The 71,174-nt window shown below is 39.1% G+C and overlaps 3 protein-coding genes and 1 long non-coding RNA gene across 5 annotated transcripts; 2 read left to right on the top strand and 2 right to left on the bottom strand.

The window, feature by feature from the left end:
- Positions 1-6,966: 6,966 nt before the first annotated feature.
- LOC108100916 (serine protease grass) lies at positions 6,967-8,113 on the bottom strand. Its single transcript, XM_017205032.2, has 4 exons — positions 7,888-8,113; positions 7,759-7,804; positions 7,524-7,678; positions 6,967-7,439 (listed from the first exon to the last, which is right to left on the bottom strand). The coding sequence occupies exons 1-4, from the start codon at positions 8,111-8,113 to the stop codon at positions 6,967-6,969; spliced, it is 900 nt and encodes a 299-aa protein (XP_017060521.2).
- An 8,536-nt stretch (positions 8,114-16,649) lies between these two features.
- LOC108101051 lies at positions 16,650-19,057 on the top strand. The gene is made up of 2 exons (XM_017205239.2): positions 16,650-16,674; positions 16,730-19,057. Exons 1-2 carry the CDS (start codon positions 16,660-16,662, stop codon positions 18,185-18,187), a joined length of 1,473 nt encoding a protein of 490 aa, XP_017060728.1. The 5' UTR covers positions 16,650-16,659; the 3' UTR covers positions 18,188-19,057.
- A 30,212-nt stretch (positions 19,058-49,269) lies between these two features.
- Positions 49,270-50,326, top strand: LOC108100977. The gene is made up of 2 exons (XR_001772024.1): positions 49,270-49,376; positions 49,523-50,326. It is a non-coding gene; the product is annotated as an uncharacterized LOC108100977 (long non-coding RNA).
- Positions 50,327-53,651: 3,325 nt separating this feature from the next.
- On the bottom strand, positions 53,652-60,566 carry LOC108101006 (sodium-dependent nutrient amino acid transporter 1). 2 transcript variants are annotated; one of them, XM_017205180.2, is made up of 7 exons: positions 60,121-60,566; positions 57,892-57,994; positions 57,520-57,823; positions 56,769-57,018; positions 54,492-55,233; positions 54,155-54,431; positions 53,652-54,100 (listed from the first exon to the last, which is right to left on the bottom strand). In XM_017205180.2, exons 2-7 carry the CDS (start codon positions 57,973-57,975, stop codon positions 53,856-53,858), a joined length of 1,902 nt encoding a protein of 633 aa, XP_017060669.1. In that variant the 5' UTR covers positions 57,976-57,994; positions 60,121-60,566; the 3' UTR covers positions 53,652-53,855. The 2 variants fall into 2 exon arrangements, with proteins under 2 accessions (XP_017060669.1, XP_017060663.1); XM_017205174.2 differs by lacking the exon at positions 56,769-57,018 and adding an exon at positions 55,599-55,866.
- Between the last annotated feature and the right edge of the window lie 10,608 nt (positions 60,567-71,174).

Below are 71,174 nucleotides of genomic sequence, written 5' to 3'. Positions count from 1 at the left end.
AAGCTGTGCTAATTAGCGCAGACAAAAGGCTCGGAAAACTGAAACAAGCGCCACAGAGACGATACAAGGAGATGTCGAGGCCCAAACTCTGAAAAAGCGAGAACAAGTCCTGGCCGAAAAGAAAAGGCCAGAAATATGTGGGTTTTGTATATGTGTGGGCACGATATGGCTGGAGACCAGGCTGGAGACCAGGCTGCAGCGGTAGCTGTAGCAATAATTACAACCGTCGGAACACAAAAGACTTCAACACAAATACATACTGGCAGGCATATGTATGGACAAAAAGTGGAAACATTACGCATACGCCCCGTTGCACGTCTGAACCTTTCGCCGCTTCCACAGCGACTGCCGCTGTCTTGTTGTTGTTTCCCAAACAAAAGCCCCAGCGCACAGAGATAAAGAGAAAGCAAACCCCTTTTCGAGTCGGTTTGGACAATACGTCTGCGAGGAACAGGGAAAGCCAGTTGGTAGATTCGGGAAGGGTGGAGGGGAAGTTGGGAGGAGGAGGGAGGAGATGTGCTGCTGCGTGGCACGGATAAAAGCTTATTTACAAAGATTGTGTTAATGCAGCTCGCGGCTATGCAGCACGGACTTTAGTGGCGTCATTTCGGAGTCTCCCTTGCGCGGTTTTCTTCTTTTGCTGCAGACACCGACTCGGTTCGAGAAAAAATATCTAGACAACGAAGGAATCGGATAAATTATAGACAACAAGCTGGGTTGAGTTCTAAAGCCTTCTTTAATGATTTCCTGATAGCTAGGAGCTAAGAAAACGAACTTAAGTAGAACATTATTATAATTTGAACCTTTATTTAAGCTAGATTTTAAACTAAATTTAGTTATATCAACGTAATATTATTGAAGCATCACCTTTTGTAAAAACAAGAATATAATTACTAAACTTAAAAGACTCCTGAAAAGAAGTAATGACTAGCAATTCCGCCAAGGAAAAGTATAAATATAGCATATATCTGGAAGATCTGTATAACATCCTCCATTACACCAATTCCGTTCCTTGTGCAATCCCTCACCAACTGTTGGCTGCTTGCATTGTGCGTATAAATTATGCAAGAGTAGCAGGGAATCCATAGACGAAATCTGATTTTCCTGAAATTTGCATTTGCACCTAGGCAAAAATGCGAGATGCGGAACCGAACCAAAGTCGTAGAGCGTCAACGAATCACGTTCCACCAGAACCAGCCGTGATATAGTGGGCTTGGGCACCACCACCGAAAGGCAGGGGAGAATGGAAAAGGGGGAGAAGGGGAGGAGGAGGTGTCCGTTCCACCCGTGGAGATGCCTAAGCTTAAGTGCCATTAGGCACTAGCACCGAAGGCTTTTCCCCTTCGACTCCGCCGATCCCCTCAGTCGGATCCAAACCTCTGCCTTGGGGCGTGCTACAAATGTACATAATGCATATTTAAAGAGTTGGCTGGCAAGTGCCAGAAATCGAATATTTTAACCGGGAAGTTCTGTCGGGTGTTCTCCGTAGCTCCGTAGGCAGCAGCAATTGCCTGCAGCATGGGAATCTCCCATCGGGATGCGAGAACCTGGCACTTACGGGCAAATGGCGACGCTTCCCTTGCTCGTTCATCGCTCTCAGTTCGCTGGATTTTTAGCACTAAGCTTCAAAGAGCAAATACTGCAAGGGATTTAAGATAATATGATGCCCAGCTATTGACGAAGCAGGGTTTTTAGTTACAAAAACCAATTATGGTAAATTCTTAATATAAAGATGCTCCTTATTTAATTTCTTAGTTATACAGAAGTCTTTATACTTTATTGTCTTAATTGGATCATCTTCTTACTATTCTTGCCACCTCAATACTTGTATAAGCTTTAAATTTGCATTGGCTGATAATTAATACATTTATCGGTTGATTTCATTTAATTCATTTGTCTTTTCGCAATCAACATTTTGTGAGAGCGAATGGCGAAGGGGGAATAAAATCAAAGAAATAATGTTGTATTGTTCTTTCTGATTTTCTGCTGTCCAGTCCATCTTTCTTTCACCATCCTTGGCTGATGTTCGTGCTCGTGTTCAACATGAAAGCCACATGGGAAAAAAATTATATCCGATGGCCATAAGTTGGGCATAAATTCACAGACACACACGTGTATGTATGTATATATGTGAACGTTCCGAGTACTAACTTCTTTCCTGCCGTTTTTTCACTTGCATGCCACTTGAGTAATTAAATTTAGCATCGGCGAAAGAGGGGGCTGTTGCGGCCAATGGGCGTGGCATTAACTCTTTTGTGGCTTGACATTTTTGCGGTTAAATGAATTTAAAACGCGCAGTGCAGCGCACAACTTCACAGGTGCCAAATGACAACAACAAATTGCCCGATTGCCTTCGCTCCTGGGCAAACGTGTTGTCCTTTCCGCTCCTGTCGATGACGATGTCGACATATGGAAATGCTGATGGATGCATTTTGGGCGCGGCCAGAAATGCGAGACGAATATGCTGCCCATTGATATGCAAATTGAAAAGACAACTGAAACAACATAACGAGCAGAGACACACAGAAGCGGAAATGTATTTGTGGATATTTATGAACGAATATTACCAAGTCCCCAGGCAGAAACAGGTTTTCAAATTTCTGAAGTTTCATATACAAATGGTTTAAGCAAATTGGTGAAGTAATGGTAAGAAATTATTCTTATAAAAATAATGAGGCAATGAACGAAATTATAAAACTTCTTTGATTTTTAATATAATTTGTTAGCTTTAACCAGAGTATAGAGACTAGAAAACCCAAATAAATTAATGAAATACTTTGGCGTATTTTAATATACCTTCATTGCCTTAAGTTTCTGTTACCTTCCGGTTTTTTATTGAAAATATTTTCGGTTCGCTTAACCAACATTCAACTGCCTCTGATGAACTTAAACTGACATGGCTGGCATTTAATTCCCGCTGTCTGCAGCATCGTACACGTTTCTCTGCCTATTTTAATGTAATTTATTTCCAGCTGTAATTGTTGTCGCGGAAAAAGTTAAAATGAAAATAAAAATCGTTTAAAATCGTATGCAAATTGTTTCTTTAATTGAATCATTTAAGGGCAGCGACAGTTCGAAACGACGACATTTGACATTTAAAATTTATTTTCAATAATTTGCGCTTATCGCAAGATTATTATAATTAAAATAGAACCATAAAAATCCCCAATAAAAAAATGAAATTATTATATGAACTATTGAGTACGTGATCACGAGTTTTTTAAAGTGTTTGTTTTTTGCACAATTTAAACAGGTAAAGTAAAAGTGCAGGATTAGTAAGATTCATAAGAAAGGTAAAAAACTTTTTTTTATCAGCACAAACTAAGAGGGATTAACCAACCATCTTTTGCTCAGTTAAGGCTTAAACCCACACAATAACCCCATCTTTTGTACCTGGCCAGCCCTTTTAATTTTGTACAAACGGATATGTGCAAAAAAAGACACTCTTTTACTACTCCAACCTGCAGAAACTAAAAACATAGAAAGGTAAACTAAAAAGCTTTCCGTCGTCAACTTTCTAGGCAAGTTGCATCTCTGCATGATAAATGCGGTTTTTGATGTTTCCATTTGAGATGTAAAGGATTTGCTGACAGAGTGCGGTCCTGTTTGCGTTTGTGTGTGTGCGTGTGTGTCTAAATTGTGTGGGGCTTTTAAGGAGTGACAAAACAAAACGCGAAATGCTTCATTTGTTAGAAAAACAGGAAAAGAAATTTCTTGACTCCGAATCCAACAACCTAAATAAAAGTTTATTCAACTCCCGCACTTCACAGTCTGTGATAACAAAACATGTAAAAAAACAAACACTTTAATTCTTATGCACAACCAAAAGACCGTTTAATGTTTCAATACTTGAAATAATGTGCTCACAAATTCTTTCAGCTTAAGTTTATTGTCTGGTTTTTTTAAATCACCTACTTCTATAAATAATTTTCTGGCAAGCTTAGTTAACACCTTTGTTTCTGGCATTTAGCCAAAATTTCTAGCCGAAAATTAACACTTAGTATCTTAGTGAAACCCATCTAGGATTGTTGCCAATTGTGTTGTCAAGTGTGTACGCAAGATTAACTTAAAAGTTACTTAACCCACTTGACTCTTTGGTAAATATAATTATTTTTTAAATTTGCACATACTTCTGAAATTACTTAAACTCTAACTTAAAGATGTTCGCCATTTAAAATTATTTGTTGGAATCCACCCACGGTCTTCTTTTCATTCAATATTCAAACTTCTCCTAGGCTTAGTGAAAATGAAATTGAAATGATTCTTGGATTTGCCCTTCCTCCTTGTTTGGATTTTCGCTGCTGGCGAGTCTCATATTCCCACGTGGAACATGTGGGAGAAACTCATTCGCGTAGTACCAATTATCGTGATACTAGGGCAGTTGTATCTGGTGGATTCGTTTCACTGTTTGCTGCAGTGGCCGCCGGGGATCCTTGTTCTTGTTGTGATTGGTACTGTCACGGCAACTGCGATGGACACACCAGCTCGTCACACACTCGCACACTCGGATATGGCCATATCGCTCCACGGAAAAATCAGAAGACCCGCCACCAAACGTTCGCATACGTGGCTCTGGCTTTTTCCGATGCTCTAACTTCTCAGTTTTTTCTTTGTTTTCACTGCTTGTACGTTCTACGTGATGTTAGAATTTCACTTTTGTTACAACGCGCTGCTAGACAATTGCAACATATTGTTGCGCTTCGTTCCACGGCGTCCCCTTCATTTATGGAAGCGTTTTTCACGTTGTTTTTCAACGGTATTTTTCCGATTTTCCTGCCTTGTTTTGTTCTGTATTTTGATGTGCTTGGTGACAGTGGACGGAAAGTCCTGAAGTGAAGGAGTGAATGTGAAGGATATGAAATAAGCTGTTATGCTCTTAATTGGAAATCTAGTGCCTGCTATTCTCTTACGTGTTGTTTAACTAACCACCAGGCAAAACCAATCAATTGAATTTATTTAAATTTAACATTTTTAAAATTGTAAAGGGGGATTAAAGTTGTATTTAAAGCAACTTCCTAAAACTTTATTCGCTTCCGATGAAAATGCTCAACAGCTGAACTCAAAGCTCACTAAGATAAGCTTTGAAATTCATTTGAAATTTATTAAAAGTAAAGTCCCCTCCCGTCAGCCATTTTCTATTTCCTGTTTCTCTATCTATCACCCACTAATCTGTCACGTAGGTTTATAACGTTTTCTTGATGAAAATGAGAATGATGAACCAGCATTTATATTTATTTATTCTACCCACAATATATATACATGCGGTTTTCCATTATGTGATGCAAAGCAACAGCCAAAAAAGTCTACAAAAACCAAACAAAGCGAAGCCAACCAAAAGAGAATCAATTTAATTTTACAATATCCGCTTTATACCTGAAACCGACGACGTGACCAATTTACTCAAGTAACAAATATCCCTGTGTTATTTATTCGGCAACGAAATCAACATTCTCTTCGTAAACTTCTACAGAGAGACAACCATAATATTACTGAACATCTGTGTCCTTGTGGTAATAGACGTTTAGGAATAATTAAGTCATAATTTGATTTCTTTTTTTATGTCCTTTTTAGGTTTTGTTGATACTTTATTTAATGGGCTTGTCCGAGGAAAAGTTAGCAGGCAGTAAAAAATGTATTTTTTGGCTTTGGTGGGCGACGTGTATCTCACGGCCTTGAAAAGTTACTTGAGTGGGTATACACTTGATACCGATAAGAATTTTCTGGATTACTTTGACGTATTTGACTTTGTTCTCAATTTAAACATTTTCAAATTTTCATTTTATTTGTATTCCTACTGTAGGTTTCAAACCCAAACACATTTTTCTGTTCTATTAAGTTTAAAATTGATGCGTACAAAACTGCATAAATTTGAAATATGTGGGCTCACATCTACCCACTTAGAGATGTCTAGACAGTTTCCCTTTTTTGTGGGTCAAATTAAACACAAGTAAAAGAAAACACAATTTTTCTTCAGAAAATCAATTATTTTCTTGTGATTTTTGCAGTATCGTACAGCTGCAAGAAAAATCTGAAGTCATTGTTTTCTGAAAAAAACCGATGAGCTGGATAGAGAAATAAGTCTGTCTACCATAAAAAATTCTCAAATCCACTTCAACTGTTTTTCTGCGGAACATTTGCTTTGGGATAACAAGTAAACTCAGTGTTGTGATTGTAAGCTTGGCAAAAAGAGGGAATTTCAGAATTTTCCAGACAGAAACTTTTTTGCACACTTTCCACACAGTCCTCTTCCTGCGGCTCAATTAACATGCACCCAGAATGACATTTTCCGTCTTTTGTCTTCTCCATCGTCTAATCAGCGCCTTTGTTAGCACTTTCACTTGCACTGCCCTTTTCTGTTTTGAGGATCAGACAGATGCACTCTGCCTGAGGCATTTTCAATGACTCTTGAGAACACATGCCCTCAAAGGTGAAATTGCAGACCCATTTAGGGGATGTTGGTCCCCTTTGCCATAGACCAAACCATTTTTTGCCTATTTTGCACCTTCTGCCAGTGACTCAACTCGACTTTGGTGCTGCGAGTGAGACATTGTCAAAAATTCATAATTGAACACTTTCAGCCATCGACGGAGATGATGGAGCGGGAATATGCATGAGGATACGTACGTTGAGTGGATGTTGGCCGAGGGCTTTTACCGAAGAGCATTTGGCCAACTGAATATCTTCGTCGTTAATAATTCAAGAGCTTTTAATGCCATGAATATTCATCAAGTTTTGAGCATGATTTGATTTTATTGCGTATTTTCTATGACGCGGCAAAAATAGGGACTCCTTTTTGTTAAAGGGTTAACCAGCATGTTTCCCGCAAAAGTATAGAAATATTTAATATACAAAATGGCTTTTGGTTGGACAATCTTAACAATAAATTGCCACATTAAATGTGTATTAAAAAGTTGATTAATATACATATAAAAAACCAAGTTTTAAAAAGTAAAGAACGTCAAACATTTACCAGAGTGTAGGGACTGTATCGCTCCAGTCCCACTTTGGTTCTTTATTTGGAGTTGAATTCGGTGGTATTCGATCGCTGCCCTGATGTCCCCTGTAAACCCTGAGAATGAAATCAATGTGGCTGAGAACATCCGTGTAAACACTTGGCCTATTGCATTTGGTGTTGGTGATGGCAACTCCAATCTGAACAAAGCGATACGAGTTTTTGAACCTAATTATTGCACCCACAGGACCACCTGTGTCTCCTTTGCACAGATTGCTATTCCAATTTCCCGCACAGAACTGGTTGCTGGACACTGTGGCAGGTGTACACATTCTTGGCGACTGCCGCCAGATATCGAGCGTTCTTAGTTCACTGCTCTCCAAACTCTTCTCGGTCATTCCCCATCCAGTTCCGGTAAGAACTTGGATGCTGTCGATGATAGAACTCCACTTGGACTCCCAAACAATGCAGATGGGCCTGATATGGTCTGTAAATATTGCAGTTGTAATACAATTTTATATTTTACTTATATATTTTTTAGACTCCACATAATATTGTTTACACAACCCACCTGAATAAACCACTGTCTTAGTCAGTTTGATAATGGCTATGTCGTTAACATGCGTCTTTGGATCGTATAATCGGTGCTTAAAGACCTTTTCCACTTGATGCTCCTGTCGATAGGCATTTTTTTGCAATTTATTTAACTCTCCCAGTCGAACAGCTCTAAAAAAGAAATTAAAAATGTTTGTTGATTTAAAGAAATTAATAAATTTAATTTATTTTTGTCTTAAAACGATACTTACAGTGGAGTGTATGGAACCAGGCAATGTGCTGCTGTTAGTACCAGCCCTGTCGAAACGAATCATTTAAATTCTTGATATGGACATCATTTACAACCCACTTCTAATTAATATATTTATGGATATACGTACTGCTAGTTATTAAAGTTCCGCCGCAAATGAACTCGTTTTGAAAAGTGTGCAAAAAAGCCATCCAGGGACTCGAGTTACTATTCGCTATCCTGCCATTAACAACTCTTGCAAAACCACCGGATGAAGCTCGAATTCCACATTCCATGTCGAGAAATTGAGAGCATCCCGGGAGGGGAGAAAAAATCAACAGCAGAACGACAGAGATTGCGAATACTGCGATCTTCATTGCACGAATGACGACTGATTGTTCAAGAATGTTGACTTCATGCAGCTGAGCTTATCAAGTTTTTTATTCGAAGAACTTGTAATCAGCGAAATTTGTATACCCAAGAAAAAAATCAAACTAAGTTATGTTTGTTTCGATGAAAGCTGATAGCTTTCATTTGTTGTTAGGGTTTTCAACGATCTAACGTCTTCTAAATGAAATGCCATAAAAAAATATAACGAAGAAAGGGGAGCCAATCTAGGTCAGACAACCAGAAATACATTTCTGAAACACAATCCAACTTTCGAACAAAATGGGACAACCCTTGTACCTTTTTTTATGGCCACACGTGGCCGTCTGATTTGTCGTCACCTGGCCAACAATGTATAGTAGGTTTCTCTTTGGGCATTTCCATTCCCTTTTTCACTCCTTTCCAAGGCATTTTTTACTTTAAAAGTTTCCATTTTGGCGCCTCGTAAATATGGTCGAAAATGCAGCATAAAATACCACAGTTTTTATGGATTCGTTTTCATTGAGTGTGGGTGGCTCGTGTCTTCATCGATTTTACCAATATTCAGATCGTGATAAACAAACGAAAAAAGTGCTCCCTTAACCTCATTCGCGGCTAATCACTCTTATTACCTTGACTATCCAGTTCAGACCCATTAAACGGCTATTTGCTTATCAATGCCGGTTCAACTTATTGGAGTTTCCCTTTCCAATGGCCTCGTGACCCTTGACACTCACTCATCAATTTCTGACTGTTGTTTGACAATCTCAAATCATTTTAGACCGGCCTTTAAGCCCATCCATGCATAGACTACGTGAGTCAAGACAAAATGCCACCGAGTGGAATGCAAAGCAGGGAGGTTCGTCAAATGAAATCAAATGATTTGCCGTGCAACTGATTTATGTTTAATTTATAGAGCATACTCCATGGGGCAAGGCCTGACCGGCATGCAAATAAATTTCCAGCAGACCCAATCCGATGAAGACATAAACTCAAACTGACACAGAACGAAGCCAAAGCCGACTCTCAAACGTCACTGAGAAAATTTGGGAAAATGAGAGAAAAGTGGGACAAAAGAGCGCCAATTCAGCGATTCGTGGAGAGAAGCTGAATGCGGAGAGGCGGAAAATGTTGACCAAGTTTTCGCTTGCGGTAGGCCAAGGAAAACTCGGCTGGCGCCGAAGTCAATAACTGGAGCAACAGACAGGCCAACGGGAGCTAAATGCCGGCAAAAGGACTCTTAAGGACTCGCCGTATAAGAGAGCAGAGCCAAGAATATAAGAGAGAAATACTTTGGCATTATGGTATAAATTTATAACTCTTTTATCGTGAATTTCTTTTATTGCGCTAATTGAAATCAGTGGAATTTCGTTGTTTTTATGTTTAACCTACTTTTACTATTTAGGTAAAACGAAACAATAGTTATTGTATCTAAAAACTATACAATTTTAAGTTCATATGGATAGTTTAACCAACAATTTTATAGCTTTCAATTTTGCATGATTCCTACAATTGTAGAAATGCTGCCATAGTCTGAAATCGACTGACTTTTTTACCGCTCCCAGTGCAATGGAAAAATTAAAAATGGGGAATTCATCGGATCTAGTTCAAATAGCAATGTTTCCCCTCGCCCCAACCAAGCAGCATCCATTTCAAATAAAATACAAGAGTCGATGGCTGCGACGATTGGAAGGGGAAACTGTGGGGTGCAGCAAATCAACAGCGCCAAATTCAATTGCAAATAGTGAAACACATTGTTCTCGTGTCTCACTGTTTCGTTGACAATTTTTTAGTTTTTATTATTTCTCGCCTGGCTTCGGTGGAAGACAGCAAGAGTAAGAGTTGGAAGAGGAGCGTCGTCGACACTGTGGGAATTTATTGAAAATGCTTCGATTTATGTTTAGTGCGATATTTGCATTTTGGCTGACGAGCGCAACGGCGACAAATGCAGCAGAAATATGTTTTCAGCTATAAATGTGTTAGCGTTAGAGGGAAAACGTGGCGATTCGACAAGTGGTGGATGCCAGAAAGTAAATAGATGGGAGGTATGAGATGTCACTAGGGGAATACGATTGGTTGAGATAGCAGGATAGATACAACCTTGAGCTTCTCATTTCAAACAAAACACTTAGGTAGACGAACGCACTTTAATATAACCTGATAAAGAGAAAATTTATTGGTTTTAAATAACTGGTAAATAATTGTAAGTCGTTAAAGAAAAACAAATGTACTATTTTTACTATCTAGCTTAAATAAACCAAGTTACGAGGCAGGCAGCCTATATATAAAGGATATCTGGATCCAATTAAAATGTTTCAAAAAGGCGATGGAACGGCAGCATCCATAAAAAGCAATTCGACTTTGCGGCTTTTAGAACTGATTGTAAGAGAGGCCGCAAACAAATGAAGTTGTCACCAGTGGTTTCATACATATAGGCAGACCGCGAAAAGCCGCAAACGGAAAATTGAGCTGGCGAGTGAAAAAAAAATAGAAAACGGGAAAGGACTTGCAGGCACTGTCCAACTAACGAATAGTCTTTAATCTTCTTAAGTGAGACTGCCTCGCATTGGGCACAGCTGTTGTGCCAGTGGACGACTGTCATCAGAGGCGAATGTGAGTTGGTAATAAACCAGGCCAAGGAGCCAGCAAGTCAAGAAGCTTTATAACGCTCCTATTCCTCCTCAGATTCTTAAAACCTCTCCGCTTTAGACGGTTGAGCCAGCTTATTTTACGGATTGTGCTCGGCGAATTTAACTTATTTGATTGATTATCTCGAATTTGACCAACACTTTCGGGGAACTCTCTGGCTCTCCAATTGGGAATCATTAGACCTTCGTTCCCAAGCATATCGTGTTTCATTGAGTTTCTGCCAGCAAATTAGGGTGCAACTAAACTCATCAAAGATTCTAGCTTACCTTTACTTTATATGAGACTATGGTATACACTTTTTTACTTTAGGAGAACAGCTGGTTTTATTAAAATACTCCAATAAGCATTTGTCCTAAAATAAAAAATAAATATGCTAATAAAATAAAATAAAAAATAGTAGTTATTAATGTTTAACCGAAACCGAAACAATAGTTTTTTTTTTTATATGAAAGTAAGGTAAATAAATTCAGTAGCGTATCCTATTTTTAATTTACAATTTACACAGATTGTACTTTCGGTGAATTATTAATCCAGGACAACGGGTATATATGTAAATACTCTTTACCTATCCGACTTTCCCTTTTCCCGACATTAGTTTCGTCTCAAGTAGCGCGAGGGAGCAGGTCAGTGAATGTAATTACTTTAATGCGACCATTTGCCGCTTTAGTTGCTGCTGATGTAGCTGCTGCTGCTGCTGCGAGTTGCTGCTTTCCCCGAGATAAAGATAAACTTTTGCAATTACAAGAGGCGAGAGCGAACGAAGCAGAAACAAGCAATCGGCTAGGGGAATAAAGGCGCAACCCGATAGCATCGAATCGAGTTTACTTTTAGTGCGTTTCCCATTGGCATTGGCTAATTAGCTGTAACACCTCCTTTTCCGCCTTCAACTCAACGCTGCATTGGCCAAGTTAAAGACCAAACTCAACCTAAATTATGCCCACTTAAGTGGAGGGACTTTAAAAACTTTTGCCCAACTTGTAAGCGTTGAAAATTTCCCTGTTACCATATGCAAAGCAAGAAAAAAAAAACAGAAAACCAGGAAGCTGAGCGAAAAACTGTGCTGCGACTTAGGTGGGTCCACCTCAAAGAACTTTTGATGACTTTTTGAAAGTTTTACGCTTCACCAGAAGTAAAACGCAAATTACACGGACCAGTATTACTTATGGCCAACAATAATAAGAGCAAGAGCATCAACATCCGCAAGGAGCTACAGTAAAATATATAAAGTAGATTCCCCCGTATTCTCCCCTCGTCATATTTTGATGGTCGAGACTTTGAGACTTTTGACCGCCAACAAGTGAGTGCAACAAATGAGCCAAAATTGCGACTAATTGGGCCACATTCCGTAGTGGTTCTGTAATTAATGGGTCAATTGGATTATTCAGGAGTAAGGTTTTAAGTAGAGTAAAGTTTACTTGCAGCTAAAAGACTTTATTAATGGAAAGTAGCGGAAATAGTTGGAAGTTTTAAGTCGGGCAGTCGAGAAATGATTGGATGTGTACTACAAAATAATTCCTTGATACAGGGCTTAATAATTTAATAATTTAGTTCAAAATTAGTTTGTGTTATTTGTAATTTGATTTAATGTTTTCACAATTATTTAAATTCTAACTTCTGGAACACAAATACGTTGCGGTTTGTTTATTGTTTCAAAAAAAAACCTTGTTAAAATACAGCGTTAGTAAAGACAAATCCAGATATACGTCCTTGCATTCAATATTCCACCGGGGCTCTAATCCGCATTCCAAAAACCAACCGGTATACAGAAGATAAACCCTCACCGCAGAGTCACATGCAAAAATTCGTGGGCATTTCGCTGTTTTTTCTAGGTGGTCCTGCTGCCGCTGACCAACCAAACATTTTGTTTGTGCAAAAATTTTGTGTGATTTCCCCACGGAAATTGATGATGGTGTTTGCTGAGTCGCAAACGTGTTGGCGGAGTTAAGCGGGATGAGTTTGTGGGCCAGGGAATCGGTTCAGCGCCGGGCCCACCTACAGTGAATTTGTCATTTCCAGTTCTAAACGTGCGGACAAACACTGAATCAGTCGTGCCCGAGGGCTTGGGGTCTGGGGATCCGGGAATCCGGGAATCGCAAAAGGCCGAACAGCCCGGCCAGTCAGCCAGGAGATGGAACACGGAAACCCCGGCCATCCAAGCTGTGCCTGCTCAATGACGATTCACTGCGCGTTTCTTTTAGAGATGATAACGTGATGTGAACGGCGGAAAATTATGAATCGATTGTGATTTTAATTATGCTATAAGGAATCCAAGATCTGGATTTCCATTAATAAAGTAGAAAGTAAAATTAATACACATTTACTGTTGATCACATGCCTTTATATAAAATACTCTTTAAAATAAAAATAGTTATAATAAAAACAAGCTCCCAATTTAATTGCGTTTTTATCTTACCGAAAATATTTAGATTTTTATAACATTACCATAAAACTGCCTTACTCACGATCACTGGTGAATCACGCGTGAGTTCGACTCATATTTGTCCTTACTGTTGGCATGGTTGTCAGCAGCCATTCCAAAGGGCTTCGCTCGAGGACGAGAACAACGACGAGGACAAGAGCACGGTGCGTGTCGCTTTAACAAACCGGAAGTTACATGCGATGTAATGAAAAAGGACAGGGCGGAAGTCGCAGTGGGGTTCCCCGGCCCCAATCGCCGAGGGAGGCAAGTGGGCTCGGCTCGGAATCAGGACTGCGAGTACTATATGGTCTGGCCCCATCCGAATGAGTTTGCTTTAACTCTGCTGGTATTTATAGACAATTGGTTCGTGATTGTTGACAGCGCTCAGCGTCGCGCTGAACTCTCTACGGACCACTACCATCCACCATCGACCATCGACCATCGCCCATCGAGCATCGGCCATCGCCACTCGAATCGAATTGAGTCGGCTCGACTCTGCACTAGCAATTTTTTGCATGCCCCATAAAAATGGTACGAAATATGGTTGGCTGTGGGCTGGAGCGAGTTGGTACCAGATGAGTGGGTTTAAGTGAATGGGTGTGCACTGCATGCAGGAAATAGCGGCCTGTTTCCCATTTAGGCAATTGAGTTAGGCCCCACAGCCCGGGGATAAATCAGAGAAATCTGGCAGGAATTTTAGTTGAAAATTGTATATAAAACTCAACGTATTGGTTTGCTTCTGAACAAAGTTTATTTATAATTTAAATCTGTTGCAATAATTTAGGATTTAACATACCATTGTTCAAATGCAAATACAAATCAATTATTACATGTTGCTCAATCGGTACAAAACATAATTCAGAGAAGCTAAGCAAATACATTTAATCGTCATTAAAAAATAAATAATCCCATTGTTTAAAATGTGCAAAATACTACTCAGATGTAAGCACTTAAGTGTTATCCTGATTACCTCACTTAAGTCTGGATAACCTGCAGACCTTTCCATTCAATTTTTTTCAATTGCTGGGTTCGCTTGCTCCCCAAGTTCTTTGTTATTTTTCTGTTTGTTCTTCAATAGCTTTGTAAACAAAGCAAAGTGCAAATTTATGTGGTAAACCACTTGAAATCGAACATTTTTGCCATCGGAGGAGATGCCTGAATGCAAAGCTTTGATTGTTACTTAAAACGTATCTTGAACCGTATCTGTATCTCACTTTTTGCCCTCGCATCCGAATCCGAACCCGCAACTGTTGTGCAAATGTAAATGTTGGCAAAGTGGCAAGTCAGGTGGCTGGATGTTACTCTCTTCCATTCCATTAGCCTCAAGTTAAAGCTTTGCCAGAGCTGATGATTGTTAAAGTCGAAATTTGCATTTGAATCGGGGGCTAAAAGATTTACGTCGAATGGATTTGAAAGTGCGTTAAAATTGGGTTTAATATTCGGTTCTTCTGCTCGCTTTAATTCATGCATATATGTCTATATGTCGAAATATCCTGTCCCTCATCTCTCATTGTTGTTATTGTTTGGCCGAATCGGGGTTAATTCGATTATCGTCAATCGATGTGTGGTAGGTCTTAATTGATTTGAGCAAACGCTGCAAACGAGATTAATTGATGAGAGGGAAACCGAAGCCCAAATGGGCAATGCCAAAGCCCCCGAACAAAACGGACAATTCAAATTGTGTCTATGGCCCATTCGGAGCTCCATCCTAAATTGTGTTGTCGTTTTTACTGCAGCAGGTTGTGTGCACTCAAAATAATAGAGCAAAGCAAAGCGCAAATACGACAAAGGGACAAAACGCAAACTGAAAACTTGGAAGGACGATCCGAGGATCTCTGACTGCTACTGCAGCCGGTGTAATGGCAGCGTTTACTCAATTTTAGTACGTAGTAAACGTATTTCTTTTATGGCCCCGTAGGTTATTTGTGCATCGCTCTGACTCGCTGGCACGGTCTACATTCCGGGATGCGAGCGTACTCAGACAAACAATTCAGAAAAGATATATATCCCTGACACAATAAACGAAGTTCGTTTCCTGAGTGGCCATTTTACTGCGAGGCCTTTCAGTTGGAGTGCCCCATCTTGTCCCATCTCGCCCCATTCCCTCAATCCAGCATTCCACTCAACCCCTATCTTGGGGCCAGAACTAAGCAAATATTCGCACACAAATATGATGAAGTATCGGGGGACTGGGCGACTGGATGGTGGGTGGGTGTATATGTTTGTATTCCTGCTTCTGGTTTGCTTTTAATTGCTTTCAAGTAAACAGAATGCCCCTTGGTAAATGGGAACATAAATATAATTGCCAGGTTGGCTCGCATTGCCTTAAAATTTCCACTCTCGAGGCCATATGTGCCAGAGTCAAACATTTGAATGTCCAGCCTTCCTTCCATTTGCTGGTGGGTTCGCTTTTGTTTGGCACTGCCGAAGGTGTTATTTAATTTAATGCCATGATTTGACAGATTACATATTTACCACTCTGATTATTGTGGTCGCCGTTGCTGGGCCTTTTGATTTGACTACAAAACTGGTTAACACAATTACCAGAAAATCAGATTGGAAGCAAAACAATAATCAGAAATGATTTCATAGTTATATATTGTCATATATTTTATGAAAACTCAATTAATCTAGTCTGGATCTAATAGATGAGATAAGGTTATGGTTGCATCGATTCAAAATTTATTTGTAGCATTTAAATCTAAAATTTCGTTTAGTAAAACGTATTTCTGATATTATTATGTGCATATAATGCAAATCATTTATGTTGCATTGTGTTATTTACATAAATGCCAGCCCGCAGTGTGAATTAATTTTTTTTCACAGTTCTTTTTTTTTTTTTTGTTTTTGTTATTATATCGACTTTGGGAGAGGGTTGGTCAAGTGCCAGCTGCATTAGGCCATAAATTTGCCAAAAAGTAAACAGTAAACATTTTATTGTTGTTTTGCAGCGCCCAACCCTCCGGTTCGACTGTTTTAAATAATTATTTAACATTTTACATTGTTTAGCTCGCGTTTTCCGTGTCGCCATGCGGGTGTTTTCGATTCAGAGGGGCGGCTTTTGTTTGTTGTAAAGATTTGCACGATTTGCATTTGTGCCAAAACGATTCATGAATGATTCATGTGCGCCAGACCAGAAGCAGATGTCGACAATACTCATCCCACTTCGATTTATGCATCGGGCACGTGCCAACGGTTTGGCGCTGATGACGGTGGAGCTTTAAAAGGATTCCAAATGTCGGAAAAGAGGTAGGGATATGCGTACTTCTAAAATGAATTTAAAATTTCGATAATACCACTGAAATGTAATATATAAACTGGAATTTGTTGAATCCTATTCCAAAGCTTTGTAGGACATTTCAAATTACTGGATTAGTAAGATTTTAACGCAACATTGGGTTTGTTCATGTTGTATCTTTTTATATTTCTCAACAAGTCTGGCTTTTTACATCAAAAGACACACAACTAATTCAGCAGCCCACAAATCAGATGAAGAAAATGCCTGTAAGTTTTGTGTTAGCTATATATTTTTATTGGTTTTCATATTCATATTTCCCAGACTTCTACCAAAAAGTCTTTAAAGAACAATGAGGAAACCAAGCCAGCTACAAAATCTAACCAACAACCGATTTGCAAGGTAAGACATGGACTTAGTCGAAAGACAACAATTTTAGAACTAACTGAAAAGATGAAGAAGGTTCAGAAATACAGACAAGACGAGGATGAGAAAACGACCTGGATAAATGCCAATGGTCAACTGATTGGAATACAGAAAAAACACGTAACTAATTTGGGAATGGACGTGGACAACTTTTTTAAGTCAAAGGCAAAGAAAAGCCATCACTTGCACCAGACAGAGCCAAGCAACATAAACACTGCTCCAACACTGATGGAATCGAATGAAGTTGTGGATATACAGCACAAATCGAATGTTAATGCCAAAAGGAATATTTCTCTCGCAGAAGAAAACAAGCCCTTGCAGTCATACCCAATGGCCATGACACGGATTCCCAGTGGGTATTACAAGTGGAAAATTATCATGGATCCTCACATTGTTCAGCATATTGAGAATAACGTAGTGGAAACAATCAAGAGCTTTCCTCGGAGCCCCAAAGACTTAAGTATAAGCAAACCTGTGAATCCAAAATCGAAAAAGAAGATTTCGAAAACTTCGTTTGGCAGATTCAAAAAAAGGTCGAAAGAAGAGGAAGAAGAAGATTACGACGATCTAACTCTGTGCGAATTTGATGCTATCACGTCAGAAAATGATGCAGACTTATATGGCTGTGAAAAAAGTTTTAGCTCTGAGCCTCCGGAAACTCCGTCCCTGATGAGCTCGGAAAACCAAAGTGATTCTAATGAGAAATTAATCAATCTAGGTTTCGAACAACTGAATCAGGTAGTTCGTCAAAGTTTACAAGATTCAGGAAGAAATGATCACGATCTTAATGTTGCCGTTGTGGAGCCGCTAATCTCGAGATTTAATAGTCTCAATCCATCTTATCAGTCTAGTATTTCTCAACCGAGGAGATGGGCCACACCTTTCAGGCAACGCATTAACGATTTCTTTGTTGACGAACCGATACCCCAGAGGGCCGTTCGTCTGCCAAGAACTGCATTTGGACTGGGTGTTGGCAACTGCATTTTTCCATCGCAAACCTACAGATCCGGTCCAAGTCCAGGATTGAAAACTCCAACCAAAAATAAGAATTTATGTCGGGTGATGGCGCAACGCACCAAGATGTTGGCGGATCAAGCTCAGCGGCTAAAAGAGTTGTACGAAAATCAGCAGAAAGAAATGGAAGCCTTTTGCGCCAGTGAAAAAGCTAAGATTTCAGTCCAACATAGAGCTCATTGGACTGAAATAGTAATTGGAGCAAGGGTTTTTTTACTCTTCATGACGGCTTTTGCCGGTTTGTTTTTAGTTTTGTATCCGATATATTTTGAGGAACCTAGACCTCTAACGCTTTGGGAGAAAATATTGCTATTCCTTAGACTATATAATCCGTTTTACTAATGCGATCATATATTTTATATAATTTCCATTGTTACTATATTTTCTATTTAGAAACCATGCTATACAAAAGTCACAAAAAGATATTATGGCCCTTTATCATTAAAATATTATCATTTTCTTTAGATATAAATTTTAAAATTAAAAAAAATTAAAGTTTGTTATTGGTCAATATTTATTAGAAATCATTCTTCTCCAAATGTAAAATTATTTTGCGAATATTCGTTGGATTTGGCTGAAGCCCGAAAGTATTTGTAAGGATATTGTTTCCCAGGTTCCTGCAGCATCGCCAAACAATGCAAGCGTCTTAAAAACCAGCTATTTAAATATTTAGTACCAAGTCGATTACCCAGCCCACTCTTTATCCCAAGTTCCAGGAGTCGAGATGAAGATGGAGACTGAAGCAACAACAACCTGCCTGACAGCCAATCGCGCCAGTCAGCGTTAGCAAATGCAAATTTAATGGTCTATGAAAAAGGTAGCCGGGCAAATGCTTTTAACCACATCCGCTGCTATTAGTTCACCTGGAACCGTCGGAACCGTTGCTAAACAACAAGAGCGACGGATAACAATGGAAAATGATGCCAGTGGAAATGCGAAAATCAATGCGCATTAGTGGATGGTGTTATTTCATCTTATACTACCGGAGAATTGCCAATATCCCTCGCTTAACCTCACTTAAATTTTACATTAGCTGAGCGGATGCGAAAATGAAGCACCACCGCAAAAGTGTAGCAGTCGATTGAACACGGGAATAAGCCAAAGAATTTCTGAATATGCAATATCACGAATTTTGTGGATTTCTTAAGATATTTGCAGCTAGAATGATAGAAATTATCTGTTCAATTTAAATAAAATACTTAAAAACCTAAACGAACTTTTTTTATCATCAAAATTCTGTCCCTGATGTCTTTGACTGTTGATTTAATTGGTTGCAAGTATAGACAATATTTAGATTTTGAATTTTTTCATAGAACTGTTGAAGTAAAAGTGAATTACAGACAACCGTATAGGAGTAATGCCGACAAAGTAAAACGTTTGCGGTGGATTTGCTTTGTGCGCAGCAATCAAAGAGATAGATGTGCGTCTAACCGACATTTACGGTAATTGTACTGCTTATTGCCGCCCAGATCGCCAAACTGACAACAACCGCAGTCAAATATGAGCAATGGCCCGGATCACACGCTGCCAAACAAATGCTGACGAGGCGGAGAGCGTTCGTCAGCTGCAATCCGCAGAGGGGATTTGTGTGCGTCGCTTTTTCTTTTGGCATTTCCTGCCGTGTCCTGCCATCCGAACATGCAATCCAAAACACATAGATACAAGCACTCACTCACACACACACATTCGGCCAGGAACAACCACACACACACAAGCACTCATTGAGGGGCAATGCATTCAAGCGCAAATTAAGCTTGACAAGCAAAAATTAAACTGTGTATCTGTGTGTCGGGGTGGTGTATCTGCCGGATACATTCGGCTCTCACTGTGTGCCCACGTGTGTGTGTGTGTGTGTGTGTTGTGTACTGGCTCCATGCTTGTTGGGCAAAATATAATTTCTTCATGTTCAGTTCATTAAACAGAGCAAACCAACTTGGAAAAGCACTTACCATGAATAGATTTTAGGGGGCCCCAACTGCGATACAGTTCGGTTGACGGAAAGCCAACGAAGGCGAGACAAATGGTCCCCCCATTCAAATAAATATGCAAATCGCAGAATGGAAAGATACAAATGAATTTGATATATCACTGCAGTTCTTAATGAACTATTTGTGTTTGTCTCTCTTGCTTTTATTTGTTTTATTCGAAGATGCAAAATTGCTTGCTGCACAACTAGATTACGTTTTCAATTTATTAGTAGCAAATAATTTTAAAATATTTAAGGTTTATCAATACTAGCTTAAAAGATGTTTAGGTTAATTTCTTTCTTTTTATACCCTTGCCGAATCTATTAAAATTTCAGTCACTGATCCTTCAGTTAGTTGATAAAAACCTTGCCAAATCTAGCCTACTTTCTTGTTTATTAATAGTTTTCACCGTCAGTTCGCAGTCCGCAGTTCGCAAAACGAAGGCAAACTAGGATAATAAAAATAAACATAAAAATGCGTTGACCATTTATATTGCGAGCTCATTAAGTTAGAACGCAGATAAAACGTTGCCCAAATAACTTAAAACAAAGCAGACGTAAATTCATCATGCCAAAAAAAGGCTCTGCAGTGGAGTATAATCATCGATTTTTGTTGGTCGGGGAAATGACAACGCAAAAGCCATTGTACCGAGTTAGTGGCGTCAAATCACTTAAACGAAACCCAAACAAAGGCCAAATCGCCGGCAAAAAATCTCAAAACCGGATTGGCATGGCCGAAAGCAATTCCCCACGATGACAGCCACAAAATGACGAACTCTGTTTTTGAGGTCGGTTCTGAAATCAGAGACTTCTTGCACATAATGTGCGTAGCTATATATACTTGTATATTTATGTTTCTTATTTCAGCAATTTGATACTGAGTAGCATTAACTTTGACATTCGCTGATTATGACTCTTGAGAGATTTTTCCCTCGCCCTTTTTTGCTCTCCATGACTTTTGCACTTTGGCAAAGTTGATGAAATTAATATTAGGCTGTGCTCAGGATGCTCTCAGCAGAAGTTGCAAGCTCATTCATTGCCTTCTTATCAGTGGCAAGCTATTGATAGCCAAAAAACTCAACGCTGAGTGCATGACTCCGAGGGCGTAAAAATAACAGATGACGTAGGATGGTTATTTATGGTTACTCTTTACTTTCTGATTAAATAGTTTATGTGGGAGAATACATCAAATTATTACTTGCCAGTATCTAATTTCTAATTTGCTTTGCATCTATATTACTTGCTAATACTAGCCTCTGCTTGAAGATGAAAACCTATTAATAATTCTTCGATTTGGTACTCACCTCAATTTCAAATTATGTGCGCCCCATTCGAGATGCCTGAATCGCAATGGCCTGATTACACCAAGACAAATAAAAAAATCCTCATTTGGCAATGTGGCTCTGTAAATACTCACTAGACAAATGCCATCTATATGCAATCAGCAAATATGTGCTCAAAGAACCCGAGCCCAGCGCTATAAAGCCCTTAACGAAAGCATCTCCCCATCTTGTCAATGCATTATGCAGGCACTTTTGCAGGCAAGTGGAAATTATGTCAAAACAAAACGTGCAAGTCAAGTCACTCGTTAGTCTGAGAGGCATTTCAATTAAAGGCTCGCAATGTGGAAGATGGCAAGGGAACACATCCTGAAAAATATACAGAAATGAGGATTGCGAGCACAAAAGTTCAACTAATACGATATGCAACGGCTGAGGAGTAAAATGTTCAGATGGGCGGGGCGAGGACCAAAAAAAAAAGGGGGGTAACCCGCCTCAAAGTCGTCAGAGCTGCTATTTATCAGGAATTCGCAATCTGTGAATCTCAGTGCTGAACGATCACTCTGTAATTACTAGACGATATTAGCGAAGCAATCATGAAATTCTGTAATATGGTTTTGGGCATTCAAAGTGCTAAAATTTTTATTTATTGTTTTTTTTTTCTTAAAGTAAAAATATTGATGTATTTTGATCTTTTATATCTTTAGTTTTTATAAACGACATTTATAAACACCAAAGCTTTATCTTTTAAATAGTGATCTTACCCTTTAACTAGTACATCTTAATTTTAATCCCTAAGTGTTATCAATACTTTTATACGTTCATAAATCGGTTCACCGAAAAAAATGTTCATAAGAAGGGTATGTTCCAACAGATATAAATTCTGCAGATTCTGCAGAATCCTCGCCTTGCTCCGCATTCAAATGTCTTTCTTTCAGTTTTTCTGTGCATATGTCTGGGCAGCATTTGTAAGGATTTTCCATGTCTTCCTTTCTTTTCGAATGCAACTGTGGGGGTGTGTGCTTTGCGAGTCGACTTTATTCATTCATTCAAAAAAAGTTAATTCATAAATCGCACAAAGCGCGCTGATACGAAAGACGCACACATGCCAACCCTTATTGCTCTGCATCCCCATGCAAAATGCATTTAGTCGGTGGGTCGACGAGATGGGGCAGGTTAGATGCGCCACTTGCCCCACTCCTCCCTTTGGCTCCTGTTCAAATAAAAGATTTCTATCAGGTGGCTCTTATGGCGCATAAAAGTACTTAAATTTGTTTGACTTTTGGCCAGATATGAACGGTGGCTTGGAATGGTGAGGGGAGGGAAGGGGCGTGGTCGGTTGTTTCGCCTCGTTATGCGAAATTGCTAAGGCAACTCACGACCCTCACAACTTGTTTAATTTTTCACCCATCACCAAGCTTGGCGACAGAAGCGTTTTGTTTGCGAATGCGTTTAGCTAGATTGCTGCGTTACGATATGGGATATGGTTACTAAATCAGAAATGTATATAGGGAGAAATCTCTACGACATTATCGAGGGTTGGCGCAGGGATGTTTTGCTATTAGAGGTTTTCAGAGAAACCTAATCAGCTTGGGAAGATCTACGTTTGTCCCCGACTCTTTGTTGAAATAAAACAAAAGTTTTATCAGTGGTGTTTAAAAATACTTTGAAATAACTTTAATTTGTTAAATTATTCTACTATGAATAGTTTCATATTTTATATATAAATATAACATAAGAATATCCTATCGGGTACTCTAAAATACCTCTTCTTTCGATTTCATTCCTGTAGACTCTCGAGCATTAAAAATACTTTATTTAAATACCAAGCGAGTTTGCTAATAATTTCTTTTCTATAAAAGTTGAGATCAACTTGGTGCTGTTAGTCGTATGCAACTTCGGGATTGGTTCGAGCATTAAGTGCACCTGGAGTCAAACATTACGAGTGACCCACGTTGACCCCACCTGCCGGCAGTCAGCCATGAAATTGAACGCCTCCTTGGCGGCATTTTCAATCAGTGGGCGCGGCGAAAGGAGCGTGGCTAAACACCCGTGAAATGGTGACAAAACCCGCCTCAACTTCACCGAATGCACTCGGCGCACATGTGACTTTATCAAGTTCTGTAAACTGCTTATTTCTTACCACTTCAGAGCCATCTCAAGTGCTACGGATGGGGGGAAGTCTAAAAGGGCTTTAACGGGGCTGATGTGGCTGATGGGACGGTGGTGGTATGGGCATGGTAAAGAGACGCATCGACAACAACAACAACAACAACAAAAACAACAACAGGAATAAGAACAACAGCAGCGACACTTGAGGCAGACAACAAAATGGCGCAAACGCTTCCTTTTGTTGGGCGCAAAACTTAAGGCTTAAGCCTTTCTGGAGAGCCAGTGCCTGAGGAGGCAGTACGTGATTTTATCAAAGGGAAAGCGAAATGGGGATCTGAGCCACCCACCAGTGAAACCACCCACCGCGAGCACCGCCACCGCCCCATTGCCCCCCTTTGCCTTCTTGACACCCTTGGGCTGCGTCAAAATATGCCGCAATCAGGCTGCAAAACATTTTCATTTATATTTAAATACAAAAAAATCGCAAAAGAAAAGGCGGAGCAGTAGGGAGGAATCGGGGATTCGGGAATGTGGGATCCGGAATGGTAAAGTGGGTGAAAGTGTGTGGAGTGGGGAGGGGGGAGGTAAAGGAAACGGAAACGCGTTTTCGATTATGTTTAGCCGCTTTTCGGGCAGCTTATCGACGCCGACGCATATGGGCGGCCCTCCCTGCATTCCATATTTATTGCGGACCATGATTTATTATAATTTTATGCATGAATCTCGTTTCGACATTCCTGTCCGTGGGTGTGTGAGTGTATGTGCGTGTGTGTGGGTTTGTGGGAGTCCTGCATAGTGGGCATGGCTCCACTACAGGTAAAATGAGTCCGATCGATTACGCATCCTAATATCTATCAAAATGTTGAATCACTTGACCTCTTTTCCAGTAAATTACTCACTTGCAGACCAACAATTCAATAAAATATACATCAGGAATCTGTATACGCCGCCAAAAATCTAATTTAAACATATCGCGATGGTATAAAAATAGGTTCCTGAAATATCTGCAGTACTACGAGTAAATGCTAATAAATTGACGGTTCGAGAGCTTGGTAAAACCATTTGAATGAATGGCAATTGGTCGATGGATTTCACGCAAAGAGGGAAAATTGGTGCATCATTTACGGCCCATATGCACTGCATGAATATTTCAAACGGTCGAAACCATTTTGGCCAAAGTGAAAGGAGAAAAGCGAAAGCGAAACGGCCTACGGATTATCACACTCAATGGTGCCGTTCCGATGGATGCCTCCCCACCGATTTCCATCCCCCACCTGAGCTCCCGACTCACTTTAATGCTCTTATTGTTGTTGGTGAACCGTCTGCTCATTAATTCATACGATGGCACTTTGCTTCATTGGCAATTCAATTGCAAACTCACAGGAGACACCGGCAAGGAGCGACGGGATCGGGAGGTCAGGGGTCGTGGTTAAGTGCCAACTTGCTCACGTATTTCCTCAGGCCACCCATCGACCTCAATTGACCCCGCCCACCGTCCGCCGAAATGACCATTTTGTTTATGCATGCATAATTGCTTATTTCTGACCGCCATTTGTACACAAACATATTTTGTGAAACAAAGTTTAAGCATAAGACTTTGATAAAATTGAGATGCACAGATACCTTGTTCTAAATACAAGTTTATTATCAAAAATATTAGAAAATTTAAATGTTGTTTTGCCAGTTAAACATTTAAGTCCTTTGTACTAATATTAAATTTTTCCAAGACATATAAAACAATTTTTTAGTGTTCATCGTAATCCCCCATTTCCCGTACAACTTCCGACCACAAAGGCACTTAATCAATTTCCATTACAATCAGACCCGGCACTCAATCTTTCCCTTCTTGTGTACATATTATTTAGCGACCTCTCACTCGGCACCTCCCACGATTGCCGTTCTTCCCCATAAATAACCAAAAATAAATATAAATTATCCAACATTAGTCGAAACTACAATGGGAAACTCGAAATAAACCGAGCAAACAGAAACGGACAGGGGTGGAAAAAACAATAGCCCCCTTTGACTAATTAGTGGCATTAGTCAACACTGGCAGACCGGCAGTTCATTGCCAAATCGAATGTAAAGCCTGCCGATAAGAAAGTGGATGGTACGACTGTAATTCAATGTCGATGAATGGGCCAAGAGATACTGGTGATGGTGGAAGGCGCGATTATGAATGATAAGCAAAGAAAATGCACACAATTACGACAATTGTTCATACAATCGGCCCCGCAATGCCACGCCCATATTTCGGACCGCCCAAATCCGTTGGATCCGCAGTAACTAACGGTTGCAATTTAGGAAATTCAATTATGTCCCCACGACCAGGCCAAATCGGGCAACTTTGTCAATTCCTCTGTCGGCAATGAAGCGTGCTGGAAGCGGATGAGCTGAAGGATGTGATGGGTGGTGCGGTGGTTGGGTGGTGCTTGGGCGGTTAGGTGCTTGGATGGTTAGGCGCTTGGGTGGTTGTGTGCTCCGGTGGGTCAATTGTGCCGGCTGAGGTCCTTCTGCCCACATTGCATGTAATCAAACAGTTTGCGTAGCAATTTTCGATTATCGTTTGACTGATTTCGTGTTAAATCAATTAAGACGTTGCCATCAACGTTCCCACATTGTACAGTCCGTCCGCCCATCGTGTTCCGTATACTGAATTCCGTGCCGTGTGCCTATTTATCTAATGTCCTGTCCGCCGACATCCGCACACATCCGCACAACCGCAAGGACGCACAATTTAGTTGTCTTGGGCCGCCCTATTGATTTCTGGCCAAGGAAAGCCAAGTCAAAATACAAACTTTCCGAAATAGATATTTCTTTCTCGGCGTTTCAGTCGCCCCTTTGATTTGGGGACCAAAAATTTGCAATTTTAAATTTATGAAAAATGTTGTGGTTTACTTTTCCGCCCGTCTTGCCAGCTGCCAACTGCAGAAGTTTTTGTGACCAAAAGTAAAGTTTGTCAAAACAGAGAAAAAAAAAAGTAAAAACGAAAACTTTGCTTTGCTTCATTTTGTAGCCGCATAAACACTTTGAAATAGACCAAACTCCAAGTGCTGTGGCAGGGGATAGAGGCTTGAAAACTTTGCTTTCAGTAAATGGTCGTTAACAAGCCGAAAAGATTGCAACTGGAAATTTAAATTGAAAATTTTTCACCGCTGAAAGTATTTGCTATTTTCTTGGCCAAAGTGTGTTGCGCACTTAGGCTAACAAAAAAAAAATATGAATTTATTTATTGCTTGTTTACTAAGAGTAATCCCAATTTTACGACATTAAAGTTGTATATTTAATATGTTGTACTAAGATTAATTCATTCATTTTGTGTTATGGGTGTAGCTAAAGACTTATCAAACTTTTTTAATATTACAAATGTACTCAATAAAAAAAAATCTGAAACTGGTAGATTAATCAAGACTTTCGCTACAAAAGAAATGACCATCCACTTGTGGCATGTCAATAAGCTATTTGATGCAAGCTTCGCTTAGTTTCGGAAACATCGCCTCAATGATTTCGTGTTAAATTAATTAAACCCAATGCGTGTCCACGAAACATTTGACCACTGAGTCCGATAGTGAAGTTTGGCAAATTAAATCAGCCATAAATCGGGAAGTCCTTGTAATTGGCCACGACAATATAACGCGGCTATTTGTTGACCATTTCCACCTTATACCGAAATTAAGGTTCTAAGGAAAAAGACTTTTATTTAAAGCTGCAAAAATTGACTGTAAATGTAAAATGTGTTAATTGATGTTGGATTGCATTATTAATTGTAGTAATTGGCAAAAAACGGAAAAACATTCATTTTATTACACTCAAAGTTTCCCATCGGATTATCCAATTTAGTAAATCATCAATTCATTCCATTGCTTTTCTATGTAAAAACACAAATACTTTAGGTGCACAATGCAATTAAAATTAATTAAGATTATCGTAAAAAATGTGTAACATATTTAAACTGCAAAAAATTGAAGTCTGTTTAATTAATTCGGGTTTAATTAAAAAAAAGCTTTTGCTAAAATTGTCAGATTTGGAAAATAAATATGCTTAATTGATACGTGGCAATATTTATCTTTGGTTTGGTTAACATAGAAACGGTTTTTGGAATGTGTGCGGTCAACTATCTCCGAGTTTAGCCTCCTCATATTTTTGCGAGCCTCTCTTGATTGTTTGCTTATTTGCAGCAGCTGTTCAAATTTCTATACAGCGCTGAATGCATTTTCCATTCCACACACACACCGTTGCCACCATCAATTTTTATAGTTTTCCCAGCCATTGGCGAGTAATTAAATTTAACGCTTAAAACAACACCGGGCGAAAAAGAGAGAACGAAAAAAGTAGAGGAATTGACCACGCAAACAGAAAACAGAACTGCAAATGCAATTGTTAACGGCAGCCGACAGTTGGTTTTGCAAATCGTTTGACAAGCCAGAGGGAAAAAAATTGAAAAAATGTATAAATATAGCGTGTATATAGAATAAATATTCTGCGGTCGTATTCGCGTTGCAAAACAAATGATGCGTATAGAGAAAGTATAAGCCGGATGGTTCCCAGACTGGGAAAGGTGGCCCAATGTTTTTGGATTTAAATTGCTTGTGAATTACGTGCTAAATGCATTCAGACCAGAGTCTACAAAGCCTTTCAAAGTTGCGGTCACTGCAAAATGATTATTAATACTTTTTGCACGGTATTTTTTCAGGCTGATTATTATTAATATTTATCGCAGATGTCGCCTTTTGACTAGGGGAGCTTACTGTACAGCTTTGCCTTGATGACGGGCGTTGCGGTTAATTGGAATTAGCCGCATTAGCGGACCTTTGAATAAGGCAATCCAATCAATTGCCGCTGACTGCGGTAAGGAAAATTGCAAGTTCTTTTAAACTGGATTAAATACATTAATAAATCAATTATTTTTGTTGAAACCTTAGTTTTTTCGGTAGATTTTATAATTAGTAAATCAACTCGAAATGGATTCACTAATGCATCTTAAATTCAATTATATTAATTTTCTTTGCCTTTTTTTGGTTTTGGAACTTGTTATGTAATTTAAACCAATATTTCATGCTTTACGAATTTTAATTTATTTTAAGGGAAAAGATAGAGACTTTTAGGGTCTGACGGGAAGAATCGAGTGCCACTTTTCTTCGCTCAGCACTGTCTGCCCGTATTGGGCAAACAATTGCCGCTTTTATTGCACTGCATAAAAATCATTAATTACAACAAGTCTGAATGAAATTTAAATGTCGAAAAAGGAAAAAGCCAAGTAAGCACGAGGAAGAAAAGCGGATGACACAAACGACTGAGGCGGAGAAGGAGATGGGTACGAAACACAAATATTGAAGAGCAAATTGAATTTTCATATGCGAAGCGCAAAAGGTAAAAATGCGTGTGGGTATGAACGCCCGGGGGGGCGTGGCAGCATCCTCATCCTCACAGGGTCCGAAGTTGTGTTTTATTTTATTTTTGTTTTCGTAGAGCACAGCACTTTGTGATGGCCCACACAACCTTTCCCGCACACTCTACACACCCACACACACACGCACACAGATACTCGCACACTTGCACCTTCAACAGTTTTATTTTATGGTGGGTGGTGGTGGTCCACAGCATTTTTGCTTTTTATGTTCGACAGATTTTCGTGTTGGTATGTGAAACATGCTGATTCCCAGTGATTACAATTGTTGTATTCCTGGACCTAGACCGGCGACCCACCGCTCCGCCTTCCCCTTTCCACAATTCGTCCTGCCCCTTATCCTCGAGTCCCCTCACAGGGTGGCGAAAAGAACAGCACATGCTGATAAATAAAAGGAACAACAAATACTGAGTTTTCCCCGTGTAGGTGTAGCAGGCATTGCGAATTTTCGCACACGAAACACAGGGAGAATGACACAAAAAAATGTATTTAATTGAAGATTATTTCGAATACCAGATATCCTACAGAAGAATTTATATTAACCGCCTTTAAAAATTAGAAAATTCGTACAGTTCGTTTCAAAACACAATCGGATTTAATATAGTTTTTGGTATGTAGGATTTGTAACTATTTTTTTCTACTTACTGATGTTTCTTCAGGCACTGCCATTTCAAAGATTTATCATTTATAGATGAAAGATAAATTATTGAAGGTTGTTTATCTAAAAAAAAAAGTATCTACCCCGTTTACTGGGTGCATTCGCAAAAAGAGAAAGTTTTTTACTCTGCTCGTTACAATTTTCGTGATGTTCTGCTGACAACTCAACAGAGATCAAGTTATTATATCCGAATGTGTGTGGGCGAGCGGGAGATATATCTATATATAGAGATATGCGTAGGACCCAAATGACAGAGGGATAAATAGAGGGGGATTTTGACGCGGTCGTGGCGCTCGGCGGGGCTCAGGTTGAGTTCGAGCCAGAGAAAGAGACAGTGACCATAGTCCGGCCGGCACCGTTGACAATTAAGGTGAATGAATATTTTAATATTGGCAAACAGATTACACATGTGGGCAATGTGCACTGGCAGCCGTGACTTGTATGTCCTCCAACGGATGGAACTGTGGAAATGCGGACATTGGCGATCTGGGAGTGAGGGGAAATATGTCCGAAGGGCAAGAGCTCTTCGAGTAATGGCGTAAAATTTAATTCAATTGAATTGTTGGCACAATGCATCAAAAGCACGTGAAACGACGCATTCGATCAGGTTTAAAAAAATATATATATTTTTTATTATTCACTTTGCCGGCATCAGCAGAAATAAAATGTAAAAAGTATGTGCGCGAGATGAAATGCGATTTCTGCCTTTAATTGTGGTGTTACTTTATTTATTCTTTTCTCCAATATGTCCATAATTAAACGAGAGCAAGCGAAGCAATGTCGACTGAGCAATTTCTGTATTTAAAGGGAACAGAAATCATTAAGAGCACAGTAAGGATATGTTTTAAATTAAATTTTCGAAATAAAAGTTAATCTTTTGAATCTTAAACCACCTTTGGCAAGTGCATTGCAGCGAGAGAATATCTGGTATTCTTTTCTTGCAATTTTTAGAGCATAAGGAGCCTCTTCTAATATTTTCCTGGACGACCAAGGGCTCCGGCAGAATTATGAAAATATCCTTGTCAAAAGCAGGTTCTCGTAGCGGGAGGCCGACACGGCTGTCCCTTTTTGAAACCATCAAGAGTTTTGGAAAGAATCCACCGACGACGATGATGCCGATGCCGATAATGGGACGGAAGTTCCTTTTATGGGAGGAGTGTGAAGTGGGCAGTGTTCAACTGGCAGATTAATTTGCACAGAGAAAGAGCGAAGGGGAACGTTCCGAATTTCTAATCAAAATTGCCGCAAACCAGCAATTGCAGCAGGCAAAACGGATTGTTTCGTTCCTGCATTTTCCGAGGGTGTAAGCGTGTGTGTGTATCTGTTTATGTGTGTGTGTGTGTGTGTAAGTGCATGGCCGGATGTGTGTGCGTTTGAGGAAAAATCAAAAGCGCTTTGGTTGGCAGTAAAACTTGATGAAAATCGATTTTAATTACAAAGTCAATGCGCGTAATTGCTTTTGCACCTAACTCAAGTGGAGCTCCACTTTGGTATGATTTTTCCTGCCACTTTGCGCTGGACATGGGTCGGGTTCGTTGAGCCGAAATAAATGGTTAGTTCTTGATCGCAATTTTTATCAAAAAAGCAAGTTTATAAAATAAAGATTTCAAATTGGTTAAAGGGATGAAGCAAACTATTTTACCGCATGTGAAATAGTATAAATAAAAAAGGTTTTTTCGTTTCTATTAAACCATATTATCATTCAAACTTGCACCTGCTTTAAAAGCAGCTCTAAAATAATTCACTAGCTTAATTTTGTTCTATGAGTTATTGCTCAATAAGCCTATTGTTTGTGTTGCACCCATCGGCAAACCAGTAGGCATCCATAAATTCCGACGGCATACGTGGCGGATACGTGATACGCCCAACTCAAACTCAGACTGAGAGGAGTACCGCAAAGGAATTTAAGCGGTTGCGGTTGGAAAATTGTGGCTAATAGAACGCACTGAAATTTTAGCCTAGCTGGTTGTCTGTCTACAGAAGCGGCTAGCCAAACGTACTGCAGATTAATTGAAGTATTACAGATGAATGCCGCTTTGCGAGCGTGTATTAATATTTTGTAAGCGTTTAATAATTAACTAGTTTTTGTATTGACTTTAGTCACTCTCCTTTATCTGCCAATAAAGTGAAAATGATCATTTTAGATATATTTTAAGTATATAAAAATGTCAAAAAGAACATATAAGGCTTTGCATCCGCTCGAATAACAGACATTGCATCGCATCAAGCGTCTGCTGCAGTCTTGATTTAAATGAAATTTAACTTTCTGCATATTAAAAAAGTTTTGCATTTTTCATCCGAAATAAGAAAAGTTTTCCTATTTTTTTCGTTCATTGCCTTACTGGTGGAACATTTTGTTGTATTTTTTATTCCTTTTGAGAATCGTCATGGCTTTCCTTTTACTTTGAATTAAAGCAGCAAAGACAAGGTCAATATATTTGTTTACATTATCGTTATAGCATTGCATTTGGTTATACGAACTTTCTACTTGGAAAACGTTTTACAAAAAGTCCAAATTGTGTGAATTTCTAACAATAAACTAAATATGTCTAAAATACAGACAGGTTTCCTAATGGTGTATTTTTCTCTGATAAATTTATCCTTTCATTATTGCCATAACTATTCATTTTTATTTCACCAAAGTGCGTTTAATTCCTCAAAATAAAATATTGTGCACTTTCTTGTGGATCTTTGGTTTTCAACAAAGTTTTGCGAGGCTTTCCAAATGTGAGGCAAGCTATAAGAACATTTTCCAGCCACTTGCCAAACTGCAGAGCAGTTGGCTTCCCCCTTCTGCAGAGTCTCTGGTCTGTGCGTTATATTTTATGTTGAATTATGGCGCCTATTGTGTTTGGTTGTATGTGAATATCTTCTTTGGGGGCGTGCCATTTGCAACGTGCTTTATTTACAGACGAAGGCGTGCAAAAAATTAGCACTAACACCAAGTGCTGTGGGTGGGAAAAGTGGAGACTGAGAGGCCAAAACCAAATGGCTGTGCTCAGGTAAAGGTAAACTAACCAAAGCAGCCGAGAGGCTGTGGTTCTTCGCTCGTTCTGCTCAAACTTGCTTATGAAGATTTATGTGATGTTGTTCTTGCATCGCTGCCTCCGCCAGACTATAACAAAAACAACAACAATAAGCCAAATAAACAAAGGCAACAACAAAAAATTATCGACAAAAAGCACAAAAACTATGGCAAAGCAACCGTGAAGACGTGAGTGTTGAGCAAATTTCTTGTGGCAGACTCTTTGCTCGATTTTTCTTCTTAGTATTTATTTCTGGTTTTTGGATGAGCATGCAAAATAGGACATAGGGAAAACGAAGTCCTCCACTTGGGAATTGCTACAGTGGGTCTCTAAGTGTGGGTATGAAAATGTAATACCACTTTGTTTGGAACAAAGAAAACGTATTAATTCTTCTTTAATTAATATTTATTATAACACCCACAAATTTATTGGTTCCTTAAAAAAATAATATCTCTATCTTCTAAAAGGCTTGGTAAAATATGCCTCTTTGCTTTTGAAGCTAACGAGAGCGCCGTAAAAACTATCTGATCAAAGGAACAATCGATAAAAGGACTTAGGCCACCTTCTCAGCCACTGTGCGCAGCGATATCAATTGCAATAAATTCCGAGTCATAAACATGCCCTCAGCCTTGCCTCAGTGTCTGGTTAGGTGCCCCTCGAACGGAAACCTGATCGCACTTTTTGTTGGCCCTTTCACACGGAAGTGATTTGCGCTTTTGCCGTTGCCACTTTCGCCAGCTTTCCGCTTTATTCTATTCTTGGCTTTTGATAAATCAAATACGCTGTTGATGTCAACGATGCGTCGCCGTCATTGAGCTCCGCTTCGAGCACAACTCATTGTCGGAAGAAAAGAATCCGTAGAAATCCGGGGAGCACAGGGGTACTCCGGGGATTCCGGGAGTCCAAGGATCCAGGACCGAAGGCAGCCGGAGGAAGGAGCTGAGGAAATTGAAGCTCTCATTGGAGGAGCCAGCCGCCTGTTGTATTGGCACTTGAAAGCGTGCGATAAGGAAGTCAAATTGTATGGCAGCCCTCTACAATGGGCCGCACACTCCGGCGTTTAGTGCAGCCAAGAAAAAGGCATTAGCCACGTCACACGCCCTGATGCTCAAGTGCATTCCGCTTCCTGCCACTCCGCCCGGCTCTCAAGTCCAGTTTAACGCCAATTTTGGTATTGCTAAACAGGGAATTAAGTGAATTAAGTAAGGAACCAGGCATTCTTCTTGAATAAAAGGTGTTTCTGAAAAGCGTTTTAAATGTTACCTTTTATCGAAAAATAGCTAAAAAAAAAAACTCAGATATTTAAAATCTATTTTCATTACATTTCAAAGACATAAGCGCTGAGTGTCCAGTTGAAAACGCTAAATCATCGACAAAAATGTTTGCACTCAAAACGGTTTGTCTCGATTTCCGATGTTTGCCTCATAAATCTACCACTGACTGGCACTTTATTAATTCACGATTAGAGCAAAAGTGCAAGAGAGGGAGGAAATTGTGCACCGATTGTAATTAACTGCCAAACTAGAATCGTTCGTCCGCCTTACCGCCTTAGTCTCGCTCTATTCAGCCACCACAGAGATGCACACGACTCGATACGTAAATCATTTTAAATGGCTTTTTGAGCATTCGTAAATGCTTCGACGTTTCCCCAGACATATCTGCCCTTCGGACCCGGTCTTTCCTGTCCTTTCCTGTCCACCATCAGATATGGTTATTTATCTATCTCTTGTCTATTTGACTGTTTGTTTGCTTTGTCGGTAAGGTAAAATACCCTATGCAATCATCTCAAAAATTATCGAATTTGTCAAGAGAAAGTCAGAAGTATACATAAATCAATATTTTCAACAATTGAACCGTCTCTTGACAGCAAAAATAAAATTTAATCTATGACACAAAGAAAATAATTCACGGTTTTAAAGATTAAATTAGCCCCATCACGAAACATGGAGGAGGCGTTAATTGTTGTTGTCAAGTAATGGAACTTTGATGTCAAAAAGTGAAAATAATCGAATTATTTATGGCATATCACGGGAGAATTCATAGAAATCGTTCGTAGGCGTATACGTGATATAATATGCATATAATTATAAAATTAAAATGCGTGCGAAACCGAGGAAAGTACACACGTTGCCACCAATATATAACACTTTAGAAAAACACTCTCAAAAAGTCACCATGCTCTTAGAGCTAAATAAAACAACACCTACGTGAAGAGCAAAGCTTTTGTAAGGGGCGTATTTTTGTATGTGTAGGTGACATAAATTTATTTCCGCCACGCACGCAAGCAAACAAAATAAATTGCATATCATGATTGGCTGCTACATGGAGAAGGCAACAACGTATAATATAGGATATAACTAGAGCACAATATAACATACATATATAATCGTATGCATATATATATAAAAGTACTTAATAACTTTTTTTAAGTTCAACAACACATGTATATTGGCTTTGAATATTTTTTTTTTAATTTTTGCCCGGGTGCTGGTACATCTACAAAACAAACCATAAAACCAAACACTTCATTTTTAAGTAATTCTTTACGTTAAATTGCGTTCTTCTTCCAAGAAATCTCCAACAAATAAAGCAAATATATTCTGAATGAATGTCTGAAAAGATAATTAACCTGAAAAAAACCAACTCAAATGCTCTCCCAAAAACTTTTCCCAAATTGAATTAGCGGCCACACACAAATTCGGACTTCGGCCAATTCGCAGTGAGTTGGTCAGATCTTCAGAAGTTGTTACGTTCAAATGGCCGCTGCTCTTAACCTCGGGTAAATATTTACCAAGAACCCACTGCCACTCGGCTTTTACCCAACCAGCTCCGCTCCTCTCGTTTGCACACGTCTCAGGTAGGGAAAACATTCTAATTCTATTCAAATCAGGCCCCAGACTGGGCTCATCCCCTGTTTGGGGCACCTTTCCAAGCACTTTAACATGGGCTGAGCTGCTTTTTGGGATATTTTGTTTGCACTCTGTGTCCAGTTATTGAATTCCACTTGTTTAGCTTTATTTTTGTTTTTCCCAATGTTGCTGTTGCAGGGCATTGTTGTTTTTGGGGCTGAGTAAACGTTGCAAAAAACTTTTGCGTGTTAACAACATTTTTCAATATAAGTTGGCAAACTTTTTGTGCCTCCGACACCCGCACACGCCCTCATGTTGCCTCCACATGTTTGCCAAAGCCAAAAGTAAAAGTCTATGGAAGGCAGCAAGTCAAGGATGTCAGGAGGTCGACTTCCTTCGTCCTACTGCCGAGTGTTTGTCTGTCTGTGTGCGCTGCAAGTGGCAGCTAAGATGATCAAATAAAGAAAAACTCTCAAGGGGGTTTTAGTTAAAGAAAATAGAGAAAGGAAAGTAACGAAACGATTCTCTATCTGCGCTTCCCTGCAGGAATACCTCTCCCCTTTTCAGGTGAAACTTTCGCTTGATGAATTGAATTGTTGACATACGAACGGAGCTGCAAAACAGGAGGAAATTGTGTTTATTCAGTCGTGTTACAGGTTACATGGGGTAACACTCCCACCTTTTCCTCATTTGGTCTGATTTTGGGCCGAAAATTTGTGCTACATCGATATAGTAAAATATCAGCACAGTATAATTTTTTCATCGGATCGAATGAGTGTTTTTCTTGTTCCACTTGAAATAGTTGGTTAATAAAAAAATTAAATTTTCGTAAAATTACAAACTTTAAGTTTTGGTAAATTTGCCAAAACTAGCTTCAGATTTAAAGATTTTTTGCAGACCACCTAGTATTTTTTAATATTCTCCCTACAATTTGTGTCTTCCCAGCTGCTACTCCCATAATATTTACCTAGAGTCACTCGAAGCTGTCACAACTCTGCCAGGACATAATCTACCCACTTACAAGCCATACAAATTCCAAAAAAACCCCAAAAAGGGAGGCCCTCTGGACCAACCGCCCAACAAATTGTCTGATGAAGTGCACTTTGCGCCAAGAGTCGGAGTGCTACGACGAACGATGTTTGCCAACTGCCCGTAAAAGTAGACTACAAAATATGCTTAAATATGCATTATGCTCTTATGGACCAAACGCCAAATACTCAAAACGTTTTTCGTGGGCAGTGATGTCGATTAAACTAGCTTTTATCGAGGGTCAAGCACTGGAATTTTTTAGATTTTTGGGAAAACGAAAAGGAGAATTTTGTATTAATTTTTTTTCGTACTTAAAGCTATCTCGTTTTTAAGCAATTGCAACTTCAAAGGTTAGAAAGAATACCAAAAAAATCCCTGGCTAGCCAATAAGCAATTTTTAAATAAAAACAAGCCTATTGCTTCGAAATCTTTTCAAAGAACTTTCTGTTAGCTGTAGCTTCGAGCTACAGTTGGTATCACTGAATAGAGCCGAGCAAAGGGAAACCGGTTGAAAAAGTGAACAAAAACGGAGTGGAGCGGAGAAAACTCGACTCAAACTCGACTCGATTGCATGTAATGGCACTTAAGCTTACAAGCCGGGTGGCTGTGTGTGTTTCTGGCACAGGTGCAAATGTAAATGCATCAAATCTGAATTGTGCGGGGGTCACGGCGCTAGGGAGTTGGTATGATATTGGACCCAGAGCAGAAACCAGTACTGGACTCGCTCCGGACTTACAGGCGGACGAAGAAGTGCGATTTCGTTCTGTTAAAAAGCATTTTCAATTTCCCAACACACACAGGCACGCAATTTTTTTGCAAGCTCGGTTCTTTTACTAATATGCCGAGCCATACCATTTCCATTTCCCCTACCATCCTCGACTTTGAAAGCATTTTGCAGCGGCAGAAATGCAAAACAAAAACTGCGAAAGAAAATTGCAAAGGAAAAAACCGTTGCCAATTGAAGTCCAGCCTGAACTTTCGGCGTTGCCTCTGTGAACCCTGCACTAAAAAAGATTTGTCTTTGTAAGCCTTAACTATCAGAAACTATTAAATAAAATGTATGTCCAATGAATATATGGATGTTAAAGGGAAGTAACATTTGATCTAATTTCTTTCACCTTCTTAAAAATGAGCAAAACTTTTTTCAGTGCACTTTAAGACCATCCTAGCCATGCTTCCACACATTTGAATTTAAATGATATTGATATTGCAACAAAGAACCGATTACTGCTACTGTATCCCCGGTTATTGCCTTAGCCTTCGCCTCTGGACATGACCATGCAATGTGATTAGCAAAGACGTCATGTGGCCAGCTGAAAATCCGATAGTGAAACCGAAATCGCTTCGATAAGGCGACTAATAAAAAAAAAAAAGGTAATCGAAAATGGTGTTTTTCCTATCACATAGAAAGTGGCTCGAAAATGGTTTAATTAAAAGTAGAGCATAGTTTAAGAGTTTATTTAAAGACATAAGAGTTAACTATTTTTGTTGAACTATTTTGAGAAATAACAAAAACGGGAGAAAATAATTAGTGTTAATACAATTTTGAGCACAATCCTGCGAAGCAATCCGGCGGTGCTCCACACCTCTCGACACCCATTTGCCATCCTTGTAACCATATTGGCCTTCACTCGTTTGGCGTAGGTGCTTTGTTATTTTAAGGCATCGTTTTGTAGCATGCAATATTTACACTAACAGTTGTGAAAGTTTGCCAACATGTTGAGCATATTGCGTTCTGTACACACCGGCGCACACATCTACAAATACACCTGGCAGGAAAGGCCGGAACTTTGGGCGTTCTCCGTCTAAATGTTTACCCGGGCGCGGGCGTGTTTGTTTTTGAAAGCGTTCGCCGCTGCTGCTCGGCGCAATGCAAATTGCTAGATTTTTTCCCGCTGCCATCGGTTGTGCAAATATTTTATTGTGGCAGATAACAAATTTATAACTAATTGAATGCTTCGGCTCAGGTCAAATGCAATTGGCGGTACTATATATTGTTGTATATTCAATGCAGGATTATAACGCTATACAATGTATATCCAATCACTTTGCAACACTTTCACCCTGAAACAAGAGCAATTCCTGGCAGAGACACTCCATTATTCCCAGTGAGTAGTTCACGCAGGAAACACATAACCTCACAAGCAGGGAGCATCCACTAAATCGTTTTGGACACTTTAACCATCCGCTGGGATGACCCCCAAAAAATCAGCCGGAAGAAGTGAGGTGAAGTCGTGCGCTCAGTTCGCAATATACCCGATGGTAAGGGGGTGTTTAGATGGTGCTGCTGTTCGCAATTCCACGTATCCGATTCTCCAATTCTATTCCATATGTTTGCACAGACAATTCGGACGAGTGAGTTCGGCGAAGGAGTTGGGGGGCAGATGTCCTGGGAATCCGATACCCCTGAAAATGAAACTGGTCGGTTCACTCGGAAGTTTTTCGTTACCAAACGTCTCACGCTCTCCAACACACCAACTACTTGTATTAAAAAACAAGAGAAGTAATAGGAACAGTTTGAAACTAGACTTAACGTTACTGTGGAAATATTAAAAAAAGAGATGACCAATTAATATCTTAAAGAAAAAGCAGAAGTAAGCAACCTTCCCGAATATTGGAGTTTATATATTGGACTTTAGTTTTCCAATTATATAATATACCCTTGTCGTCTCTTCTATTTAATGGGTATAAAGAAGCGACAAGAACAAGCATAGAGATGGCTGCTATTTTCATTTGACCAAAACGTGTTCGGAAAATTAAAACTTTCTCGTGGGGGGAGATAGTGGGGCCTTTGAAAATGAAAGTGGAGCAACTTTTTTGGTGTCTCGGGTTACGTTGCAGAAATAAATATTTCGGCTTGGTTCCCCTAGAATGCAATCCTCATTGTTTGTTTATCATAAACAATAAAACTTATTCCGACAAGTTTGAAAAATGAAACCAGCAAAGGAGCAAGACAGCAGCCAAGAGAACGAGAACGCAACTTGAACTTGTTACTCTTTATTAGTTGCTCGGTTCCCAGACCAATTTCAATAACAAACATACGAGCATCTGAACGTGTGTGGCTGGGTTGGGGGTCGAGAATAAAAGTTTCATAATTTGCATGACATGCATGCTGGTGCCATCTGCCGCCGCCGTTTGTCATAATTCTGCTGTCCAAACAACTCCAAAGTGCCGACCGTGATTAATTTTGCATCGTGAAGCAGCGAACCAGCTGGTCCACCGCCAGCAAGACAAAAGTAATCCGAAGGCAAAACAAAAACTAATATTTAATTTCCAGCCATCCTACGAGCCTCCCCGCACATCGCAAGTTTTTATTAAAAAATCTATTGTTTGTTTGGATTTTGTTGGCCTATAAAATAAGAAAGATTTTATTGGCAGCCTGTCACCAGCAGAACCCAAAATCTTCTTGTCAAATTAAGCTAGTTCCAAAGAGCCATGGGGTTATTAAAACTTAAACGAAAAATCTTTAAATTATTAATTAAGTTACAAATACATGCTGGCCTAATCTAACAATGGCATTTGAAAAAACTTCGTTACGGAATCAAATATTTCTCACCTCACTTGTCGATGTAAAAAAAATGGTAGCCCACAAAGAATGCGGAATAATATTTTCATTAACTGTTTTCTTTATTTTTGCGCTTACTCTCCCTCGTCGTTTAAGCCATGACTGCCTTTGAGGGCAATTTTTAGAGTCCCCTCGGTATTTTTTCGCCTTCATGTTGGCAAAAAAAAAAGGGGAAAGGACCTAGTATGAGGACGTTGACGACTCAACGGCCACTCAGTGAGAGAATTATTCACGCAATGCGCAGCATTTGCACGCGGAACCCCCGACTCGTAAATTTTTTAGGCAAATATTGAATGGCTGTCGAGGGGGCAAAAAATGAATAAAGGACGAAGTGAAATTTTTGTGGGTATGTAAAAAAAAATGTGCAGTACAAAAAATTTTGAATATTTAATGACTTGTTAAAAAAAACTGTATACCCTTACGGGTGGTCAAATCGATAATATATTTGTTTGACTTTTATGTAGTTGGCTCAGGAACTATTTAATTTCAATATTATAACCAAATTTTGTACCAATATTATTTGAAAAAAGGCTTTGGTTCTTCCCAGCGGGCTTTTAAAATCTCAAAAAAGGGAATTTCATACGCATCAATCCACAAATTTAATCGTCTTTTATTATTATAAATTCCATTTATAAAAAGCGGTACTTTTTTATTTTTTCCTATCGAAATGGCAAATATAATTAATAACGCCAGCTGGCAACAGAACGAACATGTAGTAAATAAAATTGTTCTGCTCTTTAAAGGTCCAACAATATTGATCCTCCTGCCCTCAGCTCTCAATGCTCGAACCGTTCATTCATGGCATCTTTTCACGCTCGATAAATGCATTTGTGCATATAAATTGCTTATTTATTGTTTGGTGACAGCAAATTTTCCCCATATCCTCCACCGATCAGAAGGACGAGCAATTTTTTTTTAATTGCCATGGAAAATGGCGCCGAATAGAGAGGCGGCGAATGAAACCTGGGACGGCGGCTTAGGCTCTGAGTCACGCAGTCACAGGAAATTGTATCTAAATTCAATTTGTGACTACCCCACGCACATGTGTGTGCTTTTGGTCCTGGGTCCTCGCTCCTGAATCCCCGAACCCGTGGTGTCCTGGCGAGTGCCAAGAGCATAGAGCCCCACATTAAAAGTACGTGTCAAATTAAATTCTCCTGCTGCAAAAACAATTGGATACCGTGCCGTGTTCCGTCATCAGAGGTTTTCCCGCCCTTAAACACAATCCGTAGCGTTTAGATGGTTAGTGGGTTTGTGTGCTGCCTGATTTTATTTTAGACTGAGCTAAATGCCAGAGATTTATGTTTATGGTTGCGGCACGTCAGTTTCTGGTTGTCTCATGTGTGTGGGCTTATATATAGAATATGGATGTCTGAGAAAGACGTGGTGTATATTTCAAGAGACTTCAATATAGATTTAATGTTTTCGTTTATTAAATGAAAATTGTTCAAAAAGTAAGCGGATATTATGGTAAAAGAAAAATGGCAATTTGTATATTTAGTAATTGCTCTTCAAATTATACGATTTGAAAAAAAAAACTAAACGATCAACTTTTTTTTAGAACTTATCTTAAAATATCTTTACTTTTATGTCCGATTTCAAGTGCAACTACTCGAGTTGTCGCAGCCCTTGAAAGTCCCAACATTTTTGAATCTCAGTCGGGAGTCTCTTTAAGCGATTTGAAGTGGCCGAAGTGAATGTATTTTTGACAAGTCCTTGCTGGAAAATACGTTTGTCGTTTCCCGATGAAAGCGGAGGGGTTTTCCATCTCCTCCCACCCCTTTGTAGCCTGTCACTCCGTCTGCGGCGAACGTGCCCAACTTTTGTTCGAGAAGTTGTTGATAGATAGTAAACGGGGCCAAGGGTCAGCAGTCGGGAGTCGTCGACGCCACACCAGGGGACATGGGTAATTATCGAGACAATGCTCGCGTCCTTTCCCCTTTCTCCTTTCTCCTTGTGCCATCGCAGCTCCCCCTACAGCTCCTTCTGGCTCTGGTGTACGTTGTTTTTTGCTGTTTGCCCCGCCAGGAAGTGCAGTAAATTGTGCGACACAAAAATAGTACCTCCAGCAGGACAATGGCGTCGCAAAATGCGCCATGCAGTGCAGCCTGTGGGAGGTGGGGGAAGAAGAAGTAGGATGGGCTGGTTGGCCAGGAGTCCGAAGCGGTGGCAAGGAGCTGTCCTGGAAAGGAGACCAGAGGACATTCAATATGGGGTGTACTGTGCACAACAGACGCTTGTCAACAGCAGACGTGACTAGACGACAACAACATCGGCGACAAGAACAACAGGAACAGCAAGACAAAACCAACATATGAGGACAGAGACGGGATGGTAAGTGGGGGCTTCGTGGGTTAAGCCCCAGCAATTGCGCATTAAAGTGCTCCAAGACAGCTGATTCGACTCGACGAAAGTCCTGCATGAGATAAATGGACTTCGAAGCAAAGAGGCGGGGGTGTTGCAACTCTTAGGTTCGCAAGGCTTACCAAAAATATTTAGGGGTATTACCAAATAATCTTCCTTAATAAAAAATATTAGTTTTCCAATCAAATGTAGAGCTACAAAAGAGTAAGTTTATTCTTAATAAGGTATCTAAAAGTACTACAATTAAATAACTTAATTCCTAGAATTTCAAACTTTAAGTCTAACAAAGTTTGACTCAGTGTAAGTATTTCTTCCTGAGACGCTCAAAGGAAAGGGATTAACTTTCTAATGTAATTGAAGACAAATGAGAATAACTGCAAATATTTAATTAGTTTCAATGGGGGATGAACGGATTATACAAATGGAGTTGTTTCAACAAAGGGATTACTTCGAGGCGTTCAATTACAAGAAACCTAAAACTACTTTCGGTCAAACGAGGTTAAGCCATTAATGCCTTTCCTAAACATTACTCAAATGACAAATTAAAATCGCAGACATTAAATCTAGTTATTTTAAACTTACAGGCCATTTAAGTACGTTAATGCAGCAATAACTAATCGTAGAAGGAGAAATACTTATCAATAAATTGCTGATAATCAAATCACTGAAGCGTAAATAATGCATTCAGAGCTTTTAAGGCAATTGGCCAACTGAAACTTGGTGAAGGTTTGTTGTTTCAAGTCAGAGGGAGGGGAGCAAATCGGTCCTTTATATTAGCGCGTTGGTGCAGAAAATGAATAAAGACAATTGAAATAGCTGGAGTTAAGTACATATCTCGCTTTTTTTCGTCTTAGAACAATACATTTTTTTAATACATAAGCTTAAGTTTACAATAAAAAACGTCAATACTTGAAGCGAGTAATGAATATTTAAAAGTCCAGTGCGAACAGTATTGACTAATTGAGAACTTGTCAAGTTTCAAACTCACAACCAAGGAGTATGAGTTTGACTATCTAAATTGAAATAAACGACTGCACATGAAAGAGGCTTAAAAAATACCTTAAAAGCCCACTTCACCAAAGGGGGGTTCAAGCTGTATGTACTTTGTACATACGAGTATATGTTTAATGTTGTTTGCGTAGGAAAGTCAATTTAAGCTTGTTTGTGTGCAGGCATTTCTCTGTTGTCCCCATATCAAAATCATAAGCCGATTATAAAGGCAATTTCTATATCATACTGATGTCCTCTGTGCGTATGTGCGTGTATATATATATGTTTATGTTGTGTGTGGCTCCAAAATATGAACTCTGGCTTCTGTCAATTTTATTTTTATTATTTCCCAACTTAGCCCTGATGCCAATATTGAAGCCAAAGCTCCAATTTCCATGCTCTTGAGTTGCCTTGTTAACATGCTAAATACTTTTTAATGCCAATTTATGATGCAATGGGTGAAACCGTATGAGGAACTTTACCTGATGAGTGAAATTCATACAAATATTAAATGCAAATTCATCTCTGATTTCCATTCCAGATAAAACTATATATTTTTGTGACAGTCCTATCATATTAAAAATATTTCTGCCAAGTTTTCCAAGTCTGTAACTTAAGCCAAAGCTCCAAGATATAAAATAAGATTATATATATAGTAAACGTAATCAAGAGTTTAAATGTTTTGGATGATGTTTTGATTGGCATGGCAACTGAGAATGGGACTTCCATTTGAAATAGTTGGATAAGATAAGATATATACAATCTTCTATATTTTGATTTTCAGTTAAAATAAAGCTAAGAAATCTTACTGAAATATCTTAACAATGTATGCTCTGCACAATGTATTCATAATTACTGAGATCCCAAAATGAGACAAATGGCTCGCTTTGAGGGAAGCGCTCTACAATTTTCGCCGTTAGCCAAGTCAATGGTTCCACAAAATATGCAGCTTGGACTGATAAGCGGCGAAAATTCCAAAGAGACGACTCCACGATACCGAGAGCAGGACTGGGAGCGAAGAGGGAACCGGGACGAGGACCATTTATAACAAAGCGGGCTGACAGAAGAGGAGCCTTCTTCTCCCGCTGCTATTGTGATGCAAGAATTAATGCACCAGACGTGTCGCAGCAGGGGAGAAAGGGGCTGAATTGGAGCTCCTGTCACACACAAAGGACGCTGGTTGCCAGCGGAGTGTGCGGGTGGTGGTGGGGGCGGCTCACACAAAACAAACGATGTGGTTGCAAATTAGTAGTAAACCACCAACTACATCAAGCGTGAGAGATCCAGGGCTGCAGTGGCTCCCTGGATCCCAGGATCCCAGGAGGGAAGTGGGATAAGTCAGGCAGCCAGTCGGGCGGGGAAAACTGTGCAACTGGGATCATCAGCACTACGCAACCACCAGCACCACCACCACCTCACGCACACCACCCGGCGAAAGCACGCACATCCAGGACGAAAAGGATGCTAGGACATCGCAGAGGGCGAGGTCCGCTCACACAAATAGAATTATTCCGTGCGTCCTGCAAACGGATGCATGACAGACAAGAGACGAGGAGCGACTCCAGCAGCTAACTTCGAGAAGTAAGCCGTAAGTATAAAATCACGGCTGCCATGCCACACATCGCACGCTCTTTACTACAGAAAAATACGGAAACTTTAAAACTTTCAAACAAAAATGTTTGCATACCACCAAAAAATATTCTAACCTGTAATTTCTTAAATATTAACATTTAAATTAATTATTAAGTCATAAGATATTTAAAGCTCTTTCGCAATTTAACCGAAATAATAACTTCGAAGGTAGTCATTTTATTTGGATTAAAACAAAAAAAACTTATACTAAAGAATACAAAACGGTTTGAATGATTTAGCTTAAAATTCAGTTACTTGAGACAAAGAATTTTTAACTTCATTTTTTACTATTTTTATTTTTTTAATCCATTTGAAATGAATCAAAACGAAGAGTATCCTAAACTGCAACTGCAATATTAACCTCTCTGTTCCTCGTAAAGTGAGATGGTTGCTGCTCGAATTCTTGGTGCTGCTGCTCTCACTAGGCAATTGTTGGTGGGCAGGATGACGAGTGGCAAGGGCGCAGGATCGCTGCGGCCCTATGTATCCTTGGCGACCGAGTGCGACGGAGATGGGAGGAGTGTGCAGAGCAGGAAGTACCGGATGTCACCGGATGTGGACTTGGTCGTGAGTGTGTGTGTGTGTGTGTGAGTTCCATGTCGTGTGACTTTGGTCATGGTTATGACTCCTGACTCCGTCTCAGGTGTCTGCCTCCGGACTCCTGCCTTTCACCTTTCCCTCGTGTCTTTCTACTAGACTCCGCTCCCCTGCCCTTTTCACATTAGACACGGATTGTCCCTTTGTTGAAATGCCACCAGGATGTGTGGAACTATAATAATATGTAAGCTTAGGGATCAGTCGGGTTATTAAACAGTTGGTTGTTCCCACTTCTTAATATATAATATATAAATAAGTTAGTATTTTTAATTGCATCCACTGTGGTATAAATCCTATTTAGCAAACTCATTTCTTGTTTTCCATAGCTATTCTCAATTTCCGCGACGAATACCTATTTATTTTAGTGTTCAAAAGCTATCAACACGACTCAAAGCAATAATTAATTAATTATAGGAAATGAAATGCCGCAAAGTTTCTCACCTAGCAAGCGAATTTCCAAAATTCCAATTTCCCACGCCCCGATTAAAATTTCGGGCAAATTGCCAAGCGGCACCTGTGTGTTTATGTTCCCTCTCTTTCTGTTTCCCAGCTTTCTCTATTATTTTGCCAAATGTATATTTATTACCGGAAATGTAAAACAACATTGTTTGGGGGCAGGGCTTTGGGAAAATCGGCGGTGGAGCAGGATCGGCGGAGACACGTGAATTGCGACCGAAATGACAACGGTGGCAACAGATGCCAAATGAGGCGGGTGGTTGGGTGGTTGGGGGATGGGTGGATGGGTGGGTGGTTGGTTCTATCGGAGGGCGGACTACCACCCACTCGTAGCCGACGCTTCTGCTCTGCAATGGACAATTTTAATGGGAAATGAATTTAATTGATTTTCGCGTGGCATTTTGTTATTACAACCTAAATGAGATTTCCGTCTCTGAACAAATAATTGTCCTTGCGTTCAATGGGTTTCGAATATTAAAAAATGTATGAGCTTTAATTGATTGGGTGAGAAAAAAATATAAAGCGTTTGCTTTGATTGAAACGACAGGTTAAAAACGAGCCTTTAAAATAACATGGTAAAAGTGTGCTTTAATATTTTTTAGGTTGAGAGCTAAATATTTTTTTTTAAGAAGTATTTATTACCATGCTGATATGCAACATCAAATCAAGGCTTAAATTACATTACTCTATTAATGTAGTCTTTGTAAATTTTTTCTTGACTTGTATTTTTTAAATTAAGCAAGCTCTTTGGAGTGAAAGTGTAATTTGAGATTGAAGCCTGAATATTATTAACAGTTGCGTTGGGTGGCTGTCTTCTACATTTCCGTGTTTTGCTTATTTGTTCAAACAGATGCTGCTGTTATAGCCAGTTGCCGTTGTTGTTGCCCCTGTTGTTTGTTTCAATGTGGTCGCCATTAGTTTGGCTTAGTTTTTGTTGCAAAATGTTTATTTCGGCAAAGTTTCTGGTGGTTGAGATTGGCTCCGAATTTGGTCCAAGACTGGTCCACGCAAAATTTTCAGGGCGTGGGACCCAGACAAAAAAAACTCCATTGAATGTTAAAAAATTTAAAGCAAACAGTACCCTGTTCGAAAGAAAATCATTTTTTCTCAGACTTTAACTGCAACTATTTTTTAACTGTACTTGGATTTAAAAATAAAATGTAATTCTGCATAAGTTAAAAAGAAAAATCAAAGAATACCTTAATACTCATAATTTGTTTGTCGAGTATGAAAAATCGATATTGAAATATTTTTAATACCTTCAATTTTGGTATTACAGCACAAAGAATTAAGCGAGTTAAAATTTCGGGAAAATAGTTACCTTTAAATGGTATGCAAATAAGTGAACATATGCAAACTAAATGTAATTAAAATCTAACAATTTGGAATAAATGAACAGGCAACCACGGGAACCTCGCCACTGCCAGAAGTGGTTTATGTCCAATGGAGCCGGGTTCTCAGTGTTAAATTTCGACGGCCACCGCAGCCTATTTATAAACATTTACCCCAATTTAACGCAGATCCTGCGAGCCGAGGCAGATATGTGTGCGGGATGGCTATTGGCATTTTGGACAGCGGCTGCACATCCGCTTGTGGCATGCCACAAACGCTGCGGCTTCTTCGTAGGCACGCGAGTCTCGACCACGCCCATGGTTTAACCACTTGATTGTCTTTGTTGCCGTTTCGGGTCACCGAAAAAGGCTGAAATGTCAATGACCACGGGCAATCACATTTATCAGACCATCAAAGCCATGATTTTTACAGGCATTCCGGGGCGCCTGTTGTTTGTTTCGTAATTAAAAGTGGGGTAATCCTGCTGAAAAAAGGGTTTATGTGTCACTTAAATCGATTCAGCGTGCTTCAAAAGTTAATACAAAGAAAAATTTACGTCGCATACTGGCGGTTATAAATAAACTCCCACCAGAGCTTTATTCTGTTCAATCTCTTTATGCAATCTCCGTTTCTTTGTACTTTGTAACTGGTGTGTTAACTTTATATACATACTCTATATATATGGCCCCCAAAAAAGCCAGTGAACGGATCAACAGAAACCTTTTAAATATTGCAGCCAAAGTATAAGATCCAGATTTAAGTAATATGGTATAATACTACTTAAAGTATTTCAGCAACGCATGGTTTCAGCATTTTCTTTCAAATATAATTGAATTGCCATTGATTTTTCCATAGCTATCTGTGGAAAACTTACATAGTTTTATCTGGGACTTTATGTGTTACAAAAAGACAAACGGGGCATTAAAAGCAACCAAAAACAGTGCACAATGCTAACAAAAACAGAAAACAGAGGCTGCAAGTTGTGTGTGCTCTGAGCAGTATGAAAATTCAATTACTTTATTTCGCTGTACCCTCATCCGATTTTCGCCCATATGTTTGCTCGCCATGCGCCGGCCACAAAACAAACACACACCGCCCACTCACTTCAACCGACCAGACACACTCACACACATACACACTTAGAAACGGGATGCACCTGTCAGTTACTCTAAACACCAAACATTTTCAACCTTTTTTTTGCACGCTCGCGAAATTACATAGAAATTTTCACCCGTTGCCGAAGGAAATGGCAAAGAGAGCATTTGAAAAGGGGCAAAAAGGAAAAGCAGGAAACCGTTCTTTGGCCCATTTCGCAAGTTGTGCCCATTGCACACATTTGCGGCTCTTCGCATGAGCGCGCAACTTTACTTGCCAAAAGCTCCCAAGAACACACCCAACTTTTTCTCGAGTCTCAGTTTTCTTTTTTTTTTTTTTTGCTTCCTTTGGTCCATTTCTATGCTGGCTTGCTTTTAGCTGGATATTTTGTTGTCCCAGGTTATCTGCAAGCTGGAGTGCGAATGAGTGGCGGTTCGAGATGGAAACGTGAGCGAAAATGTTTTAGCTAAGTATCAATTTTTAAAACAAAAAATTATCCCGAGAAAAGATTGTCATTCAATACACAATACCAATAATAATAAATTGTAAACATAAAAAATAAATGGCCATCCAAAAATGAAGAGTTAAAATATTCAATTTATTTTAAGGAATTTCAAAATACAAATAAATATTAACGAAAACAATAAGATTAATATTCTTACTATGCCATACCTAATCAAGGATTAGTTTGGGGAGCCGTATCTTCTTTTTGGTTGCATGGCTGCGGGTTTTTCGCAAGACAAATGCATTTCTGAGCGTAGGCAAGAAACGCGGTCCCAGACGAAGGGAGTTGAGCCTCGCTCACTGGCTTGTGTCGATGCTTTTTGGCTTTTAGTTAAATAGAACTGTATTTGGGGCTGCGATGCTACACCTAATGTACAAGTCTGCGAGTGGCCTGTAGTTTTTCTTTAGTTTTTGGCACTTGGACTGATTGGCAGCATGTCAGCTCTCGATACGCAACTCCTACGAACTAACGCGACAGAAAAAAATATATTAGAAAGTCGTTTCCACTTGCTGGAGAATTGGCATAACTAATTGCATTTAAACGGACGAAGTTTAAAAGTTTTCGATTTCATTTGAGGTTGGCACATCTTTTAGAGGAACTTATCGTAGATGCCATGTTCTTAATGCTTGGCGTTTGTTCTTTATTAATTTTGGTGGATGGAATAGATGGTATGAGCTAATAAATGTCTTTAATAAAATCCAGCCTTGTTCTCGAAGTCGGAGAAGATTAGTTGATTTTGAAATTTCAAAATAACACGAGAACAAGACTGACAGACTAAACCAGTTGCTATCGTAATTATACTTTTATATTGCAGTAAACTGCAAAAAACCACCCAACAATGATTGCAGGTTTAAGAAAGTAAAATGGTTTAATCAAAAAGGTGTATGTGTACAGAGATTTACTTGTCGACACGGTTTTGATTATCGCACGGATTGCGAACTCCTTTGTTATGTTCCTCCTAAAAAGGAAAACACTTCCATGGACCTGCTTCAAAGTTTGCTAGAATTATTACAGACGATACAACAACCGAAAACTACTAAAAGACTTAAGACTGCCAAGCCTACTAGAAAAACCCGAAAAAGCTTGAAGCCATCAGTTTTTAATACAACTAAATCTGTTTCTGCAATTACTTGGACTTTTTTTCCAAATTCAAGTTTAACCGTGATACCACCTTTTATCAGCAAGCCACAACTTACTACAAAAAGTATACACGAAATAAATTCAACGGCCGAGATGCTACTTCCAGAAACATATACACTTGAACAACAACGTACCACTATTGGTATACAGGAACTAAATTCAACAGCCAAAATGATAATTCCAGAACCACATCTTAGCACAGCTAGTATGAAGGAACTAAATTCAACAGCCACGACGACACTTCCAGAACCAAGTACACTCGAACCAAACCAGAAACGGAGAACCCGCTTTAAAGGAATTTTTGGCTGAGTTAGTAGAAGCTGAAATGTAAGAGAATGTGACAATGCACATAAATCTACGCTAAGTTGTTAACATATAATGTAACTAACTTCCCTTCCAACAATTTTTTATTTAAAAACCATTTTTTTCTTTGGCCTGCCTTAAAGTATAAAAATTTAAATAAATATTTGCAAAGACATTGACATTTTTACTTTTACTAATTCGGGAGGCGTATCTTCTTTTTGGCTCTGGGTTTTATTTATTAGGAGGCATCGATGCTATCACCTAATGAACAAGTCTGCGAGTAGTTATTCTAAATTTTTGATACCTTAACTGATTGGCAGCATGTCAGCTCTCCACACGCAAAGAACCAACTAACTCCACAATGGCAAAGAAATATATTCGAAAATCGTTTCGACTTGGTGGAGAATTGACTTAACTAATTGAATTTAGACGGCCTAAGTTTAAAAATTCTCGATTTCACTTGGGGGTCGGCACATCTTTAGGGGAAACTTATCGTAGATGTCATGTTTTTAATGCTTGGCGTTTTCTCTTTATTAATTTTAGTGGATGGACAAAGTGATGATATGAGTGAGTAAAATATTTTTAGAAATATGTTTATGTTGTTCTCGAAATCTGAGTTGGTTTTGAAAATATAAATATAACTTAAATATATATCAAATTTAGAAATAGTTAAGTTAACAAAAAGTACTATCAAAACAAATAAATTCAAATTTGTTATATTTTAAATCAATACGAGAACAAGACTGACAAATTTAAGAAATAGCTTTAGTAACAAAAATGTTATAATGTTTAGTAAAGTGCAAAAAACCATTCAACACTGATTGCAAACTGCAAACACTAAAATGGTTCTTCAACCAGAGGAAAGGTGTATGTACCCAGAGATTTACTTGTCAAAGCGGTTTTGATTTTCGCTTAGATTGCGAACGCAGTTGCAATAATCCTAAAAACCCGGAAAACCGTATTTCCAGCAAGATACCTGAAAATATAGTGGAAACAGTACCCACCTGGCCGGATAAGAAACACACTAAAAATCCTAAGACAATAAAACCATTTAAAACAACCCGAAAACGATTAAGAACGCCTGTTCCTAATACTACTACAACTACTACTAGTACTCCTATAGCTACTACTATAGCTACTACTATAGCTACTACTACAGCTACTACTACGCCTACTATTACAACTAATCCTACAACTAACCCTACAACTTCTACTACGCCTACTACTGTTTCTTCAGATACTTGGATTGTTTTGGAAGATTCTAATGTTACGGAGTTTCTACCACCATTTACAAGAGCACCAAACTATGGCACAATTGTTATATCGCCACTTAGGGGACGTAGGGACTTCAACTTTAAAACAACAACAAAGACGTCAATTTTAAAGAGAACATTTGGCTTTACCAAAAAGCCAAGATTATTCAACTAAGCACATAAATCCAAAATTCGTTAAAAAACGCCTTTTGAAATATTAAAGACAAAATGGTCAGCAAGTTGTAAAATGTGTTTTTATTTTTATTTGGCTTTTGGTTAAAGTTAAGGTCACCTTTTGAGCTAAATCAAAACAAAATATGTGATAAATATATATTAAATGAGCAACTGGTGAGTCTAGTTAAATTAACCCAATATAGTAAAATCAAAACACTAAACATTCACAACATTTCAGTTAATCACTTGTTTTTCTTGAAAAAGTGCTTAGCGAAAGAAGAAACAGAATGAATTCTTTTCTTGTTTTTAAGAGCCACAAAACTTAATTATGAAGCATTTATAGCGTGAAATAAACCTCCTGTTGCCTCTCAGGATAATTACGGAACACGAAACAACAACAACATTAAGAGGAAGAGGGAACAAAAAAAATGTCATCCAACAACAACGAATAACCGCAACTACTTAGCAACATTATACACTTCCGTGCCAGCATCAGGATCTGAAAAACCCACCCAAAACGTAATTATTGTTGCGGTAAATGCCACACCCCCTTCCACACTGGCATGGCCCCGCCCACTCGACCACTTCGGCCACAGACCAGGCTTTTTAATTTCTTTATACAAAAAAAGTTGGGCCCTAAAATGTATGCTTTTCGACTCATTAGTACCCTATATAATAAACGCGATGAAGGAATAAGTAAAAAAATATTGGATTACAAAAATTATTGCTTCAAGCGACAGAAATTTTACACATTTTTAAAAAGGTGTTTTAAAATTTTAGTACATTTTAAAAGAAGCTTAATAACTAAAAAAAATATATTACATATCATGTCATCTTTTTAGAGGAAGCGTTTCTAAATTGAATTAAAAAAAAACTTAACGGTACAAGTGTTTTCATATAAATAAATATAAATAATGTATAGTTAGGCACTGAGAGCAATACAAAGAATTAAACGAAATGAAGAACAATATTAATTGCATAGAAAATTAAATTGAAACTTTCGCAAGCCCATGGACCCCAGCAGTAAGTGGAATTAAGTGAGAGTCGGAAAGACAAACGGACTGAGTGGGTGCTATAGAATGAGCACGAAAGAGAGGTGTATATGTCAGCGTGCCGCGAAAATTAATCCATTTGCTGTGACAATGACTTTTATGCGGTTTCCAGCAACGCGACAGTGGCCGCCGCCATCCGGAATCGCCGGCCAGGAAGCCACTTCGCCCAGCCAGTTGGCAAAGTCAAGCCGCAGGCCCAATGCGGGCTTCACCAGGGTGAAACTTGGTGGAAATAGGTAAAGGAAAAGCCGTGGTGAAAAAAAATCTGCCGGGTCGCTTCACAATGCTGCGACATGTAAATATTTGGCGACATTTATAAAAAATGTTTTTGGACAGCCCCGAGCTCTTCTTTTCGACCGAACGCGAAGCCTTATCAAAGCAATTATCTCTAAGATGCCTCGTCGTCGACCTGCCCTCCCACTCTTTCTTACCAACAGCGAAATCGCACAGTGGAACAACAGATAATATGACGTTATGTTAATATTAATATTTTATAAAGACTGTCCTCAAAATATGGTATTTGATTAAGTATTTAAAAAGCAATATTAAACGGCTTAAGGAAACATTTTTATAATATTAGAGATGATAATATTAATGTTTTTGATTGTCGTGCATTTCAAACTTGTTTTTTTTTTGTTTTTTTTTTTCTTCATAAAATAATTTACAAGTTCCACTGTAACAATGCTGACAATGACAGTGACCGTCGTCTGCTTTTGTGAACGGGGCCCTCCGGTCTTTGGCTTGCCGCTGCCTTAGTTTGATTTGGAACAGTAACGGAGACAAAGTACATAACATTTCTCTTGATTTGCTCTATCTCTTTCTCAGCCACCATTTTTGTGGCGGATTTGGCAAATGCCGAAAATTGTCAAATGTTGCGGTCAATTTGTGGGGTCAAAAGGGAAGTGAAGCGAAAAGATGTTATTTAGTGAGGGTAGCAGGAAACCGAGAATCCTTAAAAATCCTTCCTCCGTACTACGTTTAAGTTATGTTTCTTGCTAATCAAGGTAATAAGAGAGGAGTGTTCAGTTTAATTTAGAGAATTTTAATAAATACGAAGCCTTCCAATACATTTTTAATGGCCAAAAGGTATATTATCTATATGTGTGGATTCTTATAAAGTTTATTGGCAGACTTAAGATTTATACAAGATCTTTTAAATTCATTTTACTTAAAATTATAATGGATTATTTACATGGGAAGTCAATTTATCCCAGCTGAGCATGGTTCAACCAAAGATATTCTGCTTAATGGCCGCCCATATTCCCCGACCTCTTTTTGGGGCTAGATCGTTTTCGATTTCCTTGTTATACTGCTCTCGAAGCAGAGGATCCAGAGGTCCCCAATTTTTCTTAGGCGTAAAAGCACCGATGATTTTGGCGCCCAAAGTTTGTCCTGGGTCTCGAATAATGGCCACAATCATCCAAATGGGTAGTTGAAGTATGCCAAAGGCTGTGATCATCCAGCCAATGCCTGAAATATAGAGTAATAAGTCATCTTGCTTTAACATTAACCAACAATACTTACTGTAAGCCCAATTTGGATAAATAATATTGTTGTAGGTCAGGGGTTCGTATGTCGCATAGAAGTAGATCAAAATGACAGTCATGATCAGCGGGGTGATGATACTCCAGCAGAGTCTCCAGTAAAGACCAACTTTGCGACCCAACATGAACTCAATATCCTTGCAAAGACGATCGGTGCCGTAAATCCAACCAACAGTATAAAGTTCAGCGATTCCCAGTACCAAAGCAATCATCGAAGCGCCAAAGAAGTCCACTAGGGTTAGCATATATTGACCACCCTAAAGAATACAAAATAATTAAGCAAAAATATTTATAATACATAGTTTTTGGGGACTTACCGGAGTAATGTACATCAGACCGATAAAAAAGCTGACTACCGCAATGAGCAGCGAACATTGCCATTGCTTAAAGTTGGGGAACCGATCACGAATCGCAGTAACCGAACAGGAAGTCATAGCAATATTCGATCCTATGCCCAAAACGAAGAGCATGAGGAAGAACAGCACCGAGAAGATCTGAGGCAGTTGCTTGAACTTGGCAATGGCATCGGGATACGAAATGAAGGCCAAACCGGCGCCACCTTTCACCACAGAGCCAATGTCGTCGGTTCCGATTTCGTGAGCCAAATGTCCAAGGATGCCGAAAATCGTGAATCCTGCCAGCAGGGAGGTCATTGTATCCAGACCCGTGACAATTGCCGCATCTCTATGCACATTGTGTCCGAACTTGTTGAACGAGGAGTACATGATGATGTTGCCAAAACAAACGGAGAGGGAGTAGAAACACTGTGTCACAGCCGCGTACCAGACCTTCGGGTCGAGGATTTTTCCCCATTGCGGTCTGATGAAGTAGTAGATGCCGTCCAAGGATCCTGGCAGTGTTACAGCTCGCACCAAAAGCACACCCATGATAACATAGGGAAAGAGGGCCAGGAAGTAGGAGGCTTTTCCCGAACTCTTCACTCCACGACGAATAATGAAGAACACACAAGCCCAGGCGACGAAAAGTCCGATGACCAGTTCCCAGTTTGGCAGGCCAATTCCATCCTCGATGTTCGGCTTCTCGTGCAGCACTTCCTTACTAAAGGAGGAATATTTCTTATTTAGTGGAAAGTTAACTTTGTTTAAGCCACCACCTATTCAACACAGCAAGCCGAAAACCACAACCAATTTCATTCACATGCTTTGTGACATTTTCTTCAAAATTCACAAGATGACTATTTTTATGAGTACTTAAAAATAGAGAATTAAAAATGTAAATTTACATTTTTCGAAATCTCTTGACTCAAAAGTATAATAATTTCTAAATTTTTTTGAAAAAAATTTTTGCAGAAATGCCCACAAGATTTTAAATCAATAAAATTGTGAGTAATTGCATCTTCAAGTAAGTTGATGAAATTGTCAGAAAATGTCACTGTCCCATAGACCCAGTCACTTAGCACTTACACAAAGTACCATTCCGAACTGGTGATGACCCGATCATTTTCTGATTTCATTGTGTAATTTTGCTGGGGCAGATCATCGCTCTCCACTTGGGACCAATTACCCGCTTCGGGGGCTGAGTTAATGCAGTGGGTTCCCCATTCCGCTCGGCATGTGGCCCAGGGCAATGGGTTGCGGAATGATTCAATGAAATATCGGCCAATTATCGCTACCAGGGCGGCATAGTAAGTGCTGAGCATGAACACCTGGAACGCCTGGCCGGCTCCAACACCTTTATTTCCAATCGATTACAAACGAGTTCCGGAAAGAAAAAGTTTAAACACAAATCAAATGAGATAGAAGAGAGTTATGAGAGCATTCAGATTATTCGGGGTATGAATTTTGGATGACTAGGAAAAATAAAAAATACATTAACTGGTTAGTGAAAAGCAATATGTGGTTTTTTGGAGATAATCATCTGTAAGAATTGGTTTACTGTTTCGGGATTTTAGAAATTTTTAACTAAATAAAGCAATTAATCACATATAATATTTTTGTTTTATCAATAAGTTAAACTGTAATTACTTAGCAGTTAGTTTATTGTGATTAAAAATATATTAAGAAGTGTGTCCACTCATCATCTTTTGACTTTAATGACTTTTAATACATTAGATAATGAAAACAAGTTCAAGGTGCTTGCAAGTTTTTCCGTTCGCATGTCAAAGTCAATGCCAATAATTCAAGTTTAGGTCAAGGCCATACAATGTTGTGATTGAGTGATTCAATCGGTCGGAAAACTGGCCTCGAAAATTGCAGATATTGCCTTTGGTGATGACTGTCAATTAAACTGTCATTGGTGGAGGGAATCACTTTCAGTTTGGCTGGTGCAATCCCATCGCTCTATTGCAGCGCCAGTGGGCCACAATTGATGGCAATAGGCGTCATAATTGCCAGCGGAGGGATACGAGAACTCATTCAATTAGTCGCGTAATAAAGCCGACATTCCGCGCCTTTGTCGGCCGGGCCATAAACTTGAGTCTGCCGCTGCGATTTCGAGTTTCGAGCTGCGATAAGATTACCCACAGTGCACAATTACCCACACACAACACCGAAAAACATGCCGCTGCAACACCACCAACCAGAAATGACAAAGGCCGCGGGGCAACAACCACAGTACGAGAACAAACCACTTACAGAAAATACAACTCGGCGGATGCCACCGGCTGCTGCTGCTGGGCCAATCTCTCCGTGTCCGCGGGGCTGGCCAACTGGGAGGTGTTGCCCAAACTGGACGCCACGCAAAAAGGTTGCCACTCCGGCCGGCACTCGGACCAGGGCAACGGCGAGCGGAACGAATCGTACAGATAGCGCAGGGTTATGCCCATTATGGCCACATAGTAGGTGGTCACCATGGATATGGATATCACCTGGCCGATTCCGACACCTATAGATGCGGTCGCGTATTCGGGACGGTTTGATGAACATAATGGCGATGTACTTTCAGCAGTTCACTGTTGTCATGCTCTTATTTTTTAAGGGGTATTTGAATGTTTTACAAAAGCCTAGAGGGATTTTTACTTAACGTTGCCGGAAATACTTTTAATGGGTGAAAAAAATGGTCCAGATGCAAAAATACAACACAGTTGTATATTAAGAAAATTTGTTATTTTCCTCTTTAAAACGTATATTGTTTTTTGTAAAAATCAAATTAAATTCAGTTATTATTCAAAGATGTTTAAATTGTCTCAGCATTTTTGTTCTTAGTGTCTTTTTGTTTTGAAAAACAAATTTATCCATTATCATCTTAGTTATCTTTTTCTAAAATCATAAAATCTACTTCTGGTTATAAATCTTAATCTATTGTTTTTTGCAACCTTTATCTTTATTTCTCCTCCCAAGAGCATGACAACTTCGAACCGAACTAAATGATCTGTAGGACTCTTACCTTTCATGGCGGGACACAAATCGAACACTTTAACCGAGCCGCGGCTGGAGAACTGGCCGATTACCATTTCCAGATAGTAAATCGGTTTGCCAATCAGGAACAGGACAATGAGATAGGGAATGAGGAAGGCTCCGCCGCCATTGTCGAGGGCGGTGAAGGGGAAGCGCCACACGTTTCCGAGGCCCACGGACATGGCGATGCAGGACATGAGAAACTCCACGCCCTTGCCCCACGTGGCACGCTCCTCTGGCAATTTTCCCGCCTCCTGGTCAGCGGAATTATCTCGCAGGGCAGGATTGTTGGTCTGTGGAACGATGATTAGTTGGCTCATGGATTATGGGGGGAACCGTTTCAGGTGCAGCATTAGCCTACCGAAATATCCACTGTGCTGGCCGTACTGCGTCCATCGTCGCCCACAAAGGCTGGATTCTGGTGGTTCCTATGCGACGTTTCCATTTTGTCAGGGGAAATCCAACTGGAATTATTCGTTCTGTTAGAGGCGAGTTGTGGACTAGAACTAAGTGGGCTCTTTTCGGGATGTTCTTTGCTGAAGCTGTATAACTGACAATCAGGGTAACCAAACTGATCTTGCAGATAAGAAATGATGTCACTGTCACAAGCCAGATAAACTTAGATCGTTAAAATAATAGAAAGAAAGAGAGATGTGGCTGCATCGCCCTTAGATACAGAAATTATGGCACCTGTCTGGCTTTGATAAGAAGATTAAAAGATAGGTTCTATGAAATGCTAACAAATTGTAAAAGAATTTTTAAAGGAAAACATAAGTTATTTAATCGAATAAAACTCCTCTTGTATGCAAACAAGTGCAATAAATTATTTAAACCATTTACAATACCTTCATTAAAAAATAAATATTTATTAAGGGTAATGAATCTTAGCAATTATTTGCGTAAACTAAAGGTAATCACTTTTGTTTGCTAAGACATTTAAACAATTTACACCTTGTTGGATATACTGCGCTAAGTTGTTTATTGGCGTATGTGATAAAACTGCTAAGCCGTGAGTGATATATAAATTTATTTTGATTTTTGTTTGGCAACGTTGGTATGCACACAAAACGTAGGTATGATTGTATTGGCGAACCGTTGAAATATTGACACGTCTTGTTTGAATTTATAAACAATTATTTATTTGCCTCGAGCGGCACGTTTTTTGATCGCAATTTGGCATGGCAATTTCATTTTAATTAATTGTGTTTTAGACAATAAAAAAATAGACTAAAAAATTCTATATTTTTTAAGTGTTAAGGAATATTTGGAGTGGCGAAATGATTTAATGGTTGTTAATAACTTTAGCAATTACTCCAACAAACAGTTGTTTTTGCGAAAAGATTTTGTTTGCATGTGCACATTGTAACTTGAGATAACAATGTGTGCAGGTGAGGAATTGCCCAATAATATCAGATTCTTAATTAGTTCAGTAAAGTTTTATAATTGGCAACAGGCAAAAAATCTATCTATAAATAATTGCGGCCAATAAAGATTAGGGCATATACAAGGCATGTTACAACTGAGTTAGGTATTAAGACCGAAACATTTTTCAACCATATTACATGTAGATTCCATATTTATTCAAACTTTGTCTGACATTTAGATCCGTAATAAAGCATTTGCATTTATTCAATTGGCTTGCCTCATTATCAAACTGGTTTTGAATTCTGCTTAAAAATATTCGGATTCTTATTCCAGACGTTGGAATAATCACAATAAGGTGAGTTCCCCGCCAGATGAGTCATACCACTAGAACTCTATTTTGCTGATTTTATTTTACCTCTTTGAATAAAATATATACAGTGGATTATACAGTGGATTAATTGACGTCATTAATTTCAGACAACGGCGTCGAGTTTTAAGCAGTTTTGTCTGGTTTCATCTTGGCTCACAAGATTGTGGATAAGTCAGTTAGCTTGGCCAAAAACAAAATTATTGAAGTAATGAGTAGTTTCTAATGCCGACAGTAATATTTTTTATTTGTTTTGATTTGCCTGCACAGCGAAGTCATTATACACCCACTTTTAATTGAATGATGGTATAAAGCAAATTCAAAATTACTCAGTTTGGATCCCAAACACTTCAATCGACTACCGTCAGGGCATTAGCATGCAAAAACGTGTTTTATATGGGCAACTTGTTGCGCTCACTGCCAAAACAAACGGACGCTAACGATCGATAGACGAGTCACTATTAAATATGTATGCATTCGGCGTTATGATTTTGGTACCCACGTTGCGTATACGTCATTATTGACGCAGTGGTAACGGGGGAAAAGGTCAAACAAAATTGTACAATTTGTAAACCCACAATAAAACGGTGTTCAAACGATGCAAGATATTGATGGAATATGTTACAACACATGAATATAACATCTGTGTTTGTTACTTCATACGAAGTAAATGTTTTATTTGGATTTTACCATTGAAGTACTTTGGTTCTTTTTTGTTTTTCTCTACAATTTTACAAGTAAATCTATTTTTATTTTATCATGTTTATTTCTCGGTCTTTTCTTAAGCTTTAAAGACACGAGTCGCGGAGCTTAATTTGCATGATCTTCGCTTCCTTGAACTGATTAATGGTGTCTTACCCGGTTTTGTTTTAGCGACTTCTTAAACTCGATATTCTTTGTACACACTGGGGTTTTTTACACCTTCACTTCGGTTCAATTCACTGGACGACAATTGAGTTTATGCTGATTTTCAGGTGTTGCTGTTGCAATGGTTGTTATTGTTGTTGGTGAAGGTAAGATACGGAGCGGCTTAAACTGCTTTGAACCGGCTGGAGTTTAAGTCGTTTAATTAAAACTCTATGCCCAAACCAAGGCTGTATATTTTACAAATGTTTAAGGTACTTTTTGTTTAAGTGTTATTGTTTTGGTGACTAAACGGTTTAACGTTTCAAGCATCTGCAAGATACGATTTTGAAAAAGCTTTCGAACCGAGAGGGCCGCATCCGAGAAACCCGTTATTATTCCAAGAGCCTTTTTGCCGCGAAACGCGTTTCCCGATCACGTGAACCAAAATGCCAATTCGAGTGCCAGCAGCAAACTGAGTGAGCCAGGGCAAGGTTCCGATGGTTTTATTGTGAACTTGACTCTAAAGCCGCCGTTGTTCCAGCCATCGTTAGAGCCACTAATATAGGTGAAAGCTCTACCTGCAGTTTGATGAGTACTGGGTTGCTGTCTCTGTTATGTGATCTCTTAAAGAATTGGTGGCTGGCATTGCTAAGTGATCTTTGGTGGCTGTCTGAAATAGGTAAATAAATACATTTATGTAGAAAATGGTTACTTTGAAGAAATTTAATTTGATTATATTTAATTCACTAAAAATTAACTGCAAAATTTCGCTCATTTGCTAAGATATATTACCATATTGTCTCTTTTTTTTAAATTATATAAACTTAAATCGAAAATTCTTAATCCTCGAATTCTTTTAAAGATATTCAATACCAGATCGGATCAGAATAGCCAGCTTAAAGGGCCGGACTCAAGCTTTCGTTGAGCCCCAAGCTATGCACTTACACTTTTCTCATTACGCACACCAAACACACACACACACACATAGATCCATTGTTCTTATTTGGGCAGCAGGAGCAGATGAAGCAGCAGCTAAGCACAACAACACAAATTGTTATGATAAAAGTTTTTATCAAGTTTCGCTTCGTTTTTGTGTGTCGTCATCGTCTTGGTCTTGCTCTTGGAATAAGTCTGGCTCCTCCGTTGATTTCGCCCATAAGATAGGAAAAGGGGCGGAGAGCGAACGAGATGGAAGGGTAAGTTCTACGTTGGCTAGCAGGAAAATGCATAAAACAAAGCCCCGGGGGCATTTCGGTCCGAGAAGGTGGTGTATGGGGTGGTTTGTCTCATAAAATGTTAACTACTTGCAAAAATACTGCTAACTGGTAAAACTTTAAGCCAAAAATCATTAAGTCTGCACAGAGCATTCTGCCGATGCCAGAGAGAGCGAGACGATGTTCAAGGGACTGGCGTAGAGAAGTTAGCTTGTTTTATGCTAGAAAATTGGTTGCATGGCCATTTTGCGGTTCACTCTGAGATACTGTGGGATTTTCCACACGCCCTTTCCACATGCATGGACCGCCGCTCTCATTCTCGGTTGCTGTCTCACTGGGTCTCGGTTTTTGTCATTATGACTGGGACCTTGGGGGTGACAAAACTGGACCATAGCCGAGCTGTCCATTTCAACCGAATGGACGTCGCTATGTGTGATCTCCCTCCATCTCTCACTGGCCCACAACTTTTTAATTGCAATTAAAAACTAAGCAAAAGTCTTGGCTAAGAAATTGTTAAGTCTCTGGCTTACTTGCAGCTCCTCTTGATGTTGTTGTTTCCAAATTAAATGACGGTAGCTGAGACCGAAAAACTTACAGACTTTTATTTTTTTTGCTTTGGCTATGTTTTGAGTATTGCAGCACAAGCAAAGGTTGTTAACAAATACCAAAGGTTTACGTTTTTAGGAGAAAATAATTTAAGATCAGGTTTAATGAAGAGGAACGAAAATACTAAACATTTTTTATTTAAAATCAAATATATAAAAAGAGCGATTAAAACTTCCATAGTAATATTTAAATAAATATAATAAAGCAAGCCAACTTTTTTTATAATAGCATGTTAAACTAGATCCCCTTTGATCCCCCATTGTGGTAAACGCTTAGCCGACAAAAAAAAATAAAAAAGTTTCGTTTACAATTTTTCAGCACATTTGAATGCATTTTCTCTGCAGCCGCCGCTTCAACTGTTCAACTTTCTTTTGCCAACAGGAGCTGCAGTGTCCGGAATATCCTTGTCCGACCGCCTCAAAGGCTCCTTTGGCTTTTGTGGCCGGGCCAGAAATCATTTCAGCCCTGGCCCAATCTCTCTCTCTGTGTATCTATCTCAGCTCGACTCCGGCTACTCACATGTTATGTGCAAGGTAATCTCCTTTATTACTGCGGCAACTTTTGCGAGGAGCTGTGGGCGGGGTGACGCGCATAAAACAGGATTTCCAGAAGCCACGCCGGACTCTTCGCCGTCGTTGTCGTTAACAACTTTTGCATAACAGGCAATGGGACAAACTGTGGGCATTACGCAAATGTTTATTTGCGGCCTCAAAAAAGTCACGGAGTCATAAAACAAAGTTTCCTCAAATTATATATCGGACAAATCCCATAAATGTCCCAAGCTGAGCGCTAATTGAAAATGATTCCGGGCTACTTATTTGCGTAGTAAATGCGTAGTGGTGCCATTAAACGTAAATAGCCGAATAGAGCAGAGGAGGAATTTTATCTCTAAAATATTCTCTTAATTAACATAATTTTCTCATAGAAAATAGAAATAAACTGACTTAAACTGAGAACTTCTTTTGATAATTATTAACTCAAACAAGAGTAAATGAATATAGTCAGTGTTCGTCAGAAAAAAAAAAAAAAAATAACAAAATTGAGACGGCCACAAGCAGATGCCCACTAAAAATAATCAGGGGATAATAACCACTGCATCAAAAGTGCCGGCGGCTTTTAGAGGAAGAGTAAATGTGGCAGAAGGAGATGCAGCAGAAAGCCGCCATTTTTCTGGCTTGTTTGACAATTGTTGCGGTTGGAGCATGGGGCATGGAGCATGGAGCATGCAACTCGGAACATGGCCGCCATTCATCGTCCGTTCGTGCGGAGAGCCAGCCGGAAGCAGCACCAGATGCTGAACGTGACCATGACAACGATTCCATCCATACACTCCACAAAAAAGGAGAACTTTCAAAAGAATTCACAAACTGAATTTTTAAATAATTGTATAACTTGTTACTTAACATTAGTTTGATTTGTCCAATTGTGTTATGTTTCACAGAAGAAAATACTTTATGAAGGCTAAGGTGAAATTCTCTCAGTGGATCACTGAACAGGAACCAGATCCACCCAGCCACTAATGCCGTGCCACTTGTTATAGCTGTTGTTCGACTCAAAGAGGCATGCAATGCAAGTTGTTATAGTTAGCTGACTCTTGTGGTGCGTGCAGTTCGTAAGTTTGCCGCCGCGAGTTGGGCGTGCCTCAAATTCTCGGACAGCGTCTCTGTCAAACGAATTGGATCTCCGTGGAGTCCAATTTCTTTGCAGAAATTGTATGCTCGGCTTTCCAGTCGTATTGGCGAATACACACCCACAATTTGCTGCGTCTTTGCACTTTACCTTTCGTCAATCCCAAACCCCCAAAAGGTTGAACGGATTCCTTAAGACAAAGCAATCGTTTTTTTCCCCCGCTTTTTTAGTCTCCATCCTTTTTAAGGCTCCTTTTCGTTTAATTGTTTTCGGCACGTTGAGTGTGAAAATGGAAATGTGTCTGGAAGGCGTTCAAGTTGTCAAGGGTTAAGGCGCTGGGCGAAATCCGAGCTCGCTTCGATGCACCGCCAGACGACGACTTTTGTCTTCTGTTGCCTTTGATGGGGCGAGCCTAATTAGCAACGGGCCGAAACAAATTGCTTGTTAATTAAATAACGTCAAAACATGAAAAGGATTTCGCCTTTTTGTCGCTTCTTTCGCGCAAAGTGATTCAAGTGGCATCGAACCCATTGAATGCCACTCAAGAATTCGGTGAAATGAGGATGAAATCAGTTTGAAGCTAGCTACATGAAGGGAATCCGACCTGAAAATCATTTATTGGCTGGTAATGGGAAAATCCAAAAAAGGTAAAAACTAAATACTCATTACAAAACACTTTAAAAAAATCTGTTCATGTCAGGCAATGAAAAATTTAAAAGCACGTTGATTATTATTTTTATCAGAAACATTTTAAAATCGCTTTTAATTTTTTGAAGTTATGATTTGCGAAGCCCAGTCTTGCAACTACTTTGTGCAGGGGTCAATTTAATAATTTGAATGCCATTTCTTCAAGAATGCCATTTCAAAAGTTTAGAGCTATGCCACTTTGAAATCGGACTAAAGTTGGGAAACAAACATCGAAAACTAGAAAAAATCCGACATGAACATGAAATTTCTACCATTTAATTTCATTAGAGGTACAAAAAAAGCGATACAGCCTTAAATTGAACTTCCCCCAGGTCAAACTGAAAAGTCCTGCCACTTGACTAAAAAGACAGCAACGTCTGCGTTTTAGTGAGCAAGTTGCGCTGCCCCTTAGCAAATTAGAACTGCAAACCAATAAACTGCAATACTGGACTGTAAAACGGCTTTCGAATGCACCAGCGAGTGGCTTGGTGGTTTTTCCGTATTGCGATGGCAATTTTATGTCAGCTGCAGTGCAATATGCAAAAGGAGGCGGTGGCCCAAAATTTCGTAAGCGTCCATTGTCGCGGGTCATTAGAGACACGCGATGCCTGCAACTAGTGCGATGAAATCGGAGAATCAAAACCAAAAAGGGGGAAATAGAGCCATAGGCTAACTTCGAATTGCAAAACGCAATTGATTGTCAGGAAAACGCGTCGAAAAAGCGAAAGGAAGAGAAACCAATTGTGGTGAAAAACTCTGCAGAACAAAGGCAAGTATTTATTTATTCAATACATAAACTACTTTTCGTATGGTTGTGTTCTTAAGAATAATAAATATTCTTATTAAAATGTAGTGGTGAAAATCAAGACAATCTACTTGCTTTCAAACAAAGTCTTCTACCTCACACATGAATGGAATGCGCGCTTGCCTTAGATAGTTTTCTTAAATTTTTAATATTCGATCCGGTTTCTTTAGCCCGGAAAAACTTATTGAGATGCCTTCTTTACATTTCACATCTGTCGCTGTCGTTGCCATGAGGGTTATGCTGTTATTGCCGTTTGCGATGTTGTGGCTGAGAAGCAGCAGGTGCATGGATCTAAACGGTTTCCTATTCACTTTGGCCTAATGCGTGTATGAATGTTTCGGCGGGTGGCATGGAACTCAATTCGAAAATACTTAACAAACATTTATTTGAATTTTTCCCTTTTCGTCTTCTTTTATTATTTGCAGCTCCGACTGCTTTCGAAGTTGTTGTAATAAAAATGCAAATAACTCGAACTCGAATGGGTTTGGCTAGTCGTATGCAAAGTGCCAAAAGCTACGAGAATATCTTCCTTTTTTTGCTGTATTTTCTGTTTCGTTCACGGGCATGCACATAATTTTAATGCCAATTCAATTTAATGGTTCATTTCATATGAAAATTGTAAAAAGTCATTGCTGCTGCGGCTGAAAAAAGGGAGAAACCCGTTCAAAATTTCTTCGAATATTTGGTTGGTGCTGCTGTAAATACGGTTGTTGTTGGCACTTTGGCATTTTGTCATGCGTGATTTTTAGGTTGGTGGTTCAGAAGAATGGTGGGGTTTTTGTGGGGCTGCGTACTTTCCTCTATTGTACTGATGCATCTAGGGCCAACGGGTCTTTTGCATTTATTTATTTTATTCAACTTATATTTTTGTGCACTACCCAGGGTGCACTCGTGATTGTACACAGGACGAATATTAATAGGAATGTAGCCAGGTCACTTTAAGCAGAATTTAATTTTATGTTTAAAGAAATGTATATATATTTACGTCATATAGTTCGGAATCTTATTTGTTTGATTTAGTAAACTGATTAAAAATTCAAAAAAGGGTAGTAAGAGTTGCAACTTAAAAGGCGCGGTTTTACCATTTTTCAGTCACGTAATAAATATGCGAGCATGCATTTGCATTTTGATTTTCTACCAGCTATTATAAACCAATACATATGAATATACGTTCTGTTCACATAACACACTTTATATATATCTAACTTCACCCATATTTTATTTTTATAATAGACACCAATATTTGAATGGAAATATTCCACCCGTCAACATCATCCCTCTTATATTTGACATATTTGATTTTTTTTTTTCAATTATTTGAGTTCCATGCCAAATTATATTCAATTATTGTTGCTATGGCAGCGCTTTCAGTTCTGGCATGTCAAACATTTCATGCTGATGGTAAGGAATAGAATGAGTAGTAATGGGAGTACATATTACTATCATTATACTTATAATTATTATGGTTCTATTTAACTTAATTAATAAAAATGCTTTTAATTAATGCTAAACAAACTATATTGTCTGTCGTTATTCTGGTTGGTGCTTTAGTGACATTGCAAAGTAAATGATTGAACAACAAGATAAACAATAAAAATTTATGATTTTTTAAAACATATTTTTTATATTTAAACATATATTTTATTTGATAACGAAGTTTCCCAGACGGTTTGCACTCAATTTTTCTTGAACAAATCATTTATAAAATGTTCTTTGCCGGGAACTTTGTTGGGTTGAATTTTCCAATTTAATGCAGCCAAACAAATGCTACCCACATACACATCCACGCATGTTTTAAGAAACTTATTTTTGTAGCAAAAAGCATGAAATCGCCCTGTTTCTGGAAGTCAGGCAACATAACTGCCGTTGCTGGGGTTTCTCAGCAATTTTTATGGTACGTTCCTCTCGGTTTTTCTTCTTGCGGGTCATAGGGAAAGGACCAAGATCAAAGCAGCTGGAAACTAGACTAGTTGGGATATCAGCTTTTTATTTTCTATATGTAAAACAGGGTCAATCACAAAGAAAACGCAGGGCAGCTGAATAAAATCTCGGTGGGAAAAATAAAAAAGAATTCGCGTTGAGAATAGGAAACTATGTTTTGATGTGGTTTTCAGTCCTTAGCTATTCAACAAGCTGCCTGAATTATAAGAATTTTTCCAATCATCGTGAAAGCTAAGCTCAGCCGGCTAAAAATTCCCTATCCTGAGAAGTTTTATTCCGTTTAATTGATATTCTAAAGGCTTTAAAGCCCAACATTGCCATTCCTTTTGATTTCCAGTACGCTATTCAAAACCCGTTGCTTCATTGCGGCCTTAAAACTTTAAATGGCCTAAGTAGGGACGGCCAGGGAAATATGCGCCAGGCTAATGGATTCTTCTTTTTTTATTTTCTTTTTTTTTTTGGGTGGAGGTATTGGGAGCTCGTTGTTGTTGTGGGTTAATGGAAGCGCCGACGACGACCTTAAAAAAGTAAATAAATGTTACTCTCGTTTTGTTGTTCACGAGTTCGCTACCTTGTGCTTAACCCCTTGAAGCCCGTTCACTCACACACACACACACGTTCACAGACCTATAGGTATCACCCTAGGGGCCGCGACTAGTGGGTTTCGTTTGGCCGCTTTTAATGCCGCGTAAATTTTGCAGGATAATCCAATAAAGAGATTTTCGTTGTGGCTGTTGCCGTAGGGTGCACACAAAAAATCGCTTTTAAAAAAAGGCCAACACATTTTCACTGGGAAAAAAATATGTGTCTGTGTGTGGAAACAATTGAGGCAACGACTCCCGTCGACGGAATTGCAAATGGTGATTTCTACAGCATGGAATAACTGCTTCAATTTAGAATTCAGTGGTATTTCAATTTAAAATAAGACACGGAAACAATAAAATTTACTAAAAAAACAGTTCACCAAAATTATACAATTTTTTAAAATAATTTTAAAAAGCTCTAAGTTGTGTATTATTTACGTAGTAGTTCAATTGTTAATTAATATGCTAAAGTTAATTACCTAATTTTTTGCTAATTGACAGTATTAACTAATCAACACCTCGGAAATTGAAATCAATACAATAAATACCTGATGTATGGGCTTAACCATTTATTGCTTTACTACTACAGATTATTTTAATTGGCCTGAAAGAGCCCCCAAGTGGACTTCACAACCACTCGAAGCCCATCCATTGCCAGAAAAATACTTTTACATCCACACATTCACATAGTCATACAAAAATCCAGCAGTGCGCACATCAACAAAAATAGGAAAAACTACAAAAAATAAATGCAGCATCAGTTCACACACAAATTGTGTTCAACAACTAAAACGCATTGAAGTGTAAGTACGTCAATATTCATACTACTCGTTCGCCCAGTTATGCAAACGAAAAACTACCCTTAGTTTAAGACAAAGAGATCCAAAAGATACTTTTATCGAATTTTTGCTTCTGGTTTTATTCATTAAAGTTAATTCACTGGAAACGATTGAAAACAAATTGCTTAATTGATGAAAAAATACCATGCTAAATTGTTGTAAGGAAAAACGAATTTTCATACATGATTTTGTTTGTTCGGCATTAACCCTTAATTGAAAATATCAGTTACATGTTGTATTTTACCTAATTCATATTTTTCCAGACAAATATTTGTAATTGCTTCGGGCAAAACTGGCAGTCATGAATTGCAGCTCAGTCACACCTAACTAAAGTCAAACGCCAGTAGCAAAACTCGTTCGCTTTTCCCATTTCATTTCACATTTCCTCTGGCTGAGGGATTCGTACAGTTGCCGATTTCCAAGACAAAACAAATAGCAAACGAAGCGTGTTGAGCTTAAATTCCTTGCGTTCTCCACGGGGAAAGCGAAAGAAATCAATAAATTTCAAAGGAAATAATTAAGCAAGTAATTGACTTGGATTTCTTTTAGGAATTCCTCCATAAATCTCCTCCAGCTAAGCTAGCTCACAGCACATGGAACCTAAAATAGGAACGGGGAGGTATTCCGTCCTTGTTAGTTATATGGTGTTTGTGCGAGCTGGCCAAAAAGGATTTCCAGATTAAGCGTATGTGGAAGTAGTAAAGCCTGTATCATAAATATAAGTCCTAAAAATATTTTAGCGAAATAAGATGGATCTGTAACTGTATCTGTTTAAAATTATATAAAGATTTACCAAGTTTTTTAATATACTGATTTTAGGGTTGTAATATAAAATGCAAGTTTCTTGTCGAAGTATTTATTTTATTAAAAACAGGCAGATGGCTTTCTAAAGTGTCTTATTATGTATGTTGAATTTGATTTATAGAATCAAGTGCTCGACTTTATGAACCGTACTGTACTTTTGTGTATATTCCTTCGTATGTAACAAACTGCAATTGCATCTTGGGTGGGCGGCGGAAATGGGGATGGCAGCATCTATTTTACAGTTTCAACACGCCTGGAATGCGCCACACTTACACTTACACTTGCCACTAGCTGCTGGCATTCCTTTCCTTCAGCTGTATGCGTGTGTGTGTGGCAGAGCGTTGGCGGATACGGGATATATATGGGCAGGAACTCAGGATATAAATAGACAAAATAAGACCCGATGCCAATGACGTCGTCCGAAATTAAAGCCAAAGGCATTTCGGCAAATATGTTTGTTTGGTCAAAGCCGAACGCCCGGGAATATTTGCACACTTTCGCCTGTGTGCGGTTGAGGGTTGGAGTTTCTGACAAGTGTTGATTGTTTAGCAAGAAAGAATTTCCGTTGTAGTCGAGCAAAACGTTTGACTTTCCCTCACAGAGCGTGCTTTAATTGCCACAATTACGATTTAGAAAAAAGGAAAGAATTTGATAGTGTTATTATGAAAGAATTTTTTCTGATGTTCAATACAAATATTTTATCTAAAATAAAATCATATGCATGTGAATATTTAAAATATTTAACAGGCCCTATATTTCAGTTTATTTTTCACTTTCTATTTAAATTTTGTACCGCAGACCACCGTTCTCTAGTGCACTGCAAACATTATCAGAGCCACAAAGACTTTTGAGTGCCTTTTAAAGGTAAGTACTGCGTTTGTATTTTTATGTTTCCTCTTTTTTGGATATGGTGCTCCTGTATTGAACGGCACTCGAGTTTTGCATACAATATATATCTATTGTTCGTTAAATTGGTCTCATAAAATGTTTTAAATACGCTGGAAAACCCGCATGGATCCTGCAGCATTTCTTTTCCATATCTTGCCTTCTGTGTCAAATTGTAATTTATAATGGAAAACCAGGCACCGACACCGCCGGCTGGAGCTTAACTTTTACAGTACATCAATAAATTACATTATCCTTAATTTCCCGCGTTTTTTCCGGTCAACACAGCACAAGCGACATTGGCGACATTTAACCCGCCAGCAGCTTGCTGGTCAAACGGCTCCTGCTGAGCCAGCAACGTGCAACTGCCTCGCAGTGGAAGGTCCAAAACTTCACAAGTGGGAGGAGTGCCTTTAAGCAATATTGAAAATTACGGAGAATAATTTAAATTAAGCAGATATTTAAAGAAAGTGTGGGAGATAGAAATTCCGACTGGAGTAGTAATAAATTCATATGAGCACGTAAGTAAATATCAGTTTGCAGATGCCCCACCAAAACGACAATTCTCCACAAACCAATGCTCCATTGTCAGATATTGAATGGATTTTGAGTCCTGGTTGGATTACTTAGCACAGAATTTCATTGACTCGTCTGCGTACAAGGTAATGTGTGCATAATTCCACTGAATTGAATGGGGGTTCGGGGAAGAATAGAACGGTGCGGTTTAGTCGTAAGCGGATGCTGACTACCTCACCTAAATTAAGCGACAATGTACTGCGTTAATCTGATGTTGCGTTGGTCGCTCACTCAGTGAATATTTGACCAATTGGACTCGGACATTCTGATTTCGCAACCTCCGATAAAGGCTGATTTTGGGTTAATGAGTTTGTTTTTGCCCACCTGCATTTACGACGTGCTACATTCAGTTGCAACCGCTCATTAAAGGTCCATTTGCTCTTCTCCTTATTACAGTTCAAAGATTCAGTTAAAACCGAACTTCAAATATTGGTTGTTTTTTTTTTTTTTTGTTATTTAAATTAAAACTGCTTAGATGTAACTTGTATTAATACTT

The sequence above is a fragment of the Drosophila ficusphila genome, unplaced genomic scaffold (genome assembly GCF_018152265.1).
Source record: "Drosophila ficusphila isolate 14025-0441.05 unplaced genomic scaffold, ASM1815226v1 contig_436, whole genome shotgun sequence".
Taxonomy (NCBI): Eukaryota; Metazoa; Arthropoda; class Insecta; order Diptera; family Drosophilidae; genus Drosophila; species Drosophila ficusphila.
This window is presented reverse-complemented; position numbering and strand designations above follow the sequence as displayed.

Coding starts and splice junctions, on each gene's coding strand:
- LOC108100916 (XM_017205032.2), bottom strand. CDS start 8,113: ATGAAGATCGCAGTATTCGCAATCTCTGTCGTTCTGCTGTTGATTTTT. Junction 7,805..7,887: donor CGGAACTTTAATAACTAGCA/GTACGTATATCC, acceptor TCGTTTCGACAG/GGCTGGTACTAACAGCAGCA. Junction 7,440..7,523: donor TAAGACAGTGGTTTATTCAG/GTGGGTTGTGTA, acceptor CAATATTTACAG/ACCATATCAGGCCCATCTGC.
- LOC108101006 (XM_017205174.2), bottom strand. CDS start 57,975: ATGGAAACGTCGCATAGGAACCACCAGAATCCAGCCTTTGTGGGCGAC. Junction 57,824..57,891: donor CCAGCACAGTGGATATTTCG/GTAGGCTAATGC, acceptor ATCGTTCCACAG/ACCAACAATCCTGCCCTGCG. Junction 54,101..54,154: donor TTATCCAAATTGGGCTTACA/GTAAGTATTGTT, acceptor TCTATATTTCAG/GCATTGGCTGGATGATCACA.